Genomic DNA, 72089 nt, shown 5'->3' with positions numbered 1-72089 from the left:
ATCAATTGGATTTTTGGAAATCGTAATTACAGGGCCAATTAATTGAATTTATAGAAACGTCGTAACCTTCCAAATTCTTACTCCAAATTGGCGTTCACGGTTTCAACTGAATCAGATCGTGGTTCGAATTTATAACACATGAACAGAAAAACTTACCGGAAAAACGTAAAAACGTAGAAATATTAGCTTCATCGCCTTTTTTGATTTAGAACCTAAACTGATTTTAAAAAAATCAGTTAACAATGAAAACAAAGATAAAAATGTTAGATCTACAATAACCGGAAGAAAATATGATGTTGCCGGAAAAATACAAACAAAAACGGAAAACAAAAATCTTACCGGAAAACCGTAATAACTTCAAAATATCAATTCAATATTGGATTTTGATATACAACCTAAAGAGATTATTGCAAAATCATATAACAATTAAAATATATATAAAACCATATCGGAAAACCTTACCGGAAAAGATATTACCTTGCCGGAAAATCAAATAACATTGTTGGCCATTACCGGAAAACGATTAATCTCGATGGTGGAAATTACCGGAGAGAGAGAGAGAGAGGGAGGGAGAGAGAGAGAGAGAGAGAAATTATAATGATTAAAATGATGGTGGAAAATTATAAGGTTTAAATAGTATGTGAGATGACACATGGCATCATATTAGAGAGTCTTAGAATGGAAATGAGATGACATGGAGGCCTAGGTGGACACCCTAGTAGAAGGACATGTGGCAAAATTGTATTGATTTAATAGATTAGTAAGATCTTTTAGGACTCTAGTAAAGATCAAACAAGTTTTCTAGTCAAGTGGAACAAGGGACTCTGCATTATATTATAATAAATGAGTGACTTGGTGTAACATATTGTCTAGTTCTTAATTAATGCATCCACTTTAGGGTGTCAATTTTGTAGCAAAACTTGTTTGATCAGATACATTCTTAGTTTGTTTGTTCATTGGTGGAACTATGTACAAGGACTATGCATTAAGAATTTTGTTTATCATCCTGATGACATAAAATATATAATGAACGTTAGAATTTTATTAAAAACCAAATGAAAACCTGTTAATTTCAAACAAGATTAGAGTGAATAATGTCTGTTAGCTGCTTTACAACAAGATGCCAATATTCATAATCTCCTTGTGTTCTTATGAATGCTGAGCTTGTGGACTCTGTATTTACCCTTAGTGGTGCAGGTGAGGCGCCTGCGTGTAAAGACTTTTGATATTTATATATGAATAAACATGTCACCGGTGTAAGAGAGCATCTATTACTTCTTGGATTAATTTTGTCTAGCATCTAGGCAAATTTGGATATCTAAATTCATTCATAGGGCGATAATTTTTTATAGCCAACACAATAGTCAATAGTTATTAGGGTTAGAGAGAAAGGATCAGTTTATTGATAAGAGGGGGAGTAAACAAAAGCGGGTTCTTTGAGTTTGAAATAACAAATTTCAGGGACAGGTTTTGGATCAGGCTTGCTAGAAAATGAATGCAAGTATTACGGATTTTAGGCATTAGTAGACATTGCAGTCAGGTACGAAGAGAAAAAAGTCTCTCACAGTCCCACATCGGCTGAGTGAAGAAAACACATACGAAGAGACTGCCTATATAAACAAAGGCCCAAGAACTGAATAAGAATACCTTTCTTGGCCTTTTGGCTAAGATCAAGTGTAGTATCAAGAACTGCTAAATTTCTTTGAATCTTGATGTAGCTTGCTGCTTGGGTTTTCATGTGTCGCCTTGGTCTTACACTATCACTAAGGTCTGGTCTTACACTATCACTAAGGTTTGGCGCTCCCCTCCAAACTATAGTTAAAGTTTTCTTATTCTTGTAAACATTTTTTTTTGCTTTCACAGTGCTTGTATTCTTTGACATTGTTTTAAATGAAGATTATACAAGTTTTGGTTTGACACAAGTATAGTAAAACTTCTGTTTTGTGATAAGTGTAATATCGCAAGTAGTTCATGTAGGGTTGTCTTTGGTTAAAGCTGTTCTCGTTCAGATGTATTTGTGCTCTAGGTTTCAAGATTCCGCCCGTCGATGATCTGTAGCTCTGCAGCTCATAAGACACCGACAAACATCGAGGCCACACGGGTATTGGTAGGGCAAAAATCGGTTATTTGGTTCGATAAGCAAGTCCGGTTTGCAAAAGCCTTTTTTCTATAAAAAATTAGAAAACTTGTTTTATACTCTAGTTCTTGATGAAGACAGTGATGTTAAAAGGTTATAGTGGGAAGTAGATTGTGTGAGACTGCTAACTAGTATTACCCGTGCATGCTTCAACGCTTTTACATTACTTTTCGTTTATATGAACCTCTTCAGAATCCACTTTTAGTGGCTTGAATGAGTTACAATGCCAAAAAGCTTCCCCTCACTTTTCTATTGAAAAATCAAATGTATATTTTCACTCAAAAAAACCAAAATTTATGACAAACGGGATATTCGTTGACTGATAATTCGTCAAACACCGTGACTAAATTAACAAATTAGTTTTTTTTTAATGATTCTACGGCCCACCGCAACACAGAGGGTTATAATGCTAGTTAGAGTGAAACAAATACCATGGTATAAACTCTTGATGGACGACAACGGTGAGACTTATCCATGAGTTTTATTTACCAGTGGACGTCCACTCGTTTTCCCATCATTCCTGTCGCACTCTTCGCCTATCCATCCATCCATCCGTCCATCCATCCATCGTCACTCTCAATTATTCATCTCATCTCATCTCATCTGAGCTGTTGATTTATTACTTACATATCTTTTAAGTTATGTTCTATCCGTCATTAGTTTCCTCATCACCATATGCAATCAATCTCTTTATTTCGCCTTCTAATTTCATTTTCATTTAATTAATTGTCTCCTTTGATCTGACTTAATTATGATAAACCTAACTAATTTTGATGCTTTCATAATTTGGGAAATTGTGTTAGTAGAATGAATAATATGACTAGTAGAAATTCAGTGAAACTAGTTAATAAATCATGCTCTCTTAACAAATGATTTAACTTATTATAAGTAGCTGTGTCAAATACTAGTGGAGGAGTTAACACATAATCATAGTCATGCTGTCATAGTTGGAGTTGACTATTATCATACGTTTTAACAGATCTATTACGACTCCAGTAAAGATCAAACAAGATTTTTAGTCAAGAGGAATGAGCGTACAAACTCATTGATGCTGCTTGTTGCTTTAAACTTTTATTAAGAAACTACTGTGGTTTGAGTCGCTTGACTCTGTATTATATTATATATATAATAAACAACGGACTTGGTGTCACATATTATTGACTTCTCAATGCATCCACTTTAGGGAGTCAGTTTTGCTGCAAAACTTGTCTGGTCAGATACATATTATTCTGTGTGTTTTCATTGATGGAACTATGTATCTTTACTGTTAGGAGTTTTAGAGATGAAGAATTTTGTTTGTTGATAAAACTGAATAATGTCTGTTAACCGCTTTACAACAATATGTCAATATTCATAATTTCCTTGTGTTCTTATGATTGCTAAGCTTGTAGACTCTTTTATACTCTTAATGGTGCAGGCGACGCGCATGTGTATGAAGAGTTTTGATATTTAGATATGAACAAAACATGTTAAATTTGGATAGTAGTTTACTAGTTTTATCTATTCTTTAGCAAATTTGGATATCTGAATTCAATGATAACAATTTTGACGTAAGTGCGCGCATATAATTTTACGCCCTGCTTGCGGTGCGCGCATATAAAGTATATATGTGTGAACCCTCGGGTGGGCAAAAGTAAAATTGCACTAATTTTGACGTTATTTTACCAATCTCGTGAAAATAACGTTAAATGTGGCGGAAGGTTAATCAGGCATCATGTGGTGGCGTTGATAGCCGAAAGACAAGGGCACATGCACCAATCAGCCGGTGTCCCTGATGATTGAGTGCTATGTGCCTTATGTCCAAGGCTTGATGCAAAACTACTATCGAGCCGGGGGTCTCACCGGAAGCAGCCTCTCTATCCCTATGGGATAGAGGTAAGGCTGTCTACATCTTACCCTCCTCAGACCTTACCATAGCATTGCTATTGGTGGGATATACTGAGTACGATGATGATGATGATGATGATGATGAATTCAATGATAACAATTCTCAGATTATAGTTTCTGTTTAGCCAACAAAACAGTCATCAGTGCTAGAGAAAATACATATGTTTATTGGTAATAATGTGAGTAAGCAGCACTGAGTTCTCTGAGTTTGAGTCAACAATTTTGAGGTTGAGTTTATGGATTTGGCTTGTAGAACTATACACACATTTAGAAAAGGCTAGCATTAATTGACACCGTGAGAGATGAAAACCAAAGGGAAAAGAGTTACTCACAATCCCACATCGGCTGAGTGAAGAAAACATATATGAAAGGACTGCCCATATAACCAAAGGCCCAAGAAGTGAATAAGTATACCTTTCTCTGCCTTTTGGCTAAGATCAAGTGTAGTATCTTTCATGTGTCGCTTTCGTCTTACAGTATCACTAAGGCTGGGCACACCCCTCCAATTTGCAGTCTTAAATGTTTCAGTTATCAGTGGAGTTGCACAACTAAGTTACTGGATCTCTTTATCTAAATATTTGACTTAACGGCTGCTTGACATGGATGTATGGCAAATATCTGAGCTAACTTATACATTACAAAGATAGTATGTGATAGTTCACTAAGTATTAGGCTCTACACTTCATTTTAATAGTGCTCACAACGAATATCAGGCATAATGCCTCATCTCGATATAAATTTTACTTTCCTTTTATATACGGCCCCTATTCCTAAGAAATATACTGGTGGAATCGCTTTCCCTCCATACACACCCTCTTCACCTATCACAGTGAACATCTGAATCATCATTTGCTCGCATTGTGCTAAGAACGAAGTCGACGAAACAGAAGCTGTGCCATGCATTCATTGTTAATATTGATTATTCATTTGATCAGGTGATTAATTACATGCATTTACATATTTTGTAACCTAAAATCTCTCTCATTAGCTTCTTGATCACCCTTATAGTTTTATTAATTAACTTATCAGTCACGCGTTCTTGATGCCGATATGCAATCTATTGATTTCGCCTTCTAATTTAATTTATATGCAATCTATTGATTTTGCCTTCTAATTTAATTTGTTTCCTTTTCCATTTAACCGTTTCCTTTGATCAAAATTATGATAAACAACAGACGTGTCATTTTTCTGGTTTCTTAATCTGGGAAATCGTATGTGTAGAATAATATAAGTAATTCAGTGAAAGAAGAAGATGAAGAGAATCCAACAGGTAATAGATGGATTAGATGCTCTCTTAAACTGATTTACCTTGATTAAAATGTTTTAATCTAGAGTGCGCATAAGAATCATATGTTATAATATCCTGCAAGCGAAAGGTTTAGCTTTTAATCTAGAATGCAGTAATTACTAGCGAAGTTAACACATTATGAAAGTCATGGAGTCATAGTTGCAGTTTCTTATTATGATACATTAACAAATCTCTAGTATAGATAAAACAAGGCTTGTAGTCAAGTGGAATTTGAGTGTAAAAATCCATCGATGCTGGTTGTTTCTTTATACGTTTATTAAGAAACTACTGTGGTTTGACTATGCATTATATTATAACAAATAAGGGACTTGGTGTCACATATTATTAAGCTCTTAATGCATCCACTTTAGGGAGGCAACATTTGCAGCAAAACTTGTTTGGTCAGATACATTCTTAGTTTGTTTGTTTCGTTGGTGGAACTATTTATTTGCTCTTTTAAGTGCTAAGAGAGAAGGGTATTTGTTTTGCAGCAAAAGTAACTGTTCTCTCTCTCATTTTCTTTTTTTTTTGTATACGCGGATGGAAATGATGTGAAAGAATTTAGAGAACCTTAGCCCTCCTGTGGGCTGCAATTCCAGCCCTGGAGACAAATGCAGGGAACTCGGGACCGTTGGTTGCTCGTGTAGTAGAAATCATAAAAGGGAACAATCACAGACGGTATCATCTCGCACGTTCCATTAGTCTAAATATGGATCTTTCAGGACGACCCCGCTTTGTTAACCGGGCCATGTTCAGGTCAACTTGATCACTTCACAGGCTGTGGCTCGTTTAACCCATTTGTTTTGTTATATAATTTTTTAAAATGTTTTTTTTTGTAAGAACTTATGCCAAATCTTAAAACTAAAAAGAAAATTGACATAAGATTTTATAACAATGTAATTGTTTTGTATCAATTTATATTTTTGCTACTGTGAAAATGTAAATTAAAAAAATTCGGGTCAAACGGGTTGTGTTCGGTTTTACCCGAGAATAGTCAGTGTGATTAGTAATTGAAAATTTTAACATACACTAAATTTTGTATATAATCTAAAACCATGAAGCCAAACCGAAGCGAGATCTATCACTACGTTTTGGTTCATTTTCAGTTTTTAACAGTTGGGCTTCACTGTAGAAAGATCAAAACCCTTTACTAACAGTTTGGCCCATGGTTGACTTCATTAAACAGTTTCATTTTCAGCCCACCCCAACTGATACAAGATAAGGGTTTCTTTTAGTTGAGTTGCATTTGCTTCATTAAGAAGCAGAAGCAGTGCGTGCTGATCAAGTGAAAAGGACCTGATGCACACAATCTACCCAAATGAAACAGGTATGAAGTTTGTATATGAGGTTTCTACTTAACAATGACGGAGCACTTTGTTGCTATTTGATTTTTATGTTTGATATTGTTGAAGATTTGAAGGAAGACGAGGGACATTATGGTGATTCAATCCCAATCTTGTGACCTCAAGGAGTTGGTTTTAAAAGTGCATTCCCGATTCAGTTGGTAGAGATATCGAAAAAGCAACAAAGCGACATCTAGCATCTATCCATTGCATAATGTTTTCAAGTGAAAAGTTTAGATTTTGAAGGCTCCCAAATTTGACATTGGGAAATTGATGGAGGTATACTACTAATTTTTTTTGTTTATGGCATTTTGTTATTCATGATACTCCTAATCTATTGTGCCAAAGGTTTTGTTGAACTGACATGAGTTTATGGAAATTACTCAGAAGATCGATGCACAATTACGTATGAAGATGGAAAGGCATGCTAATGAGTCAGCTCCCCAAGCAATATTAATGTCAATGCTAATAGTTGTTAAAAAAATTGTCAAATACTAATAATACTATTATGATAATTTTTATATTATTATTAACATATTATTACGACTATTATGATTATTCTGCTCTTTGTTTTTTTTATTAGAGTCGGTCATTTTTTTACTCATTCGTGAGAAGAGCTAGCTATTTATTTTAAGCAAATGCGTTTATTTTAAATAGACATTGTTTTCTTTCAAAATGCAAAGAAAGACAGCTATAACATTTTGGCATTAAGTAACCCGTCCACCGGACAAGTATAAACTAGTTAAGAGTTTGGTTAGGGATGTGATTAGTTAATTTGAAGAAAAAATGAAAGTTTGAGCCACATACAATTAAATTTTAGACATGAAAGAAGATCTTGTAATATTCACAAGATAAACGACCTGAGCTCGGGCCTCGGCTCGTTTGCACCCAGTGGTGGACCCATAAACTTTTTTTAAGGGGGGCGGAAATTTTTAGGGGTCGGTTGTTTATCGTTTAATGATAAGCAAAATTCGGGTCGGTCAGATTACATAATGAATATAATAAAACTGAAAAAAAAATTACAAATACAAGTACGATATCCGTATATTACTCTACACATTTTTGTATTTTGAAACCTATTCATTACAATATAAGAAACACAAATATATAACTATTCTATAAACTATCAAATAACACATGCAGTAACACACACACAATAAATATTTATACTTTTTAAATGGTAAGACTAGTAAATAGGACCCGCACGTTACTGTGGGGCACGACAGGAGTTGGCGAGTATTGATTACATTACAAATCGGATTGTTCGGTTTGTTGCGATGGCACAAACAAAAACAACTAACATTTTAAAATCGAAAATGATTGTATTATTCTTTTAACATTTGATTTTCTAAAAACAACTATCACAACCATGGCCATCTCTCAAGCATGTCATATAAAACCAATTGCTTCAATATTCATATTTTACAAATTATATAAGAAAGTTAAGAAGCTTATATAATTAGTATTGTATGCATAAATTTGAATTGAATTATTGTTGTTTCAAAATTCCCTGATCTAGACCAAACATTTTCAATTAAATTAACTTTTTAACTCGGGCTATATTTTGTCTAACGCATCCGTCATTGGATCGGAAAATCGAAGTGGTGTGCCGGATCTGATTCCCTACAGCAACTTCTACTGGTTTTTTGCAGTTTCCGGTGACCGTGATGCGGTGGTACCGGATACATGGATCGTCACCCGTCAGCGACGGTGGTGCAGTGGTAAACTATTTACAGTGGCTTATGTGTCCTCATTGTTAGCCATAATTTGGCTTGGTCCGGTCCATCGAGCATATGGTGGTCGAGCACATTACTTGGTCTACAAGTTATTTAATTTATTGTTTAAATATGTTTTTACTAATTAGTATATGAGTATGATAATGAGTTTATATTATAGTATAATTGGTTTTCATGTTTAAACTTAGTATATATTCCCGAGCTCATGGGTTATATCATAATGCATTGTAATTATTCGAGCTAATGAAAGTTACAAGGATCGAGCTTATGATCTAAAATATTGTTTGTTTTCGATTCTGGTTACCAAACTTTAGTTGGTATCAGAGCTCAGTTAAACATAACACGAGTTCTGTAATTCGTCTCAAGACCTGCGACGAGTTTGTCTTCAACACTTCTTTCGTTCAACTACTATTTTGTTGTTAGAAGACTTGGCACAAATCCATAAGTTTTCATAAAGGTATTTGTATTCAACAACAGTTAATTAATTGAGTCTTGGATTAATTGGCAGCGGTAGTGGAAAACTTACTTTATGAGTTTCAAATTTCATAGAAACTAATATTACTCAATTTACTTTCAACAAGGAATATTAGTATTTTTGTTCAAAGAACCAGCGCACTTCAAGGTTATTCATCGTTCTTTTCTGTTTCACGATCGATTTAAGTATCGTAAAAACCTACAGTCGCCAGAGAAGAGGAGGAGTCATGGGTAATTCTTCAAGCCGTACGAGCGGTTCTTCAATTCCTTTACTATGTCCGATGCTCACGAAGAACAACTACACCACGTGGGCGCTTCGAAGCCATGATCTGTGAGATGTTGTTGAGCCGAGATCACGAGCTGCAATAGATGAAAAGAAGAACGGTGGTGCGATTGAATATTTGTTTCACTCCATCCCGGAAGAACAAATCCAACAAGTTGGCCAATACGAAACCGCTTGGGAAATTTAGAATGCGATCAAGATCCGTTATGTTGGCGAAGAGAGGGCTAAGGAGGCTTGCCTACATATATACCTTAATTATTGAATTTGAAACCATGAGGATGAAGGACACCGATACTATTGATGACTTTTCCAGAAGACTATCCGATATAGCCTCAAAGTTCCCCTCCCTCGGTTCTGCACTCGATGAACAAAGACTAGTAATAAAGTTCTTTACAAGCATGCCTAAGCGTTTTATAAACGTTGTTGCCTCACTAGAACAGGTTATTGACTTGAAAACCATAAAGTATGAAGAAGCGGTAGGTAGATTAAAAGCCTATGAGGACTGTGTGAAAAGTGTCGATGATATGGATGATAATCATAGTAAGCTCTTGTTTAATAAATCTTCCTCTCCAAGCAACTTCAAGGGTGGGAAAAAAGGGAAAGGAAAACGCATCAAGAGCAATCCCGAGACAAATCGAAAGGCAAATACAACCGGAACAAAAAAGGTGATTCGGGCATAAAAAGAGATTATTGGGGGGTTCAATGTTTTCGTTGTGACGAGATGGGTCACTACGCTTTGGCATGCCCGGAAAGAAGAGTTAAATGAGTCGAAGTAAAACGACCCGAATTAAACCTAACTGAAGCAAACGGACCAGCAACGATGGAAGTTTTGATGAAGATAAGTATTAATGAAGAAGTTTTCTTGAACGAAGAAAACGTGCATCCGAAGAGGTACGAGTCGGAACCGAAGGAAAACGGCGTTTGGTACCTCGATAATGGGGCGAGCAATCATATGACGGGTACGAAATCTTACTTTTCTAATTTAGATGAAACGATTGTCGGACAGGTTCGTTTCGGTGAAAGTTCGTGTGTGGACATAAAGGGAAAAGGCTCGACAACTACTATTTGTGATGATGGTGCTGAAAGGGTAATCACTAATGTTTATTTTATCCCAAGTTTAACGAGCAACATTTTAAGCTTGCGACAAGCAACTGAAAACGGTTGTAAGGTGATTACGGAAGATGACCAACTTTTAGTGCTTGATAAATCGAGAAAGGTAATAATGAAGTCGATTAGATCAAAGAATCGGTTGTATAAGGTGCGGCTTCGGGTTGGAACACTGGTTTGTTTATTATCAAACATTGAAGATCCGGGTTGGCTATGGCACGCGCGTTTAGGCCATTTGAATTTCGAGTCAATGAAACTTCTTACAACTAAGGATATGGTACGTGGTGTTCCTTCGTTTATTGCTTATACTAATCCGTGTGATAGTTGTTTAGTAGGTAAACAAACCCGGAAACCATTTCCCGATCAAACATGTTTTCGAGCCAAGAAACCACTTGATTTGATTCATGGCGATTTATGTGGTCCAATTTCACCTAATACACCGTCGAGTAAGACATTTATTTGACTTATTGTTGATGATCATACGAGGTTCATGTGGGGATTTTTGTTAAAATTAAAAGACGAAGCTTTTGATTATTTCAAAAAATATAAAAGTTTGGATGAAGGTGAAAGAAGGTACAAAATTGGAATTTTTCGAACCGACAACGGAAGAGAATTCATGTCTTGTGAGTTCTAAAAAATTTGCACAAGTGAAGGAATCACACGACATTATTCCACCCCATACACACCCCAACAAAATGGTGTGATGGAGCAGAGAAATCGAACCATTATTGACACAATTAGAAGCATGCTCCATGTTACAAAAGTTCAAAAACGGTTTTGGGGAGAAGCGGCGAGACATGCTTTTATATCTTAAACCGAGAACCGATGAAATCACTATAGGAGAAGACTCCCTATGAAGGCTATAAAGGTGTAATACCCAATCTTGATCATTTACGGGTTTTCGGGTGTGTTGGTTATGTGAAAACACCTCCAACTACTTCGGTTAAAAAGCTTGACGACCGAAGTACCCCTATGGTTTATCTCGGTACCGAACTCGGGACAAAGGCATACCGGATGTACGATCCGATTAGACATCAAATTCATGTTTCTCGAGATGTTATTTTTAATGAGAAACAAGGTTGGAATTGGTCTAAAAGTAGTGAAAACTTGGCTGAAAATTTGGTAGTTAATCTGGAACAAGTTGGTAACATTATAAATTATAAACTTGTTTGACCAAAATACCCCTAGCAACATCAGCCTAAACAACACCCAAAACAGCTTAAACAGCAGCCAAAATAACCCAAACAACACTGAATTTAGCCCAAACATCACCGAATTCATGTCACACCCCGACCAAAGACGGCGGAACATGCCGAGGTGTAACGATTGCCCATAAGCGCATGACACTTTTTAAAGCGACAATATTTAACAAACTCATTTCATTTCACAACATCGAAAATGTCATATAACGATATTCATAAGTCAAATACAACAACATATAACAAAATATAGCAAATCAAATATTGTTCATTTTGCTAATATCCTATAGGTATTTGTGACGTTTTCTTCTCCACACTCCATAATCAACCTAGATGCAAATCTGTAACATTTCATAAAATAAAGTTTATCAACACAATGGTTGGTGAGCAATTCATAAGTTTGAACATATAAGTATATAATAAGAAAAGTCACAAAACTTGTATACAAAACAATAAATAAGAGCAATAACTTGGATAAATAGATAAAATCGCTAATAGATTTACGTTAGCGACACCTTGCTATAAGGGGATGCCAAATAGTCTAGGATTATATAGTTATCGTTAATTGCATTACGTTAACGACACCGTGCTATAAGGGGATGCCAAATAGTCTAGGATTTATAGTTCCACCAACCGAAAGCGATAAACACATAGGCATATAATCATATAACACCAAATCGAGCATTTATTTAAGTAAGATTATAAGTGCAACAAGTTATATAAGTGTATATATATCAAGGACCACGAAAGTCCTACATGAAGCCTTGCCTTACGAAGTCCGAAGCTTAACCAATCGGAGTCGGAGAAGCAACTACCAAAGGTAACAAGGGGTGTGTATTATATATATGTTGTACCACCATAAACAAGTATTAATAAGACTACATAATAAGCTAAATAGAATGAAAGATTAAACTTGGTTTGACATTTGGAAGTCAAACATTCAAGAACACATAAATAACAACCTTGAATCTATGGAGAATTGAGAGAGAATTTGGAGTGAGATCAAGTGTAAAAATGAAGGATATGGGTGTGTATATATAGGGTAAGGGTCAAAGCTTCTTTGCAAGGCTCTCTTTTATGTTTGCATGAAAATAGATTGGTTAAACAAACAAGCAAAGCACAAAACAACAAACAAAATCCGAAATGAGTGCAGACACCTCCGGGCGTTGTTTGAGCATGTCCTTGCCCCTGTCCGTGCGGAGCGGCGTGCCCAGGTGGGGGGGGGGGGGGGGCTGGCCCAGCTCGTCTAACGTGGTTCGTTTCGCGTCCTGAAGTTCGTTTTTGATGTATTTTGCTCGTTTTAAATGCGTATTCGAATCCGTAAAAGGGGTTTTCAAATTAAACAAATGGGAATGATTTGGTAACATAAAAATCCAATATTTTATATATCACGAGTTTCGTCTTACAAAATCGGTTGGTTTACATAGTAAAACAAATACAAAATGAATACAAACAAGCCCGAAATTGACGAATGTCACAATTCAGCCCAAACAGCATTGAAATCAACCTGAACAACGGCGAAATCAACCCACCAGGATAGTTTCAGCAGCCCGTTTAAGCAAACTACGCGCATCAGCAGGCTGGTTCGTCTAATTTAAATGCTGACCTAGGTCCATCTACCCTAAGACGGTCGAACCGAACCTCAATTTTACCTTAAAAGTTGAATGATTATGTGTTTAATGTTGAGTTTCCATACGGGGATGAAGGGTTTGAAGATGAAGAATTAATTTTGACTCAAGAAGGTGAATCGACGAGTTATGCAGAGGCATCCGGAGTAAAAGAATGGGATACTGCAATGAACGAGGAGATTGCATCTATTAAACGAAACAAGACGTGGGAACTTGTTGACAAGCCAAACGGGTTTAAAACGATCGGGTTGAAGTGGGGTTATAAAATGAAAAAGGATGCTATGGGTAGAATAGTAAAATACAAAGCACGACTTGTGGCGAAGGGTTATGTTCAGAAATTCGGTGTCGATTTCAATGAAGTTTTTGCTCCTCTTGCTCGAATTGAAACGGTAAGATTGATACTCTCCTTAGCCGCCCGAGAGGGGTGGGAATTACATCACTTGGATATGAATTCGGCGTTCTTACATGGTGAGCTTGACGAGGCCGTGTATGTTAGTCAACCGGAAGGTTTTGAGAAGAAAGGAAGTGAAAATAAAGTTTATTTATTAAAGAAGGCCCTTTACGGGTTAAAGCAAGCACCGCGGGCTTGGAATGTGAAACTCGAAAAAGTGTTGCAATCGTTTGGTTTTTACCAATGTCGACGAGAAACGACGGTGTATCAAAAATATATAGAGAATGACACATTAATAATATGTGTGTATGTTGGCGATTTACTTGTCACAGGTTCAAGTAAGGATGAAATTCTAAAGTTTAAGAAACAAATGGAGGAACAATTCGAGATGAGAAATTTGGGTTTATTGTCATTCTATCTCGGAATAGAAGTCTCACAATCCGTAACCGGGATCGAGATCAAGCAAGAAGCCTATGCCAAGAAGATCTTGAAGGAAACAAATATGGAGATTTGTAATCCTACCAAGTGTCCACTTGAACCGGGCAAAAAGCTTTCAAAGACGAGAAGGGGAAGCCCGTTGATGCTACCATTTACCGAAGAATAATCGAGTGTTTGAGGTATTTGTTACATACGAGACCAGATTTGAGTTTTTATGTTGGAATAGCGAGTCGGTATATGCAAGAGCCAAAGGAATCTCACATGGATGGGATTAAGCATATTCTTTGGTATGTTAAAAGAACCGTGTCTTACGGTTTAAAGTATTCGAGGGGTGGAAGTCGTCACCTTTACGGGTATTCCGATAGTAGCCACGAAGTTGATGATGATGATGGCAAAAGTACTACCGGATATGTTTTCTAGTTTGATGATGCCCCGGTTACTTGGTGTACCCAAAAACAACCAATGGTAGCTTTATCTTCATGCGAGGCGGAGTTTATGGCATCAACCGCGGCTGTGGGTCAAGCCGTTTGGCTCCAAGAATTACTTAGTGAAGTAACGGGATGGCCGATGGAAAACCGTAGTGTTATATGTTGATAATACATCTTCCATTGCACTTATGAAGAACCCGGTGTGGTATGGAAGTAAACATATAAAGTCAAAGTATCACTTCGTACGAGATTGTTTCAAGAACGGGGATGTTAGAGTGGAACATATTCCCGGAAGTGAACAACGATCTGACACGTTGATGAAGGCTCTAGCTCGTATAAAGTTTGCAAAGATACAAAAGCTACTTGGAGTAGATGATCTCTCGAAGGCCAAATCGAAATTAGAGGGGTGATTGTTAGCTATAATTTGGTTTGGTCCGGTCCATCGAGCCTATGGTGGATTGGTATCTTGGGTGCCAAGTCGAGCACATTACTTGGGCTACAAGTTGTTTAAATAATTGTTTAAATATGTTTTTACTAATTAGTATTTCAGTAGGATAATGAGTTTGTATTCATTAGGTTTTCATGTTTAAACAAGTATATATATACCTGAGCTCATGGGTTGTATCATTATGCATTGTAATTTTTCGAGCTAATGAAAGTAACAAGGATCAAGCTTATGATCTAACATATTGTTTGTGTTTACGATTCTTGTTACCAAACTTCACTCAAGTGATGCGGCAGTACCAGATATCTAGGTGCTTTCTATGTTTCTTAACCACGGATGATGAATTCGTATTTCCGGTTGCTTCCACTCGTAACCAATACTGCTTTCATTTGTGCAGGGGAGGCTTGGAGGGTGTGCGAGCCGCACCATCGGCCGGGGCACATAAGTTTTGGGGGCACAAACTTTTTTATACATATTACATATATAGGTTTTTTGGTGTTAAAAATAAGATTATTCGCAATGGTTTATGAGATAATTACATGCTCAGAATGGTTTCAGCTTATAATAAATCGGTCGATAAAAGTTTTATCCATGTACATTAGTGAATAAAAAATTTTCGTTAAGGCCTACAGGCCTTTTTATTTTGGCTCGACCGAGGTATTTAAGTTCTTGGAGACGGCCCTGCATTTGTGGTGTTTAGTGACGTTTCTGGGCGCTACCGAAGACTACGACGGTGGTTGGCCACGAAGTTTTATCGTACAAGAGAACTTACCTGACATGGTGGTTGTGATTGGCCATAGGTTGTATCCAAAGCTTAATTGTTTGTACTATGAAACAAAAAGAAATTTGAACCAATAGCTTTGTGTCATGTGTCGACTAACAGCCAATAAAAAGAACCATATGATGAACAATTACTTTTGTGAGAGTCCGGGAACTTACTTTTTAATATTTATATATATATACATATAGGGAGGGGTTATCCTAAAAAACTGAGTGTGTCTAAAAAGTGTAGGAAGTAATCTGGATGGTTAGATCTTGGTGGTCAATGGTCAAGATTGAAAGATGAAACAAATTGAGGAGTGTTTTATTTTAAAGGGTTAGATTGGTGTGTTAAAGGGTAATTTAGTCATAGTAGATTTGGAATTTCCTATTTTTATGCAATCAACATCTGATCTTCCAAAAATGGTTACCAATATAATATTTTTTTATTAGTTAAAAAATAGTCAAAACACACTAATGTTCACAAACCTGTACATGATAACCACCATTCACAAAAAAAAATACCATATTCTTAATTCAAAAACAATTACAGAGGAACCAATAATTATGAATTAAAAAACACACTCATAACAACACACTTACTAACCAGTTAACAGAAACACTCATATCTTTCTCAAATACTCCGTATTATGTTTAGTTCAAACTAAAGACAAATGCCCACTGAAATGAAAATAGATCACATATAATATAATGGGAGTATACCCATATCCGATTCTGCAATAAAGGGAAACACCCAAATTACTAACGAGCAAATTATGAGCATGAACCCTCCAGCTTTCACTCTTTGTCACTGCTAACGCTCCTATCTTGATTCTATTAACCGAACAGCCCTCCAACATATCTGACACACACTATTATATCCTGAAAATAACACAAACTTAATAAGCTACTCTAATATCAAATTTCACAATCTTGAATTAATTTGTATATATATTTTTAAATAGAACATGTTGAAACCTTTGAATCAGCTTTGATCATTTAAAGGTAGATTTTGGAGATGATTTGGTGATTGAGCCAACACTAAACCATTGAGGTGTAATCCTTTAGTTCAATGTACTGCCAAAATGCAACCAAAAGAATAGGTGAAAAAGCTACTAAGCAAATCTAATAAGCCTGTTTATTGACTAATTTGCCACTCCAAAGTACCTGACTCTTTTGAACAAATTAATTACTGTTCTTACATGCAAACATAAGACAGAAGCATGTCACTATTTGACAGTTTATTGGTCTGAAACAGACTCCAAACATAAACATTTCAGTCTTTGCATCAAATGGCAGTTCTCTTTGTTTTATTCCTAAATTTTAATACACAGTCTGTATATATATTAACTGAGTATCACAATCTATTGATAGAAAAATGAGAAACTACCTGTTACGATAATTTGGTGTGTTGAAGTCGGGACGTATGTTATCCACAGCTATATGCACCAGATAGCCATGTGTTTTGAAATTTGAATTATCGATGTGAAATCATACGACTCAAGCTGCCACCTAGACCCAAGAATGCGTAGACCCTTCAATTGATAAATGCTTCGCGGAAGATGACTTACGCCTGTACCTTCTATATTTAACTCTTTTAAACATTTTAAACGTCCTATTTCCTCTGGCAATTTCTGAACTAGAACACAATATGGAAGATGGAAACATTTTAAATGTTTCATCCCGCATATGCTGTTCGGAATATCATGTAAGAATACACACTCCGTTAAGTACAGCTCCTCTAAACACTCTAAGCTGCCAAGATCCTCAGGTAACTGTTCATCATCATCATCATCGTACTCAGTATATCCCACCAATAGCAATGCTATGGTAGGGTCTGAGGAGGGTAAGATGTAGACAGCCTTACCTCTATCCCATAGGGATAGAGAGGCTGCTTCCGGTGAGACCCCTGGCTCGATCCTCAGGTAACTGTTCAAGTAGCCAACAAGATTTAAGCTGGAGAACTTTAAGATGTTTCTGCAAACAAATGCTATCTGGAAGATGTTTAATCTGCGTTGATGACAAATATAGCTCTCCTAGACATTCTAACTGGTTAAGCTTTTTTGGCGCCCCTGGAATACTGCCAACGAGTGTAAGCTTTCCTAAACATTGTAAACCACAACTACTTCCTGAGAAACTCACAAGGTTTGTACAAGCACAGAGACCAAAAGAGAGAATCTTCTTAAGATTTCCATTTGACAAGGGTAGGCGTTCCTTATAAATACATTCAAACTGGAACTTAGGCAAGTTATTGTCAAGGTGTAATGGGCATATATCTAAGGGCATCGCATTTAAATGAAACTCTGCTGAAGAACCAAAATCAGGAAAGCATGGGTTAACAAAACAATATTTAAACCTGACACAACCACTTAGTTTTATGCGGACAAGTTGTTTTAGACATCCAATGGGAGCGTGGATTTCTACTAAATTATAATAATCTTCAACATCTAACCGCTCGAAGTTTGGAATCACCCCAAGTTCAATGGTTTTCAACATATAACAATACTGGAGGGAGGCACTCTCTAGACTGTCAATGGGAATCACCCCGAGTTCAATGGTTTTCAACAAATCACAATATTGGAGGGATACACATTTGAGCTCTAGACTCTCAATGGGCATGCGAAGTTCTGTCAGATACTCACATTTATCAACTTTTAATGTGTGTAGATTCTGAGCGCGTGCAAGATCTATGGCCCTTATCTTAGAATGACATAGGTTAAATAATTTGAGCTTAAAACTTCTAACGGGCATGCGAAGTTCTTCCAAGTCCTCACATTCTTCAACATTTAACGTCTCAAGATTCAGAGTCCATGCAAGGTTAAGGGATTTTAACTTACAACATCGGAGGGAGAGGCATTCGAGCTTTAGACTTTCAACGGGCATGTGAAGTTCTACCAAGTCCTCACATTCTTCAACTTCCAATGTCCCAAGATTCAGCGTCTGCGTAAGGTTTAGGGTTTTCAACTTACAACATCGGAGGGAGATGCTCTTGAGCTTTAAACTTTCAACGGGCATGTGAAGTTCTACCAAGTCCTTGCATTCTTCAACTTCTAAAGCCTCAAGATTCAGAGACCGCATGAGGTTAAGGGTTTTGAACTTACAACATCGGAGGGAGATGTGTTTGAGCTTTAAACTTTCAACGGGCATATGAAGTTCTACCAAGTCCTCACATTCTTCAACTTCCAATGTCCCAAGATTCAGCGTCTGCGTAAGGTTTAGGGTTTTCAACTTACAACATTGGAGGGAGATGCGCTTGAGCTTTAGACTTTCAACGGGCATGTGAAGTTCTACCAAGTCCATACATTCTCCAAATTCTAACGCCTCAAGATTCAGAGACCGCAAGAGGTTAAGGGTTTTGAACTTACAGCATCGGAGGGAGATGCGTTTGAGCTTTAGACTTTCAACGGGCATGTGAAGTTCTACCAAGTCCTCACATTCTTCAACGCCTAACAACTCAAGATTTGGAACCCGCGTCAAGTTAAGGGTTTTCAACTTACAACATTTAAGGGAGATGTTTTTGAGCTTTGGACTTTCAAATGGCATGTGAAGTTCTACCAATTCCCTGCATTCTTTAACTTATAGCGTCTCAAGATTCGGAGTCCCCATAACGTTAAGGGTTTTCAACTGGTGACATTGTAGGGAGACGTTTTTGAGCTCTAAAGCTTCAACAGGCATGTGAAGCTTTAACAAACACTCACATTTTACAATTAAATTGTTGAGATTCTGAGCCCCCCTCAAGATCCAAGCTCATGTGTTTAGAATGACAAAGGTTAAAATATTTGAGCTTAGAATTTTTAACATGCATGTGAAGTTCTTCTAGATTCCAACAACTATCAATATATAACCACTCAAGATTCGGAAATAGGGCAAAGTCCAAAGTTCTCAAACTACAATAACAGAGATTAATGAATCTGAGCTTCTTTAGAACCTGTCATGAGCAAAATTGAAAATGAACTAGGCGTAATGACAAGCCAATAGATTTGTAGCATTATAAAGAATCATGCAAGAAAAAAACCCATAATTCGTACCTTTTTTTCTCCTCCTTCCCAAAGCTGATGGATGAAAGTGGAATGCCATAATGCGAAGCCAACAAGATTATTTGCTTGAAAACCTTTAGGTAAACGAGTAAAAGGGTAACCAACCAAAGATAAATATTTTAAACAATTTGGTAGGTATTGACTATCTTCTTTGTAGTCAATATTAGCGTCATCATCGAAATCATTACATGATTTAACTTTCTTTGTGTATCTTACTTCAAGAAATCTTAGTTCTTTCATTCTTTTGAGACCGTTCATTAAATTAACTGAATTAACTTGGAGGTTCAACGTTAGACATCTTGTTGCTTCAGTACCCTATAATAAAAAAAGCAAATGCATGAGCCTTGTACTTGTCGGAACAAATTACTATGTGTTGGTTTCCTCCGCCTTAAAAATAAGTATGAACAACACGTACCTTGTCTTCAACCAATATATCTTTGACTTCATCATCAATCCACAACCGACTATGTCTGTAAGGATCTTTTGGGTGCAAACGACGAACAATATTCTTACCCAATTCTTCTATATGGTCATGCATACTCAACCGCCCACTAGAACATGTTATAAGAGATTTTTGCTCTAGAACTTTTAAACCACTTCTGGCATGAAATCCGCAGCTTTCAAGCGCTACAATTGCCCTTTCTTTCCCCCAACCTTTTAGTATGCATGCAACATCTAGGAATATTTCCTTGTAATCCTCTTCTAGAGAGTTGTAACTTAATTCCAATATTTCCAAAGTTTCCTTTAAAGGAATTGTTTTTAGTCTGTCTAACGCATCTGTCCATTCAAGTTCATCTTTACCACATAGAAACGAGCCCAAAACTCTTATCGTCAAGGGAAGACCAGCAGCATATGATACAACTTGTTCTGATAGATTTTCATATCCTTGAATTTGAATTTCTCTACCAAATGCATACTTGCTAAAGAGGCAAATTGCTTCCTCATGTGACAACAGATTGACATCAAGAATCAAGTTCACGCATTGTGCTTCCAACACTTGCTTATCTCTTGTTGTAATGATAACTCTACTTCCCAGCTTAAACCAGTTAGGATCACCGGCTAATGCCTCAAGCTGTTCCATACGATCTACATCATCTAGAACAAGAAGAGCCTTTACACCATGCATCCTATCTTTCATCATATTTTTCCCTTGATAAACACCATTTACAGTGATATCTTGTTTATTTAAGACATCCGAAAGTACTTGTTTTTGCAACGACTTCAAACCGCCTATCGAGCCTTTTGAAACTTCCCTGACATTCTCAACAAAGCTTGAGCCTTCGAACTGATAGGATATTTGATCAAAAACAGCTCTCGCCAAAGTCGTCTTCCCGGCCCCTCCCATCCCCTTTATCCCAATCAGGCGCACATCATCAATATCAACGTCTAAAGATGAAACTACATCTTTTACACGTTCCTCTATGCCTACTAATTTTTCATCAATGCTGCAGTTAACAGGACGTAGCTCTAGTGAGATCTCCTCAACAATTTTTTGATAAATTGAGCTTCATGCCTGTGTCTCAAAATAGTATTCAATTAGATTACTCCAAATCCCACATGAACAATTAATCTTAACTAAATCCTAGACATACAATCATGTATGATGCAATAGAGCTATAATATACTTATGTTCCTCGTTCAATCCTTCAACAAGACTCAAGTTTGGGTTAGAATTATACAATAAAAAATGAGACGCCATGGATGTCCCTTTTAATTTTTAAACATGGACTAAAAAGAAATAAAATAGTAATAATATAACAGAGAATTTATGTACCCATCAAAGGTTCTTTTCAACTCCCACCCAGCCAGATCTGATGCTTCTTTCATAGCATCTTTCCATCGTCCAGCAGCTTCCTCTTCTTTATGTTTGGCAAACGCTTCTCCAACCGCCCCACTTTGTTTCCGGACTTCGGTGGGTTCCACATCAAAGAACACTGGGAAAGCAATGTGCTCATTCGTCTTCTGGCATTCCATAATCTTGACGAGCTCGTCTAAGCACCATGATGAAGATGCGTAGTTCTTGGAGAAAACAATAATGTAAAATCTCGAGTCTTCAATGGACCTGATGAGCTCATCATTGATCTTTTTCCCTTTCTTGATTTCTTCATCATCTCTGTAAGTGTAAATGCTTTTCTGCTGAAGAGGGTGATAGAGATGATCCACAAAGCTCTTACGGGTGTCTTCACCCCTGAAACTTAAAAACACATCATACTTGAAGCTCTTTTGATTGGATGAAGCTGCCATGGAATGGTATGCTAGCTTGATGGATCAAATAAAATGGAATCTTTATTTATTGGGGAAAACTCGTAGAAAAGTGTGTCAATGATTGATTATCTGGCATCCAATGTGTTGTTTGGAAAAGGAAAAAGAAAAACGTACAATAACAACTAGATAATGGAAAGCCACTAAGTTTCTCAAAAGAATAAACTTTTTGGGTATTTTTGTAGAAAGTCTTTAGAAGCTTTATAGTTTTAAGCTTTTAAGAAATAGCTCATACTCAATTAAAAGTTTTATTTGGTTTAAAGAACATGAAGCTTTTAGATTAAGATAAAAGGTTTAAAGCTTTTATTAGTAGCGTTTAGAAAGAGTTACCAACTTTTAGTATTTTGATTTACAAAAATAACCTTTCAAAATAAATACATTTAATATTATTGTATTTAGTTATGCCCATTTTAATATTTTTATACATTTTATTAAAAGCTCCAGCTACTCTACTCTGCCAAGCATCCAAAAATATATATCTAAAAAGCTACAACTACAAGCTATCAGCCACCCGCTTCCAGCTACAACTAGTTTTGAACAGGGAATATATTTTGGTGTTTATGAGATTTTAGGAGCTTCAAACTTTTAAGAAAAAACTTTTACTCAATTAACAATCTTATTTGATTCAATGAACTTGAAACTTTTAGGTTAAGAGAAAAACTTAAATTTTCTACTAGTAGCGTTTAGAAAGATCTATAAGCTTTTAGTATTTTAATTTACTTAAATAACATTCCAAAATAAATACATATACTATTATTGTTTTTAGTTATGCTCATTTTAGTAATTTTATACGTTTTATTAAAAGTTTCAGCTACTATGCCAAACATTTAAATATATCTAAAAAGTTACAGCTACCAGCTTCAAGCCCCCAGCTTCCAGTTACAGCTAGCAACTAGTTTTGCCGAACATATATGTATCTTTTTTATTAAAAAAAAAGAAAGAAGAAACCATTGTATTGAATATATATATATATATATATTAAAAGGCCAGAAAATTTATTAGAACAAAAAAAGACATCCAGTGAGGAACTACAGGTCCGAAAACAAACAGTACCCTTGCAGATTACAAACCGAAATAGTACAAGACATCCAGTGATTAAGGGTTTGGTTTAATTTTTAGAGTCAATAGTTTTTCTATGTAAAGTTGATAAAAGGATTTAAAAAAAACTTGTAGATAATGGTCATTCACTTGACATTGGTCGTCACTAGCTGTCTAGTTGGTTGGCATTACTCTCCTACGTCAATCGTTATCGAAACTGCTCCCTAATAATCCTTATTGGTTATTTGGTTGATCGTCGCACACTTCTAGCGGTCGCTCCTGCCATGTGTAAGTGATTTTGTTTGTTACGATACGTGAACTATAATTAAAAATTTAATATCATCTTACTAAAAACCCTTTTTATGCTTACCTTTTTTTCAAACCAAACTTACTCATGAGCATGATTCTTAATCTAAAATAATACTGATGTGCTTAAGTTCGGGTTTGAAACCGATTTATACAACTTGGGTTCGTAATCCTACTTAAACACATGAGACGAACTATAATTGAACATTGCGCGTTTGGTTTAGTAGAATTTTGCATATGACTAACCTCGCATGTTGGGAAAAGAAGTTCCCCTCTCAAACCCCTTTATCCATCAATCTCTTGCGTACAAGACAATGAGACTAAGCTTAAGTCAACACTAACTCTCGAGCCATATGTAACACCCAAACTTTTTAAGGCCTCGATCTCAATTAATTACACGGAATATGATCCTCAACTATTTCTATTTATTAAAGCAACCATTATTTATTTGTTACACAAAAGTACTATCTTGTTTAATTAAAAATTAATAAGCTTGGCTCAGCGGGGATGATGGATTTGGGGATCCTTTTGTTACGAACTGAAAGATAGAGAAACGTTCGATGGTGACCGGTGAGGATCATGGAGAATAAAATGATAAGTAATTTGCAATTGTCACGTTAAAATTGGTGATGCTTTGCACATGTGTCAAAAACTAACATGTTTGTCTTATGAACAGTAGAGTTTTGTTAGTAAACTCTAACTTATAGTTTAGTATACATTAAATATATTCATTTTTATTTAAATATTAGTATATAAGGACCAAGCTAAACTACCTAGGCACTTCAAACATAATAAACAGAAGCATCGCTTTTACGAAACAAAGTGAATTGGATCCTTTATTTCCGACACCTTGATCATGAAAGACCTTTGGTTTCTTGGTTGATCTAGTCTTGGTATCAACAGCATATTCCTCTCGAACCGCCCACAAAGTTTCATTAGGTCAGATATAGGAAAAAGAAAATCTTTCGTTTTTTTTTTCAAAAAAAGTGGTAGCAACATTTCGTCCGACATACCACTCTTTATATTGTTTTTGTTGTATTTGTACATGTCATTGAACCTGTTAACCTTGGGGTATCAACATGGACCAATGTGACCTTAGGTTATGGTTGGTCCTTTCTTGATAAACTTGTGAGCTTTTTAAAAATATTTCTAAAACTCGACTCCAAAAAGCACCCAACTTTTGGTTATTTCCTATGATTGAATCTTTATAAACGTGCACAAAAGCCTTGGCAAACATTTTTTTTCTTGTTTGTTGTTTTCTAGTTGGGTTGATGGAGTAGCTTCAACACTAAAGATAAAATGCTCCACTGATAATGTATTGGTGCTTGAAATAGGAATCTGATGGTGTTGGCGTTGTTGTTGAAACTGATGGAACATCATTTGTTGTTGAAATTATCGGAACGTCATTTGTTGTTGCGGTGAAACTTGTTGAAACCCTAAAGAAACTTGCTGGAACTGTTGAAAACCGACATTCGGTAATGGTTGGTTTTGTTGTGCATGCTTGTGGAAACCCAAAGTTTTGAAATGATGTGTTCGTGTTTTCATCTGAAATACCTTGATTCGGTAACTGGGTATAATTTAGGTTTTGGTTTGGATTCATTTCCTTTGTATGATGAGAATGATATGTGATGAAATTTGGTAATACGTGATAATTTTTGTGATAGGTGATGAACAACAATGCTTTCTTTATGCTCAACAATGTATTTAAATGGGGGCACAAACATATTTTTGTTTTAAACAATAACTTTGATGCTTGAGTGGTTCGATAAAAATATTTAATAAACTGCATAGCTCTTATCTAACTCTTATTAAGAATTGCACGTTTGAATTGTTGGTAAAAATATTTAGTTGATATTATATAAACTTTTGAAAATTTGGTAAAAGAATTTAGTTACTATTTAATACATATATAATGTCAATTTATATTACAATAAACAAAAATAGAGAGCATGTGGCTATGAGCTTTTGTTTCTAAGGTGCTGTTTGTTTTTCCTAAGAAGGACTTCTCCACCTCTTTTGTCTGCACTGAGAAGAGGGCGCGCAGACGTTGGGCTCTGCAGTGTGTTTGTTTTTTCAAAGACGTTTCATTAAAAAACGTCTGCGCGCCCTCTTCTCCCAGAAGTGTTGGTATTATTACTTCTTTAACCTCTTCTCCCAGAAGTGATGAGCCAAGTTGCTACTGATGACTCCACCAGCAATTCTTCACTCTTCATTTTATTCTTTTCATTTGTTGTCACCATAATCTTTGTTTATGGCTGTGTTTTTCTATCGATTGCCGCCATCATCGCCGATTGTTACCGGGTTTGATTTACGAACCCTAGGCAGCGATCGTGTGGTGGTGGCAGCTCTCCGATGTTGGGAAATTACGGTTGTTAAATCTAGGGTTTATGACCTCTGATTGTTACCGGATTCGGTGTGGTGGCTGTACTCCGGTGTGGGGAAGTGATGGCTTTTAAATCCACGGTTTCTGACGCCAGTTGCCGCCTCTGTCGATGTCGATTGACATTTGATTTGGGTTTTTTGGATGGTTGTTTGAAATATGAAATCAGGTTTGTGGCTGTGATGATCTAATGTTGTTCGAGTTAACATCAGCTCAGGATATGTGCCTGGCATGGCAAAAATGCAGGATGGCAGGTACCCTTGCAGCCATGGCACTTTGAACCTTTTGCACCAATGTTTCGATAGGTCTGAGCCTCTTTATAGTGATTATTAAATCATTGATGAATTTCAAGTTTTAGTTTCTTTTGATATTTATAGATGATGGTATTTGAAGATTTTTGAGTCATATATTTCACCCGAACCATCATCGTTTATACTACTTATTTTTCTTTAATTATTTAAATTTCAGCTTATTTTAGCAGTCTGCAGATGTTAAAAAACAAACAGTCTTCTTGTTGCAGACTGCAGAGTTTTGGTCCACCTCTTCTGCTACAGATGTTGGCAGATGTGGTTTCGCAGTCTTCTGACATTTTACCTCTGAAAAACAAACAGCACCTAACTTTCAACATAAGCTCCTTTAATGCACCTTTTAGTTAGTTTAAGAGCATTCTCATCCGACCCTTTCTTTTATGTGAGAGTCGTTTTTATAATTTAGAGAGTAAATAGTTTTATATTTCAGAAAACGTAATAATTTTTCTGTATAATTGAAAAATTATTGTTCACCTTTATAATTTTTTAATATATTTTAAAAATGGTTGTGAGTGAAGAAAAAAGAAATGGTAATGATAAAGGTATAAAAAATATTATTTAATTAAAAAAAAGAGAAAATATACTGTGTTTTAGTGTAATTTTGAATTTAGGAATATAGAGTTAGATGAGAATGCTTTAAGGCAGATTCCATGTCATCCATGATGGATGTTGGAAAGACACCATGAAGCTAGAGGTGCACAAATCGGTTTTTTTAAAAAAACCGGTTCGGTTATTAACCGGACCGGTTAATAACCGGTTTTTGTGCATGAAAACCATAACCGGTCAAACCGGTTACGACCGGTTTGGGAACCGGTTAGAACCGGTTAATAAACCGGTTTTTTTATTAACCGGTTTTTTAATAACCGGTCTAACCGGTTAACCGGTTTTTTTTTTTTTTTTTTTTTTAAATAACCATTATTTTTTCACAGTATAAACAAACCGGTAACTACAAGGCAAACCGATAACTACAAGCATTAAATCGTTATCGCATATTCGTAACTCAAAAATACATAACTTTCATTTATAGCTTTTACATTAAAAATACAAACATTAAATCGTTATCGCATATTCGTAACTCAAAAATACAAACATTAAAGAATGCTTAGACACGATTACATTAACAACTTGCTGTTTCTTACTCATTATTTTCATCGCTACCCGATCCCGAGCTATTCCTTAGGTAATCGTCGTACGCGGCTTCTTCATCGGTCATTGGTTGAGTGTGTCCTTGATTGACCTCGTCTTCATACAAGCCCGCCTCATAGTCCATTTCCCCCTCGAGTGAGCGTTGATGTTGTGCCCTATCTAAAGCGTCCAAGTAATCCTTGTAGCAAATAGACATCTCTACAGCTGGTGGAGTGAGTCGAGTCCTCCTAATCGATATAACCCTGCCAGAAACAGAAAAAGCAGACTCCGAAGCTACCGTGGAAGCTTGGACCGTTAGTAAATCTTTGGCCATGGCGGCGAGGATCGGAAACTCATCCTCCTTACCTCTCCACCAAGCCAGCAAATCAAGACTTCTAAATTCATCTGGAGTCATGTGTTTCACAAAGTTGGTACCACCATACCTTCCAAGTTCACTGCTTGGGGTGTTTACCTTTTGACGTTTACCGGCGTCTTCCCAAATCATGTAGTACATCCCCATTTCAAGGTCGGTTTGGGATTGGGATTGGGCAACAGCTCTTAACGAGTCATGAATTTGGGAAGACGACCCGTATTTTGTAAGGTAAACATCATACATGTTAGACAAGGTGGTGTTGAAAGCATTCTTTAAAGTTTGGTTATAATAGGGGTTTTGATCGTCGTTTAACTCTAGGTCATCACAAATTTTTTCTATTAAAGCTTCAACACCACCAACATTTATGCAAGGGTTTAACGCAGCAGCACATGTCAAAACAGCGGGTAGTTGTTGAAAATATTTTCTAAATTTTTCTTTCATTTTTACACCCATATCAAAATAAGGTGCACCCCTACAATGAAGTTCACTCAACTTTGTGCACATGACAGCAATTTTTGGTAAAGCAATGGGGCTTGTTGGATAGTAAACCCCGGATAAACTAGTTGTGCAAGATTTAAAAATTTGAAGGACCTCCGTAACGATCTCAATCAATAACCAGTTTCTAGGATCGTACGGTGCACATTTACCCCTACTTGACATTATTTGATGAAACGCAATTAGTGATTCTTTTTGTTGGATGGCTTTCTCAAACATATCACAAGTCGAGTTCCATCTTGTTGGACAATCCCAATTGGGCCCCAACCATTGACAATTAGCTTCATCACAAAATTTTTTGTATCTTGAAAATGTTTTATTGTTGCTAAAAACATCTCGTAACATTCTTTTAAAATTGTTTCTTTGCGTTTCGATCACGTTTAACCCATCTTGCACGGCCAAGTTGATAATATGTGCAATGCATCGGCTATGAAAAAACGCTCCATCACAAATAGGTTTATACTTTAATTTTAAATGGCCAACCGCGGCCGTATTGTTGGACGCGTTATCAAACGAAATTGAAAAGATTTTATCTTCAATCTTGTATTGTCGAATGACTTTATCCAAGAGTTTAAAAATATTTCTACCCGTGTGCGGGTAATCAAACAATTGAAACGCAACGGTTCGTTTCATCATTTGCCACGACCCGGGGTCAACCCAATGAGCCGTCACACAAATGTATGAGTCGGGCGAACCATTAGGTACCGACCACACATCCGTTGTTAAGTTTACACCAGTTTGTAAGTTTGAAAAGTATGAAATTAGTTCGGATTTAGCGTTTTTCCAAGCTTTAAGACAATCTCTTCTAAGGGTCGAACGACTTACGTGTTGATAGCGTGGTTGAACATACTTTTGCATCATCTCCGTGAATTGAGGGTTGTCGAAGTGGTTGAAAGGAAGTGTATTTTGAATCACAAAGTTTGAAAACTTTTGACGTACCGCTTCAAGGTCGTACGTAAACACCGTTCCTTGATTCGTCATCTCCGGCTGCGAACTACTTCCCGATTCGTCCTTCAAGGCCTTGCAAAAGGGCCTTTGTACATGCGCTCTTAAAGTGGAGTTTGCATCTTTGCCATAAAACTTCAAACAATGTTTGCATCGAGCTTTTTGGGTACCGTTAGACATTTCGCATAGGTCGAAATGTTGCCAAACATCTTGGTTTCGTTTCGTGGGGATGACCCGAACGACCGTTTCTCCCGTGTTCGAGGCACCCATGTTGACGGATGAAGCAGCACTTTGGGAGGCCATGATAATCGACTACGAAATAAGAGCGTATGGAGTGGTAATGTGGTATAATTGAGCGTGAGATAACAAAATAATCGCGTATGTAATAAACGTTTAGAGCGTTTGGAGTTGTATAATCGAGTGTGATCTAACCAATACCCAACCTAAGCTATATATAGATGTTTGTGGGGGTAAAATGGGAAAAAAAAAAACGGTCAAAAATAAGAAAAAACGGCTATATGGCCGTTACTCAACGGGAAAAAACCGGTTTTTAACCGGTTAACCGGTTTTTTTATAACGGTCAAAAACCGGTTTATAAAAAAACCGGTTAACCGGTTTTTCTAATAACCGGTTATTAAAAAAACCGGTTTTTTAAAAACCGGTTATTAAAAAAAACCGGTTTTTTTTAAAACCGGTTATAAAACCGGTTTAGGCTCCAAATTGTGTAACCGATATACAAACCGCCGGTTTGTAAACCGGTCAAACCGGTTTACAAAAAACCGGTTTTCTTAAAAACCGGTTTCCGGTTTAAACCGGCAAACCGGTTCGAGGACCGGTTTTTTTGACCACCTCTACATGAAGCCAATCTTATAGCTTAGTGGGTTGTGTTTTTATTTAATTATTTTTTATATTCATTATTTTCTCTTAGGCTATGCGTAGTGGAGGAGCAACAAATTGGGGCGTTTTATGTCGTATGGCTTCCAGTCAGCAAGAGGTGAAAAATTGTTTTTATGGTGTAATGATGTAGGGGCTACAATAGTAATATATATATATATATATATATATATATAACACATATTAATAAAATAATAATATTTTATTTTTCTTCCACGGCGACAAGAAACCCCCGCCCCCGCCCCTTTTCGCCCACATATTGCAGGGGGGAGGGGTGTTCCCCCTTCTTCTCGCCCCAATTCGCCCAAATCCTCGTCCCATTACGGATGACCTTATAGTTTGTTATAGCTAGTATTTAGACCCTCTTTGGTTTTTTTCCCTTTACACTTTATTGTAATTATTTAAAAACAAGTCGCATGCTTTAAGGCTTTTACGTTTGATGTTCATTTATATGAATGAGCCTCTTCAGAATCTACTTTTAATGGTTTGAATGAGTTAAAGACCGTAACTAAATTAACAAATTAGCTTTACTTTTATTTACCGGTGGACGTGGACCCCACTCGTTTTCCCGCCATTCTTGTCCGCATGGCCGGATCAATGAACGTGAGGGCCAAAGACGAAACAAGATTTTGGGGCCTTTTCATAACAATTATTAAGAAAAAAATATTAATTATTACATGTTTTGAACTTATAACCTATACTTTAGTAACAACCAAACCTACCATCACAGCAATACATTAATTTGAGTTTACTGTACTGATTATAATATACCTATATATAATGTTTTTTTTTTATTTGAAGGCCTTAACTGAGTGTGGGCATAAAGCCCTCACTTGATTTCACTGTCCCACGAGCCACCCCTGCATGTCCGTGCCACTCTCTGCCTATCCCGGTGAACCCTCGGTATCATCAGGTGATTACTTACACGCATTTACATGTCTTTTAACCTAACTTCTACCCGTCGTTAGTTTCTTTGATTTCGCTTTATAGTTTCTTTGATTCTTTTTCCATTTATTTAATTGTCTCCTTTGATCTGACTTAATTATGATAACCTAATTAATTTTGCTGCTTTCTTAACTAACTGGGGAAATGTCTTAATTATTAGTAGAATGAATAATATAACTAGCAGCAATTCAGTGAAACAAATAGCTAATAGCTGATGCTCTCTCTCAAACAACTCATTTACCTTTAATATAAGTAGATAGATAGTAGATGTGTTAAATACTAGTGGAGTAGGAGTTAACACATTATGAAAGTCATGTTGCCATAGCTGGAGTTGACTATTATCATACGTTTTAACAGATCTCTTAGCCTTTTAGGACTCTAGTAAAGATCAAACAATTTTCTAGTCAAGTGGAATGAGCGTACAAACTCATTGATGCTGCTTGCTGCTTCAATTTTTTTAGAACGACCAACTAAGTAACGCCGGGTACTCCGTACGGCCCCCCCATTGGCTAAAGTTAGCCCGACCCGGCCATGAGTCCAGACGGACGGAGCCCCTAGCGGTCCACCTATTAAGTGATTCCCCAGATAAAACCCGACCCCCACGTCCGCCAAACTTTTATTACTCCTTAACTATACAAGTTTGACTTTGCATTGGTGTCACGTGCTATTATGTTCTCAATGAATCCTCTTTAGGGAGTCAATTTTTCTGCAAAACTTCTCTTGTTAGATAGATACATATTAATCCGTTTCTTCATTGATAGAAGGACTATGTATTTACTCTTATGAGTGTTAGAGATGAAAAATTTTGTTTACTAATAAGACTGAATATTGTCTGTTAACCACTGCTTTACAACAAAATGACAATATTCATAATTTCCTTGTGTTCTCATGATTGCTGAGCTTGTGGATTCTTTTACATGGTGTAGCTGAGGCGACTGTGTGTGAGGAGCTTTGATATTTAGATATGAGTAAAGCATGTCACGAATGTAGTTTATATATTTGGATAGTAGTTATATGACTATATCTATCCTTTAGCAAATTCAATGATAACAGTTCTCAGATGTTAGTTTCTGTTTAGCTAACACAACAGTTATCAGGGTTAGAGAGAATTATGTTTATTGGTAATTATGTGAGTAAGCAGCACTGAGTTCTTTGAGTTTGAGTCAACAATTTTGAGGTTGACTTTATGGATTTCACTTGTAGAAACTAAACTTAGAGCATCCACAATGCAACACACTGGTCCTTGTTTCAAACTGCCAACTCAATATACCACATCAGATTTCAAACTAACATACAAAAACTTTCATTTATCCTCCAGTGGTCTTGTTTTAAACCGCCACCTCATAACCTTTTTTTCATTTATTTAATCTATATCAAGTCATATCTTTTGAAATTAATTATTTTATATTTTGTATGTATATTAGAATATTAAATTTTATAAACTCATAAAATTAAAAAAAAACAAACAAATAATTAGCCATGAACCATTCTTGCCAATAGTGATTTTTTGTTCACCAATAGGGTTCAGCGCGTCGTACACGGAACCTCTTCAGCTTCTAGGTCCCAAAGCTTTGTTTTTAGCAGGATTGGCTTTGTTATTCAAAAGGGGGTTGCGGCGCAGCTTGTTGCCCGTTTACCTGCCACTTTATTGTAATCGTTTTATAGTAAATTATTTAAAATAGATTAATATTGTTCCAAAAAAAAAATATTGATTAATATTATAATTTATTAAAGAAAGAGAAACATTCAAGCCTTTTATTTTATTTAATATTGATTTGAATTCAGCTGGACCCACTTTGAAGAGTTTCGTAAACACAGACTACTTGTGTTTGAAAGTACCACTCCAATGGTGGTGTTGTTTTATTGTCTTGGTTTGAAACTTTGAAACGGTGCCATATAGGTGCCATTGGAGATGCCCTTAGTCACACATATTTAGAAAAGGCTAGCATTAATTGACACCCTGAGAGATGAAAACCAAAGGGAAAAGAGTTACTCACAATCCCACATCGGCTGACTGAAGAAAACATATATGAAAGGACTGCCTATATAAACAAAGGCCAAAAAGTGGAAAAGCATACCTTTCTCGGCCTTTTGGCTAAAATCAAGTGTAGTATCTGTTCTTATCAGTTTAATATCTTATATGTGAGCTGGCTCATTCGACATTAATCTTATTTTTATTTTTTTATGTGGGAAGACCCCTTAAAGTGGCTTGCTGCTTGGGTTTTCATGTGTCGCCTTGGTTTTACACTACCACCTACGCCTGGCGCACCCCTCCAAAACATAGTCAATTTTTAATAGTTTCTTAAAATATAATTTAATTGAAATACAAGATAGCCATATTTAATTTTTCATGTAAAATTTGTGTAATTAGTAGATCTGCTAGACTACTCACCGTTTAATCCAAATTATTAATTTTTATTATAACATATCCAAGTGTAATGAGTTAGGATTTCCCACCATTGATAAACAACAGTTGGAATTGTATTTCTGTATAATGCCTTAAACTTAACTTTTTAGCATATGCATTTATATTGAGTTCTTGAATGTGTCAGGCTAGTTCCTGGACATACACTTCCCAAGCATGGTAACCCTGCTGTTTCCATACCATTAGTTTAGTTGTCAGGCTAATGCATGAGTTGTGACAGGCTTATGTGTATGAAACTGGTTAGTTACCTTTAATAACTCTTTGTGATGGCTCAAACCATAATATGCTTTAAGTTAGATTTAGTTGCAGTGAAACACAGATATTTGTTACTTCCTCCTCTGAGAGATAAAAGTCATAAAACTAAAAAGAAAGAAGAGATTCTCTTATAATCCCACATCGGCTGAGTGAAGAATGCTTATATGAAGGGACTGCCTATGTAAACAGAGGTTCAAGATTAAATCAAGAATACCTTTCTCTGCCTTTTGGCTAAGATCAAGTGTAGTATTTGTTCTTATCAGTTTAATATCATATATGTGAGTCATCAGCTAACTCAATATTAATCTTATTTTTTATGAGGGAAGGCGTCTCAAAGTAGCTTGCTGCTTAGGTCTTCATCGCCTTGGTCTTCACTACCACCATGGCCTGGCGCATCCCTCCAAAACGTAGTCAATTATTTTAGTAATGGTTAATAATTAACGTAGTCTATTTTATTTTGGTAATGTTTAATAATTAACATGATGCTTTGTTGGGAGGTTTTGGTAGGATTGAAAAATAATATATACACTACGTTATATATAATTAATTCGAACTCTATATTTTAAATGTGTTATTATTTTCCTTTGTTTTTTTTCTACCGTATCCACAGTCAAGTATATTAATTTCCCACATACTGAAGGTGCAACACTGTCTTTCTTTTTATCTTTGATCACATGCTAATTCAATCACTCAATCAGTCTAGCCATTAGGGCCGTCAAAGTGGCTTGCTGCTTGGGCCTTCACGCGTCATCTTGGCGCACCCCTCCAAACCACAGTTAAATTTACTTGATACTAATTAGTGTTTTGTAGAATTGCAGTAAGAATTATAACCGTACTATTGCACTTTGCTACTTGTTATTTAAGGGTTGTCTTTGATTAAGAAATGGATTTTATTTTAGACACATGCGCTCTAATTTTAAAGAGACTTCCGTCCATTGATGATATGTTGTAGCTCATGACGCATTGCGGATATTCCAGGCAAACAAACATCCAACATACATGGGTATTGGGCCATTGGTAGAGCAAAAAAAGAAGTAATTTTTTTCCTATGTTTTGTGTTAGACTGTATGATTCAACCAACATCATTTCTCATGAACCAAACATCCCCTAAAAAGTCATGAGTTAAATTATAGATATTGAATTAGTTGATCTGGGATTTCAAAATATTGACATGCTTTTAGTTTCTAGACAAAGGTCCTGACTTTTAAAAGGTGACACGAAATAGACTATTCCAAATCTGTGTACCAACATGCTTGATTACTTCTAATAGTCTAGAATCATTATCCATGATGCTTATAACTTGTTAGATAAGTTTACTTTCATAATCAAACAAGATGCCCACATGCATTTAGTTGAAGTTTGCTTTAATGTCTCAAGAACAACCAGTATGTAATTTTGAGAAATTGGCTCTTTAGATACCGGGTTATTGATTTAGTTTCCTTGTGTTCTTATGAGTTATGAATGCTGAGGTTGTGGCTCTGTATTGCAGGTGAGGTGCTCGCGAGTGAAGACTTCTAATATTTTGATAGGAATAAACATGTCACAGGTGTAGTTTTGATGTTTGGATATATATATAGTAGTTTTATCTACCTTTTAGCAAACTTGATATATGAATTCGTTAAAAGTATGTTCGTAGGTGATAGTTTCTGTTTAGCCAGCACAATAGGCTATCAGGGTTAGAGAAAAATGATCAGTTTACTAATAAGAGTGTGAGTAAGCAACATCGAGTTCTTTGAGTTTGAATCAACAAGTTTGAGGGTGAGGTTATGGATTTAGTTAGTCAGGCAGATTTAGAAAAGGCTAGCTTTATTGTATTGAAGGGAGATGAAAACTGAAGGGAAAAAAACGTTATTCTCAATCCCAAATTGGCTGCTTGAAGAAAACATATATAAAGGGACGGGCTATATAGTCAGCGGCCAAAGAAGAGAATAAGCATACCTTTCTCGGCCTTTTGGCTAAGATCAAGTGTAGTATCTGTTCTTATCAGTTTAATATCTAATATGTGAGCCATCGGTTCACTCGATATTAATCTTATTTTTTATGTGGGAAGATCCGTCAAAGTAGCTTGCTGCTTGGGTCTTCATGCGTCGCCTTGGTCTTACACTACCACTAAGGCCTGGCGCACCCCTTCATATCATAGTCAAAGTTGCTTTACTTACATGTTTAATTAATAGTAACTCTTTGTTCAAAAGGTTGTTTAAATGTGTTAACAAATGTTTGCCTTTTGTTATTTTCTTCCATCCAGACAGAGGATATTGACTTCCCACATACTGAAGGTATGCTTATATAAATCAATGCAGGATAGGCAAACGTTACTCGCAGTCCCACATCAGTTGAGTGGAGAAAATAAATATGAAAGGACTGCGTATATAATCAGCGACCCAAGGAGATATCAAGCATACCTTTCTCGGCCTTTTGGCTAAGATCAAGTGTAGTATCTGTTCTTATTAGTTTAATATATGGCCCACTCGATATTAATCTGATTTTTTTAGGGGAGGGCCCATCACGGCAGTTTGTATTTTGGCCTAGGGTGGCTCCGGTTACCATGTTTTCTTGCTAAGAATAGTAAGTTTACCTATTTTCGTCCAAAAAGGCCACCCCGGTTTATGAAAATTTTTATATGTATTGAGTCCGGCTACCCCAATGTTTTCGTCCAAGCTTCGCAGTGGATCAAATGTGGGTCTAGGTTTGAGTAAGGGACAAGGAAAGGAAATGAAGGAGAAGATGAAAGTCGATGGTGGTCATGGCGGTGTGAGGTGTTATAAAGGTGGTGTAAACGAGCCGCGCTCGAGCTTGTCAATACTCAAGCTACCGAAAGCTCGAACTTGGCTCATTAAACTTAAGTGTACTTGAGCATGAACGCGACTCGTTTAGAGCTCTACTTGCAAAGTTTTAGCTTGACTTGTGAGTAGCCCGGCTCACGCTGTGCTCATTTATTAGTTATAAATAAATTACTTAATTATTGCCTTGGTCTTGCACTATTGCCTTGGCCTGGTGCACTCCACCAAACCATAGTTAAATTTACCTGATGCTATAAATACTATTATACCTTTACATTGTTTTGTGATAACCTGTACTTAAGTCTTCAAAGAATTGCATTAAAAATTACACACATTTTGGCTTAAGACAAGTTCAGTAAAACTCATGTTTTGCGATAACTGTAATATTGCACTTAGTTAATTTTTGTTATTGGCGCTGTCTTTGGTTAGGACATTTATTTTGTTTCAGACACTCGTTTTCTAGTTTTAAAGGATCCATCCATCGATGATCTGTGTAGCTCATGAGGCATTGCGGTTATTCTAGACGGACAAACATCCAAGACACATGGGTAATGGTAGAGCAAAAAAAGGTAACCTTTTTTCTATGTTTTGTGTTAGATTATGTTAATTAACAAAATCCCATCATTTCTCATGAACCAAACATCCCCTAAAAATGAGTTAAGCCATATATATATATATTGAATGAGCTGGGAAATCAATTCAAGCGCCATCTTTAAGGTCTTTTGGATCATTATGAATTGCTCCTTTTGATATATTAAAATTTTATTTCATGAAATGCAATTGCAATGCCAGATTCTATTAGTAAAGAAAATTCTCCACCGGTTTCAACTCAAAAGAGCATATATACACAAATAATATATGGGAAGACAATGGCCATCGATTATCAGCTAATGAACCAGACACAAAAAACTTGTTGGTTTTTAGTATAGAGGATAAAACCAATGAAAACGACTGACCTTACCTCCTTTGGACCACCGGTTTTTGAAAACCAGATTGACAACCTGAACTGCGGATTTCGATGATGGTCTGGATTATAAAACATTGTAAATAATTTTAGTTTCGAGACAAATGTCCTGGTTTTTAAAGTGTGACGCTAAATAGATGTCACCTCCAAATCTGTATACCACTTTGCTTGATTACCTTTAATAGCCTGGAAATATCGTTTATGATGCTTATAATTTGTTAGATAAGTTTACTTTTATAATCTTACAAGATGTAGGCACGCGCTAAAGTTTACGTAAATGGGTCAAGAACAACTGACTTGTAATTTTGAGAAATTGGTGATTAAGACAAGAAGTTATTATTTAGTATGTTAGGTAACACCATTGTAAGACCATGCATAGTCAAAACTAGTCATAACCGGGCATTTTACGCTATGTGGCGCCTAGTCAGCTTTTGGACATTTTATAAAAAGTGGGTGTAGTGGGAAAAAGACCCCAAAACACCTTTCTCTCTCTCACACAAAACCCTCAAAACTCGTGCCACACTAGCGTTTTGTATGAAACGCTTGTTCCAAAATACCCCCCCGGGGGGGGGGGGGTGCCCCCGGCGTTTTGGGCATACAACGCCGCAATGAAGGCCGAGTATGCATGGTCTAAGTGTTTTCATATTTCAAGTATTGAATCATGAATTGAAAATGAAAATTTATGAAAGGTGAAGGTTGTTGAAGTTGTTAATTTTGTCTAATTTTGACCTAAAGGCGATTTGAACAGTTATAAGTTTTGTTGGTATAAAATATGTATTGAGGTTTGTTTGGAAAGTTAATCTGATAATTGTTCAAAAGTTTGAATTTTGGTCTTAAATCAAGAAGTTGCATTAACAGGTAAAAGGGTTATGACACATGCATGCACATGAGTGAATAAAATTTTTGGTTCTAAATATTTTGTTTATTACTATTAAAGAGAATTCAACCGCTCGAGGAATGGTATCAATGCTTTGTAACACCCATCACCTAGGCATCAAAGAATTTATCATTTCTTTACAACCAAACATGCTTTTCAAAAAAGTGAAACATTTACTATTAAAATTGAATTTCACAATGGTAAGTTTTAATCCAAAAATCAATTATTTAAGATGTTTCATTAATCTTTTGTTAGCAAAATATTTATATTTATATTTATATTTTATAAATATGAGAAATCATTGATGCTGTTTTAACTTTTTATTTCCTTTAGTGCAACTTATTCAAACTTTCCCACACAAACCATAAAAGCAAAACAGTTAAAAGTGAAAGCAAATATTTATTTTCCGCCGAAAGAAAGCACTTCACAATATCCTATGAACTTATACAATAATATAATTTCAAACATAATTACCGTTACTGTTTACACTATCATACATTCATCAACAATGGCATCAAACCAAAACTTGAGAGACCTTCAATGGCTTCTCCAATCAATACAAACCGAAACTCTCGAATTTAAAAGCATTTCATTCCATCTTTCTCAACCAACATCTTGTTGTCACCAAGAAACCAATGATTCTATTCACATTAATATTTCAAATGAATCCCATTTCCAGTTTTCTAACATTCTCACACTCGTATCATCATCGTCCAAAACACGACTTTCGTTACAGAATCTCGAGTTTTACCAGGTTGAGTGGGATATAGAAGAAGTAAAGAATCTTGAGATCTTGCTTGATAATTCGTCGAATGTGAAACGAGTCGAGTTCAAGAAATGTAAGCTGGATTTTGAGTGCATGGACCGGTTAGCGAAGATATTGAAGAAGAATGAAGTGGTTAAAGAGATCATGTTGTCTGAATCAAGAATCGGTTCATATGGAGCTTGTTTAATAGCTTCAGCTTTAAAGGTAATGCTAATTGTATATAGTATACGTTGGACGTAATTTCGGACTCCAAGTCACAAGTCGGTGAACTTGAGGGACCAATAATGACAAGTCGTTCATAGTTGGTTTTGAGATATTGTAATAAATTTTTGAGTTATAATTTCTGATTAATAAACGAGAATTAGTCGTTTACTTTGTGTTTGATTATCGATCGGGACTTGAGTATATTTGTTCAAATATTTTCTGATTACTTTTACAGGTGAATACTTGTTTAGAAGAGTTACAAATATGGGAAGATTCAATAGGATCAAAAGGGGCAGAAGAAATATCCAAAATGATCGAAGCGAATTCGACGTTGAAGGTGTTGACCATCTTTGACTCGAGTTCGATCACAGCGACTCCATTGATATCTGCAGTGCTAGCAAGAAACCGATCGATGGAAGTTCATGTATGGAGTGGAGAGCATGATAAGAACACAAGCTCAAAAGTGGTTGAATTCGCACCCGAAAGTAGCACATTACGGATATACAGGATAACAGTTTCAGGCGCATGCAGGGTGGCTTGTGCTCTAGGGTGGAACACAACTGTTAAATCTCTTGACCTGACCGGGGTCCGGTTGAGATCCCGCTGGGCCAAGGAGTTTCGGTGGGTTCTTGAACAGAACCGGAGTCTAAAAGAAGTTCGTCTCTCGAAAACATGCTTAAAAAACAAGGGAGTTGTTTATGTTGCAGCTGGACTTTTCAAGAACCGCAGCTTGGAAAACTTGTATTTAGATGATAACCGGTTTAATGGGGTTGGTGTTGAACACTTGCTTTGCCCGTTAACTCGGTTTTCCACTCTTCAAATTCAAGCGAATATAACTTTAAAGTCGATAACATTTGGAGGGAAAAGAACAAAGATCGGGAGGGGCGGTTTGGTTGCGATTTTGCAGATGTTGAGCAGTAATCAGACAGTAACAAGATTGGGTATATATGAAGATCAAAGCTTAAAACCACAAGATTATATTAGAGTTTTTAAAAGTTTGGAGAAAAATGCTAGTTTGAAGTGTTTGTCTCTGCAAGGCTGCAAAGGGGTTGATGGCGATTTGGTATTGAAGGCGATAATGGAGACTTTGCAGGTGAATCCATGGATTGAGGAGATTGATGTTGCAATAACCCCACTGCAGATTTGTGGGAAAGCTGAAGAAATATATCTGAAATTGGGTCAAAATGCAAAATCTGAAGCTGAACCTGAACTTGATTTGCTCAAGGATATGCCCATGACAGTGCCTAAAAGCTGCAGAATATTCATTTGTGGGCAAGAATTTGCTGGTAAGTTTGATCATGATATTTATTTTGTAAAGTTACTTTTGCTAAAGGTGTTAAACGGGCCTTTTTCGCGGGGTGACGGGTCACACACGACCGAACCCGCCTGAAAATCGTGTAAGACATTTAGCCTTAACAAAATACGGGTTTTCACAAGTTGACGTGAACATGATTAGTTTATCCCAAATGTTTTTTTTCTATATATATATTTTTCCATATTAATAGTTTAAAGTTACAAATTTACTACAAATAATACAAATGAATATAAATAATTGTGTTTACACTATAAAAACATATGTTCATTTATCTTTTATGTTTTGGCATAAAACACTTATTCAAAATAGTTATGACAAATCGCATAGTTTTATTTTTTATAAACATAAATGAGTTAAATGGGTCAACCTGTTTAACTAAACAAGTAAGCATGTCCGCTGGTCGGTTAGATCCGAATCTGTTACGAACCCCAATCTTGTGAATTTCATGTTCGGTTTATGTTGTGTTTTCATGTCCTGTTAGAACTTAGAAATTCACAGAAATATTATTAATTATTATTACTCTCATTGAAGTATATATGCCATCTCTTTTGCTCTTGTTTAATCAATTTACGATATAATGAGCATACATCATCTTCATGTAGGAAAAACCACATTATGCAACTCCATATCACAAAACCTGTCTTCTTCAAAGCTACCATACCTTGATCAAGTCAAAACTCTAGTAAATCCAGTTGAGCAAGCGATTAAAACTTCCGGAATGAAGGTAAAAACTTTCAAAGACGAAGACACAAAGCTTTCGATATGGAACCTAGGAGGTCACCACGAGCTCTTTTCCGTCCACGACCTCATGTTCCCTGGGCACGGGAGCGCTTCATTTTTCGTAATCGTTTCAAGCTTATTCCATAAACCAAACAACAAAGAACCAAAATCACCGTCAGAGTTGGAAGAAGACCTGCAGTACTGGCTCAGGTTCATAGTTTCCAACTCAAAAAGAGCAGATCAGCAGTGCATGCTAACAAATGTTACCATGGTGCTAACACACCATGATAAGGTGGATCCGACGTCACTGGATTTCCAGCATACTGTAAACGCGGTTCAGAGAGTTAGAGATAAGTTCCAAGGGTATGTCGATTTCTATCCAACCGTATTCACAGTTGACGCAAGATCATCCGCTTCAGTGAGTAAACTCACACATCATATTAGAAAAACCAGCAAGACTGTGCTGCAACGTGTCCCGAGGGTCTACGAACTCTGCAACGATCTCATAACATTATTATCCGACTGGAGGTCGGAGAATCATGACAAACCAGCGATGAGGTGGCGAGAGTTTAGTGATTTGTGCCAGATTAGAGTTCCGTCTTTACGTGTTCAATCGAGAAGCAATCACATTGTAAAGAGAGTGGAGATGAGGCTAAAGGCGGTTGCCACGTGTCTTCATAGCATAGGAGAGGTGATATATTTTGAAGATTTAGAGTTTTTGATTTTGGATTTCCAGTGGTTTTGCGGTGAGGTGTCGGTCAGCTAGTGAAGTTAAACGTTAGAAAGACGAACTCTAACGAAGATGTTAACGGTGGATTTGTGAGTAGACAAGAGTTGGAGAAGATTCTGAGAGGAAGTTTGCATAGCCAGATTCCAGGGATGGGTTCCAAGATTTTCGGGAACTTGGATGCGGGTGATCTGGTGAACATGATGCTGAAACTGGAATTATGTTACAGACAAGACCCGTCTGATCCGGAATCTTTGCTGCTGATTCCTTCTCTTCTGGAAGAAAACAGAACGAGAATACCGAGGTGGCAGTTGGTCACATCTGATTGTGTGTTTGCAGGAAGACACCTTGAATGTCATGACTCGAGTCACATGTTCCTCACCCCCGGGTTCTTCCCAAAATTACAGGTATGTTCATTAGAAACTGCTTGTTTCTTGTTGCCCATTTTCCTGCCACTTTATTGTAATCGTTTTTAGTTTAATGAGAAATCGGCTATATTAAAAAAATAAAAAAATTCTTTTTTTTATTTGGAAATAGTTTCAACTACACAACAAGATCATAGGACTCAAAAGCCAACATGGTGCAACATACAGTCTAGAAAAACACCTCATCTTGATCAACATCAATGGCGTCCACATTCGGGTCGAGCTGGGAGGACAGCTCGGGTACTATATTGATATTCTTGCCTGCTCCACCAAAAACTTAACCGAAACCATTAAGCTCTTTCGAGAGCTTCTATACCCATCAATCCAAAACCTTTGTCACGGGTTAATTTTAACTGAAAACGTCATTCGTCCAGAATGTGTCAAGAATCTAACACCCCCACGATACCGAAAAACCCAATGTGTATCACTCCCTCAGTTAAAGCAGACTTTGCTCTCGGTTCCAGCAGACAGCATGTATGATTATCAGCATACTTGGAGCCCAGTCTCGGATTCGGGCCGACCCGTTTTGAGAGCCGGGTTTGACCTTGCTCGGGATTTACTATCCGATGATGACTTCAGAGAAGTACTTCATAGAAGGTATCATGATCTTTATAATCTAGCTGTGGAGTTACAAGTGCCTACAGATACCGATTCAAACGGGCAAAATCGCCCTCAAGAAGATGAAACTGGTAAAGTTGACCCGTCATTTGCTGGAATCGCTAAAGGCGTGGAAGAGGTGATCCAGAGGCTCAAGATCATTGAGATGGAAATCAGAGACTTGAACCAAGAAATCCAAGGGCTGAGATACTATGAACATAGGCTACTGACCGAGCTTCATCGAAAAGTTAATTATTTAGCAAACTATAACGTTCAGATAGAAGAAAGAAAGGTTCCAAACATGTTTTATTTTGTGAAAACCGAGAATTACTCGAGAAGATTGGTGACAAACATGATATCCGGAATGACTGCACTTCGGCTTCACATGTTGTGCGAGTTCAGAGGCGAAATGCATGTTGTTGAAGATCAAATGGGGTGTGAAATGATGCAGATAGATAACCGAGCAGTGATATCTTTGGCTCCATACATGAAAGGTTTCATGAAGCTGCTGACATTTGCATTAAAAATAGGAGCTCATATAGCTGCAGGAATGGGTGAGATGATACCGGATTTGAGCAGAGAAGTGGCGCATCTGGCGGGAAACCCGCTTGCATACGGGGCAGCAGGTGTGGCAGCAGCTGGGGTGGTGGGGGCTGCGGCTGCTGGTGGGAGCAGAGGGAGGTCAACCGACATTCAGCAAGATATGAAAGCAGCACAGCAGTGGGTTGTGGATTTTTTAAGGGAAAGAGGGTGCTCTACAGGGAAAGATATTGCAGAAAAGTTTGGGCTGTGGAGGGTCAGATACCGAGATGATGGTCAGATTGCGTGGGTTTGCAGACGACATATGTATACAAGATCAAATGAAATATTCGAGGTACCTATGTGACGAAACAGAGAGGTGAAAGATGATTTAGTAGTTTGTAATCACATTATATTTCTAATTTATCAGTTAGCTCACACAATTAATCTGCAATTCTTTCTTTCTATTCATCTTTATTCTCTTTTAAGTACATTGAGCTATCCAAGTAACTTGCTAACTATTAACACAATTATCCCAACAATTACAACTTGTCCAATATTTATTAAATGCTAACTGTTTGTAGCATAGCCGAGCCAAACATTATATAGAACAGAAACATTTTTTACTGCAAACTAGAGGGGGTGCGGCCAAGGTGGTAGCGTAAGACCAGGGCGACGCATGAAGACCCAAGCAGCAAGCTACTTTAACGGGTCTTCCCCCATGAAAAATAAGATTAATATCAAGTGAGCTGGTGGCTCACATATTAGATATTAAACCGATAAGAACAGATACTACACTTGATCTTAGCCAAAAGGCCGAGAAAGGCATGCTTGGTATCCTCTTGACTATGATTTGGAGGGGTGTGCTAAGCCTTAGTGGTAGTGTAAGACCAAAGCAACGCATAAAGACCCAAGCAGCAAGCAACTTTGACAGGTCTTCCCCATAAGGAATAAGATTAATATCGAGTGAGCCAATGGCTCACATATCAGATATTAAACTGATAAGTACATATACTACACTTGATCTTATCCAAAAGCCCGAGAAAGGTATGATTATTCCCTTCTTGGGCCGCTGACTATAAAGGTAGTCACTTCATGTATGTTTTCTTCACTCAGCCGATATGTTATTCCCTTCTTTGGCCGCTGACTATAAAGGTAGTCACTTCATGTATGTTTTCTTCACTCAGCCGATATGGGAGGGACTGAGAATGACTTTTTCCTTTGTCATTTCAGAATTTTACATGTCTAATAAACTGTAAAAAGGATAAAATGTACATTTGATTGACACTCAATCAGCACTTCAAATCGTTTATAAAAGACTATATAGGGAACTTACTTGATTCATTCTGGCATCACTCGTTACTGCCTCAGCTCATCCAAACTTACTTACAAGGTCGTATATCTGCCTCGGTTCATCCAACTGCATTAGTTATGAAAGCAACGTTTAAAGATAAAAAGGAAGATAGTGTTGCACCTTCTTCAGTATGTGGGAAATTAATATCCTTAACGGTGGATACGGAAGAAAAGAACAAAGGCAAATAAAACATATTTGTCCATCCTACCAAAAACATCTTCTATAAACAACCTTTCAAAACAAAAAAATAGACTATTTTTAAACATTGAAATAAAACAAATTTAACTATGTTTTGGAGGGGTGCGCCAGGTCTTAGTGATAGTGTAAGACCAAGGCGACGCGTGAAGGCCCAAGCAGCAAGCTACTTTGACGGGCTTTCCCCCATAAAAAATAAGATTAATATCGAGTGAGCCAATGGCTCACGTATCAGATATTAAACTGATAAGAACAGATCATACACTTGATCTTAGCCAAAAGGCCGAGAAAGGTATGCTTAGTATCCTCTTGGGCCGCTGATTGTATGGGCACATCCTTCACACAAGCATTCTTCACTCAGCCGATGTGGGACACAGATTATTGAGTTCCCTTTGGTTTTCATCTTTCAGGATTTCTAAATCCTGTTAATACTAGCCAGCCATTTAAGTTGAACTGATAAGACTCGTTTTGTTACTATATTCCAATCATGTTTTCTAACTTATATCCACTATGAAGCTGGTGAGACAAGAATTGGAGTCGATAATCGCGAGTAAACAAGAAGACGAGTAATTTTTCAAGAAAAGATAACTAAAAAAAAGATAAACAATAGATTAAAAAGAGAATAACAAGAGATTCAAATTCAAATTCAAATTCAAATAAAGAAATTACATTGGGTTATCAAACATGGTACAAGAAAAACATAACATACCTATTTGTAACAGGAATTAACAACACCTCCTCCAAAAATTCAGGCAATTCTTCGTATATTTGTCTGTGTTCATCCAGCTGCATTTTAGTATGAAGAAAAGTTGTATCAAGAGAATGGAACATACACATAAAGAAGTAAAAGGGGGTGGTTAGGAAGCCACGAATAATGTCCTTAACCTCATCACAGAAACCATCTTTCAACATGTCTCATAACCGTTGTCGTTACTTCTATTTACATCAGTAACACCTACAAAAATATCAATAAACCACAAATGAATTGTTAAAATCAATTGAAATTCATTTATCGATATTATCTACTTTTATGCCTACTTAGAGGAAGGAGTAACAGTATATTTCTGTTTCACTACATTTGAACTGCACTTAAGCATATTATGATATGAGGGATGACAACAGTGAAAAAGTAACTAACCAGCTTCATATACATAAGCTATATCAATTGAGACGCAAAAGACTAAAAACTGCAGGGTTACCATGCACACAAAAATAATTGAATGCCTTCTCAACGATATTTACACTTAAACAGTTTCAATGCTCCTGAGATTTAAATAAATTCTTAGTTCAAATATCTTGGTGATATGTAGAGGTGTTGAAAAGTTCGACCAGAGAAAAGCGTATATGGTTATAACAACTGCAATGCACAAATGATCAATCAATTGTTTATATGATTCATACATTGAAGATAGTTAACGTGAAATCCCTGACTTCATAATGAGGTATTAACAAAGTAAGATGTGTCAGCTTAAAAACATCAGGATCGAAACCGAAGTGAAGAAATTTTTTCAGCACCATGCGCTTTTTTCAGCTAAATGAGTTCTAATGAATAATCAAAGAAATGAAATGAAATGAAAATGGTGGAGTTATAGTGGATCCTAATGACTAGATAGATTGAATTAGCATGTGATCAAAGGATCAAGGATAAAAAGGAAGACAATGTTGCATCTTCTCCTGTATGTGGGAAATTAATATCCTTGATAGTGTATACGGAAGAAAAAACAAGCGCAATTCAACACATTTAAAACATACATTTGTCTATCCTACCAAAAACGGCTTCTATAGTTCTATAAACAAGAAATTAATATCCTTGATAGTGTATTATGGAAGAAAAAACAAGCGCAATTCAACACATTTAAAACATACATTTGTCTATCCTACCAAAAACGGCTTCTATAGTTCTATAAACAACCTTTTAACGAAGAATTAGATTTATTATTAAACATTGAAATACAACAAATATGACTAAGGTTTGGAGGGGTGCACCAGGCCTTAGTGGTAGTGTAAGACCAAGGCAACGCATGAAGACTTAAGCAGCAAGCTACTTTGACAGGTCTTCCCCCATAAAAAATAAGATTAATATCGAGTGAGCTAATGGCTCACATATCAGATATTAAACTGATAAGAACAGATACTACACTTGATCTTAGCCAAAAGGCCGAGAAAGGTATGCTTGATATATTCTTCGACCTCTGTTTACATAGGCAGTCCCTTCATATAAGCATTCTTCACTCAGGCGATGTGGGACACTGCAACTGCGAGTAATGTTTGCCATTTGGTTGTTCTCTAGGTAATGCTGATTAATTAATATCTAATAAAATTAGACTTAAAGATTCTAAAATAGTGCTGATTACTGTTCAATAAACTATGAAGAACATAAAGTGTTCGTCATTTGAAGTGGGGTATATACAAATCACACACACTGCCTCAATACAAGCCTACATACTGAATATTCTACTTGGAAGAATGGATTAATTTCCGTTCTTTAACTTTGTAAGAACTCAATGTTCCTTACACTCTAATCCTGATAGCTATTGTGTTTCCAGTTTGCTAAAGGGTAGATAAAGCTACTATCCAAACTACACCTGTGAGTCCGTGACATGATTATTCATATCTAAATATCGAAACTACGCCAGCACCTCCCCTGCTAAGTATTAGAGTCCATAAGTTCCGTGATCATAATAACACAAGGAAATTATATATATTGCCATTTTATTGCAATGCAGCTAACTGACATTATTCATCATCTATCAATAATGAAAATTCTTATAACACAAAAGAGTAATTATAGTCCTACATAGTTCCACCAATGAACTAACAAAGAATCTGACCAGACAAGTTTTGCTACAAAATAGACTCGCAGGGATGATTGTCAGATTGCTTGGGTTTGTAAATGCCATATGCACAAGATAAATACAGGGTGATAGATGATTTGGTAGTCTATAATCACAAGTATGTAACTAACCAGTTAGCTCACATCAGCTAAATCACATGTCTGCTTGGTAACATAGTTGGTAACATCAGTTAATTCAACCATTTTAGACTTTAAATTGGAGGGGTGTGCAAAGCCTTGGTGGGTCTTCTCCCACAAAAAATAAGATTAATATCGAGTGGCTCACATATCAGATGTTAAACTGATAAGAACAGATACTACACTTGATCTTAGCCAAAAGGCCAAGAAAGGTATGATTATTTCATTCTTGGGCCTTTTTTTATGTAGACAGTCTTTTCATGTCTTTTCTTCACTCAGCCGATGTGGGACTGTGAGAGTTTCTAACAAGCCTGATCCAAAACCTCACCCTGAAATTTGTTGTTTCAAACTCAAAGAACCCACTTTTGCTTGCTCACCCTCTTATCAATTAACCGATCCTAGACAAGCTCCCCTACACCATTAAGTGTAAATACAGTGTCCACACCACAAGCTCAGCAATCATAGTCCACAAGGAAATTATGATATTGACATTTTGATGTAAAGCAACTAACCAACATTATTCGGTCTTATCAATAAACAAAATTCTTCATCTCTTTGAGTAAATACCTAGTCCTTCTACATAGTTCTACCAATGAACAAACAGATATGTATCTGGCCAGACAAGTTTTGCAGCAAAATGGACTACCTAAACTGGATGCATTAAGAACTAAACAATACGCGACACCAAGTCCCTTGTTTATTATAATATAATGCAGAGTCAAACCATAGTATGTTCTTAATGAAGGCTTAAATCAGCAAATTTATACCCTCGTTCACTTGACTACAAAGCTTGTTTGATTTTTTAGTAGAGTCCTAAAAGATTTGTTAATGTATCATAATAGGAAACTGCAACTATGGCAACATGACTCTCATAACGTGATAACTCCACTAGTCCTTTGCTTGCACTTTATTTTGAATAATTTTTATCTTTGAATGTATGGCACAGCTTCTGTTTCTTTCTTAGCACAATGCAAACGAATGATGATTCTGATATTTACTTTGAATAATTTTGTGTTTTTTAACTATAGTTTTAAGTTCTAATATTTTCAACACCGCCACGACCGCCCACCCATACATTGATCTCTCCAAATCTGATTCGGTGATATCTATTGTTAACCTGTGATGTTTTATTAGATTAAAATAGTCGATTTAGACCAATTTTTATACCAGTTTTTGATATGTTTTTCTAATCGATGGATCGAACAATTACTTTTACTAGTTTATTGGTATGTTTTGTTTCTAATTCCATGTATGCATCTTTGTTTTTGTCAATTTCTGTTTAGATCTACTATTCTGTTTGACTTTGCATAGGTTTATGCCCTGATTTGTATTTTAAACTTGTTTAGTGTTATTAGATTTAAATAGTCAATTTAGACCCAAATTATACGAGCTTTTGACTTGATTCTGCGGTGGTTGTGTCGAAAAATTGTTGTTACTAGTTTTATCGATATGTTTTTGTAATTATGGTGTGAAGATTTTTTATTGTTGATGACTTGATGCAATGTGAAAACAAAAGTGGATTGTTATCAGCACCTGCAAGGCTGCAACCCGTAGGCTAGAAAACCACAGAGACTCAATCGGATCATTTTACGTTTGAGGGACTCAATGTGCTTCTGCCAACAAACCATAGGGACGCAAAGGGAATATGATTCATAAATGACTAGCAAAAACTCCACCCAAACATGATTTTCTTTTTAAAAAATTGTCATTTCCTTAATTATAAGGTTACATTTCTAAACAAAAAGGAAAAAAAGAAATAAGTTGATCTTGGTATTTGACATATTACATATATGTAATATATCAATATTGTTGTTTGTATTACATACATGTAATATAACACTATTACATATACATGTAATATCATGATGACATGATCAACATTTTTTTTATTTTTTTTATAAATTTTGGTAAAGAATAACAACATATAATTAAGAAGAATGAAAAAAATTATAAATATTTGTTTAAAACGAGTTCTCAAGTTTTCTCTTTAAAACGAGTTCTTCTAAACCATCTAATTATAATGTCGCCCTAGACTTTAATCTGGTTCAACCTTTGACCCAATAAAACTACCATCCGGTCATAGTTTTAAAACATTGGTTAGGCTAGTGGTGTATACCTCTTAACCTTATAGACGCATTAAGTATTTTGCAAACGTATAGTCGACCACTTTCCACTTGGCATGCATTGATAATAAACACATGGTTAATATATCATTAGTTACATTGGGAAAAGACGTGTAACGTCATTTCTTTTTATAATAATATTGTATATCAATAACACGTTTAATAATAACATAGTTTATATAGAGTAAACTGTGATTTTCATCGATGTGATTTGTTCAAATCTGTGGTTTTAGTCCAATAGTTTTAAATGCGATTCTCGTCTATGTGGTTTCATTTTACTTGCAATTAAACCAGAATTCATTAACCCCGTTAAGGCCGGTCGTTAAACTCATCAACAACGTACACTCACGTGAAGTGCAGTTTTGTCCTTTTTCTCCCCAAATAAATCACAATCCTAATTTACAGGCCCCTCACGTGAGGGGCTGGGGTGTAGTTGGAAAAAAAAGGACAAAACTGTCACTTACGTGAATGGCACACTTATGTGTTTAACGAACAGACTTAACAAGATTAGTGAATTCGGGTTTAATTGCAAGTGAAAAGAAACCACATAGACCAAAATCACAAACTTCAAACTATTGGACTAAACCGCATGTTTGGACAAAAACCGCAGTGCACTCGTTTATATATAAACTAAGTTAAAATGATAATTAACCTTTCAAAATCAACAATTTATTCGGTAGGAACGAGTTTCGGCCCGACATGAGTTTCTACATGAAATTGGTTTTGGATCGGAACGGGTTTCAAGCCGGCACAGATTTCCGCACGAGTTGGGTTTCGACACGGGACATATTTTGGATTTGGAACGGGTTCAAATCAAGTTTCAGGTCGCAGGGGACACATACTTGAAAAACTACTCACAAGCCAAGGTCGAGCTCCCTTAAGTCAAATATGCCAAGTTTGGGCTCATACGAGCTTGGATCAGTTCGGCTTCTTTTCAACCCAACTTAAACTACAATAACATACAGAGTTTATTACCTAACTAGTGTATTTAATAAAATTATTTACCAATATAGTGTAGTTTGAAACATAATTACCAAAATGGATATTTTTAGTGTGACCCATCACCCCCTTCATCTTTTTCCTTCTAAAGTCTAAACCCATTTTCTCTCTTTACCTAGACCACCACAAGTCCGATCAAATCCCCGGCGACCATCAATAACCTTCCACTGATTACCATACCATAACACTTTTAGCATCTGTCGCCAGTCCCGTCCGTCACCACCGGAGTTCTCCTCCGACGACCCAATACATTTCAGAGATCACCTCCAACGACCAGCCCTTCTTACACCCTAAAACACAAACTGGCCACCTCCGCTTCATTTCTGGACCGACATAGACAAGGCCAAACATCACCCGAAAGTTCCGACAGCCACAGTTCTGGCGAACTGTTGAACTAGCCACAGTTCCGGCGAACTGTTGAACTCCGGTGGTGACGGACGGTGTAACATTCGTTACTTTTCACACCCGAGAGTTCGATCCATTTTAAATTTTTGGTTTTATAAATATACATAAATATATATTTCAAATTATGTCTTATGTATTTAATAATATATTCGCTAAAGCGACCCGTTTTGTCGTTTCATTGTATTCGTAATAATAGTTTATTGATTTAATAACAATTACGACGTTTTATAGTCATTCCTCGTTCATTTCTATTTTAGTGTTATTCATAAACGAGACTTCAAGTTTTAAAGTGTTACTTAATCGAGTTACAAACTATCCGAGTATAATTGTTTATTATCCATTTCATTTCAAGTTATTGTCAGTTTACATGTTTGTAAGATATAATTGTTTATTCATCTCAACGTTGCCATTGGTTACGTCGATGTTCTATTGGAGATTTTCATTTTTTTTAAACATCATGATATTTTGATACTTACAAGTTTCGTTCATTTAAGCTATTCTCGAACCCAATGCGTTATCAAGTTACATATTCATATTTCGTTGGTTAAATGTTATATTTACATGTCACATTATTTTGACTCCATTATTTCAACTACATGTTATGATGTTTATAATTCTAAATATTTCATTCTTTAATTTCATTATCTCGTTTATTTCGTTTCCAACATCGTTTACTTGCTTTAGACACGATGATTTTATTTACTTGACTTATTGTTTTTTCGCGTTGTCCTTGGCCTGAATGGTCTATCAATATGTTTGTAATGTTATTACCCTTTAAATTCATTATTTTTGATTTTCAACGTTATGTATGAGAATTTTATTATTTATGTAAGGTCTACGTCCTAAAACCACACCATAGAGCAAGTTATATTGACCATCTGACGATAGAGGTAATTATGGGTCAACACGTAATTATCAAAGTCCTCGCATGAAAAATATAATAAGTCTAGTTGTGTGAAATAACTCGGAACTTGGAATGATTTTGGGGAACGGGACAAACACAATATGACAAGAGCATGGTGGATACGCCGCTGGTACATCCTATATATAAGTGTCATTGTTATGTTTCCTATTTGTGGCGTTCTTTCGGGTCATTCAAAGATCGGCGTTATTTTATTTTATTGTATAAAATTGTTAAAACTTCTAACAACTCCGTATATTAGTTGTACTCTTTTAAAATTTATTTTTATTTTAATTTCGGGACGAAATTTCCAAAAGTTGTAAGTCCTGTAACATTCGTTACTTTTCACAACCGAGAGTTCGATCCATTTTAAATTTTTGGTTTTATAAATATACATAAATATATATTTCAAATTCTGTCTTATGTATTTTATAATATATTCGCTAAAGCGACCCGTTATGTCGTTTCATTGTATCCGTAATCATAGTTCATTGATTTAATAACAATTACGACGTTTTATAGTCATTCCTCGTTCATTTCCGTTTTAGTGTTATTCATAAACGAGACTTCAAGTTTTAAAGTGTTACTTAATCGAGTTACAAACTATCCGAGTATAATACGAAAATAATCCAAATCATTAACTTTTTATTTCATTTATATAACCTTTAAAAGTATAAGGTTCAAATGGTAATTTAAGTTTTATTATGTTTTAATATAGAATGAAAGTACAGGGGCTGTTTGTGCAAATAATTCAAAATATATATAATAATAAAAATAATAAACATGTAGCAGCATCACCTCCCACGTTTTTCCGATCCCAATTTCCGGCAGCCGGTTTCCGGCGCCGGCAACCCTTAAAACGATCCGTCGAGCTCCGTTTTGATCCGTTAATAACCCGAAACGACGTCTCCACATCTCCTAAACATTATTATCTAATTTATTTCACCATTTACGCACCATTAACTCGTAATTAATCGAACCGATCGGATTATTACTCAAAACTATAATAACTTGAATTAATCCCTAATCGACCAAAATAAATTATAAACATGACATTAACATACATCTAAACTTTTCCCAATCATCACTTTCAACTGAAACATTCTCAAATATCACAAATTTTGCTCGTCAAAGTTGTTTTCTGGCGAGTCCCGTTCGTCATCAATCCGGCACCATACAAGGTATTTTTTATTTGGTTTTGAATCACTTTGAGCCGATTAATAAAACCCCTAACCCAATCTGATCAAACACAGAACGGATTTACAGTTTTGAATCCTAGGGTTTGTATGAGGAAGATGATGAACCTAGGTTATAATATTTAAAGTTCTGTTTTGATCTATTAACATACAACCTCTCTGGTCTAGTCGTTAGTCCATCTTGTTGTGGATTGAAGGACCCGTGTTCAAACCTAGGTCAGGCCGTTTTTCTGTTTTATTTTCTTTCTAAATATTATCTATTATATATATTAAACCAAATAAATTTTATAAAATTTATATAAATCACATAAAATTATTTTAAGTTAAATAAAATTAGTTTTATCATTTTGTCACCTAAAAACCAATCTTTAAAACTCGTCAAGACTCGTTTAAATTATATACATTACGTTTTGTTCGTTAAACTTTATAATCTATTAACACTTTCATTTTCAAAATAAAATATATCGTTTACACTAATATTTTCATTAACCTCGTAATATTCAAACTTAATATTGATATCATAAATTAAACTAATATTAAATTCATAATTTATTTACAATTTGTTAAAATTCGTTAAAGCTTAACAATAACATTGTATTATCAAAAACTCCATAAATTAATAAAATATACATTAAACACTTATAATTCCCGACAACCCAATTTATTTACTTTTATAAATTGTAGTTAATATTTTATTTTGTATATTCAATTCTAGTTCATGAAGTTCAATTGCTTGGTTTCATTTACACGCTTTTGGTTTTATTTCAAGTTTATCTTCGACTTCAAGGTGAGTTTCTCACACCCCCTTTTTACCCTTTTTAACTATTTTGGGGGTAGCATATATATCCTATCCAAATTACAGTTTCGTTTATTCATTATTTACAAAATACAATTCGCTACATGGACTTGTGTGTTTACTTGTTACTTTCTACAAATTACTTGCTCATGGATTACTTCAATTACTTCAATATAGTATGATCATACGCCCCCCTTTGCGCTCAATACATTTGTTGTTATGAGTGGAAAATGGCCTCATTATCCGAGTATGTTGGTGCACAATCTCAACTGGAAAGGACCTTATTTGCGCTTATCTGAGTACGCTGGTGCACAATCCCAGTTGGAAAGGACATTACTTGCTCATTTACACTTGTTCATGGAATTGTATGATTTTTATGTACGTATATCAAAACTTGTGTGAACTCACCAACTATTCATTTAGTTGACTTTATTTTATATATATGCTACAGGTACAATTATTAGATGATGAAACAGAAAAGACACTAGAACTTAGGTTATATTAATAAATGGACAAGTTGTTAATTGTTCTTGTATTTTCCTTGTATTTCTTGTTACAAACTTGTGTACTTGATGTATAAATTAATTAATGATAATATTGTCACTTAATAGTGTCACATGTGTTTTGGGCAATCTGTACGTCGCACCCGGGCGTATTCCGCTTTAGACGGGGTGTTATAGACGGGACTGATGACAAATGCAAACAGTGTTATGGTATGGTAATCGGTGGAAGGTTATTGATGGTCGCCGGAGTTTTGATCGAACTTGTAGTGGTCTAGGTAGAGAGAGATAGAAAATGCGTTTAGACTTTAGAAGGAAGAAGATGAAGTGGGTGTTGGGTCCCACTAAAAATATCCATTTTGGTAATTATGTTTCAAACTACACTATATTGGTACATAATTTTACTAAGTACACTAGTTAGGTAAAAAATTATCGTTTCTCTTTATATTTATATTGTTTTATCAATAACACGTTTAATAATAACATAGTTTATATAGAGTAAACTGTGATTTTTGTCCATGTAATTTGTTCAAATACACGGTTTTAGTCCAATAGTTTCAAATGAACCCGAATTCATTAACCCCAGTAAGGCTCGTCGTTAAAATTATCAACGTGCCCCTCACAGAAGTGCAGTTTTGTCATTTTTCTCCCCAAATAAACCACAGTCCCAATTTGCAGGGCCCTCACGTGAGGGGCTGAAGTGTAGTTGGGAAAAAAAGGACAAAACTGCACTTACGTTAAAGGCACACTGATGGGTTTAACGACCTGACTTAACGAGATTAGTGAATTCGGGTTTAACTGAAAGTAAAAAGAAACCACAAGGATGATAATCGCAAATTCAAAACTATTGTGCTAAAACCTGTTTGGACAAAAACCGCAGTTCACTCGTTTATATATAAACCAAGTTAAAATGATAAATAACCTTTCAAAACCAACACTTATTATATCTATATATTAAATTACAACCTTTTCATGCTTAATAAGTTGTATCTTATGCTTTGTCAATGAGACAATGACTTACAATTTCTAGCTAAGTAATATACTTATTTTAATATTTAATTATTGTAATTAATTTTGCTTATATTTAGTTTCTTTAATAACTTTTAATGTACAAGGTTCTACGAAATTTCGAATATACCATTGAGACTTGCTTCTTTTTCTTTACGTGCCGACATAATATGCTCAGAACCGAGCCCAATCAAAATTATATGGAAATAACTGTTGTCGACGACATTGCTGCTGGAAGCCGACGCGGTGAATGGAAGCAACGCCGTTGCTATGGCGTTTTCATAGTGTTGGGGCGAAACACAAGAAAGAGCTACGTATTTAAAAAAAAAGTAAAAGAGGATTGTTCGGACGTCCAACAAGAAGCTACGGCATCAAGTTGCTACCGATTATCAGATATGATAATGAGGTTGTTAGACTAAGCTAAACATTGGCTAAATTCCAACTTTTGTGTATCCTTAACAAATCCTATGAAACTTTGTCAATGTCTCATTGACTCGCAATTTCTAGTTAAGTAATTTGCTTATTTTAGTATTTAATTATTGTAATTAATTTTGCTTAAATTTAGTTTCTTTAATAACTATTAATATACAAGGTTCTACGAAGTTTCGTATATACCGTTGAGACTTGCTTCTTTTTATCTACGTGCCGACATAGTTTATGCTCAGAACCGAGACCGGTCAAAATTATATGGAAATAACCGTTGTCGACGTCATTGCTGCTGGAAGCCGATGTGGGGAATGGATACGATGTCGTTGCTATGCCGTTTTCATAGTGTTGGGGCGAAACACAAGAAAGAGCTACGTATTTTATAAAGAAGTAAAAGAGGGTTGTTCGGACGTCCGACAAGAAGCTACGACATCAAGTTTCTACTGATATGACAATGAGGTTGTTAGACTAAGCTAGACATTGGCTAACCAACTTTGTGTATCCTTAACAAATCCTATGAAATACGATGTATAAAAGAAACTACATGGAATTCAAAGCTTCCTAGAAACACTCATTAGATGGGTATAGTAATTGGTCAAAACAACACATAATTTTAGGTCAAAATGGCGCAATTGAAATGAGATTATGGGTAAAATGTAGGTCGCTAAAATGAAACCGTCGCTATGCCTGGGGCGGTTTACCAAACACAAACCCACGCAACGCGCGGGTTATAAAACCAGGTTATTATTTAAGGTCTTCTCAATGGAATTTTTCTACAGTGGTGAATTTCTTCTTTGATGGGGTTCTTGATGAGTCAGGCATGAAACGTCAAAATCAATATGGATGGTTGACATCCCGTCTCAGGAAAACTCTCACTCGGATATAAAGGGTAGCCAAAACGATGTTAAAAAGATATATGCGTTATTATATGATTCTCATGTCCAAACAATGTTAAAAAAGATATACGCATTTTTATATGATTTTCATGGCTTCTCAATTATTAGTTACGTACCCCCGTCCCATTAAAAGTGTTTTTTTTTTGTTCCATCACAAATGTTTACTTTCAAAATTTATTAGTCAAGTTCCAAGTTTACCCTTAAACGTACACAACTAACATTAATAAACAATACTGATGGATCCAATTTCCAAAGTCATTATTGTTATTTGGTGAACACAAAAAGCAATCATTCAGTATACCTTGAACTTTGTGTTTTTCAAACCATGACATTTTTAATTGGACAAAGAAGTATTAAACAAGACATATTAGTTATGTAATATGTCGAAATGTCATATAATTTAAAGCAATAACTTATCAAAAGCCCGGATCAAATATAAAACTCCAGCAATAACTTGTACAATTTCTCATTAGCGCATGGGCTCGTTTCCTATTAAACTACAAATAGTAACTAAATTCCAATTAGTGATAGTATTAGACTATTAACTATTGAGCCATGTGATTTTCAACATTATTTCAACTATTGATGTGGATTGTAAAATCCAACCTTAAAAATATAATGTATCGGTGAGTTGCGAGTTGGCTCAAGCTTTATCCAAGTCGAACTCGACCATAAATTTGTCTCGTTAACAGTCAATTCAAGCTGAACATATTCATTTAATTTCATTGACAAGTTGTATACATTTAATCTAAGGAATTTAGTATTCTTTTTCTTGAATTTCATTTATCTTAGTGGATCTTTGTCCCAAAAAGAAAGAACATAAAACAAGAAATATTTAAGCAAATTAAATTAAGTCCAGCATATAATAAAAGTTTTTTATTATGATAATTTATTAATCAACTTAAGTCACATAGGACTAATCATATAGTTAGTGACATGTTCTAGGATCTGGGATTGTTAATCTACAAGCTTGTGCAACTTTTGTAGCACCCGGCATTTGGAGACATTTTCCAAATGTAGGGTCCTTCACATAGGTACAAAGGCATACATTTTGTGCCTGGAGCTCATGGCAACATGTGGAATCTGGAGATGGTGCTATCACCCAATATAAACGACAAGCATGGACACAATTGCGCCGGGGTTGCAGTCTGCCGCCATACCGAGGTGCACATGCACCATAAGATTTATCATAAGTGCCATCACCATGACCCCGAAATAACTATAAGCCTTCATTTGCAAAAGGGCAGAGAAAATATTGACGAGAGGAGATGATACTTTTGTAAGGTTTGTTATGGTGTGATATGCACTAGTATTTTAATGCTATTTATAGGCGATGAGAATAAAAACATGTGATATCTTGACCGTTTTTCTTTTCTAAAATATTGGTTTAAATTGGCAAACCGGTGTTAAGTACACGAGATTTTTGATATTTTGCTGCCCATATTTTTTAAAAAATTTACTATGAACATATTTTTTAAAAACACAAGAACGAGTTACGTATTTTAAAAGAGAAAATTCCAATTTGACTCCTTGAAATATATCGCTGGGAGATGGAATAGCCCCTGAAAACGAAATAGCTCATTATGGACGTCAGTTATATTTGGGCGGGGCAATATGTGCCCTTCCGTCATCTATTTTCGTTAATGACCGTTGAGAAGGAGGGTGTTTTAGACTTTTTACAAATACAAAATTGACCAGTTAGTCTGTGCCTTTCTGATTATTATATTTTCAAAAGCTTGAAGAAACCAGCTTGCCGGGAAAAATGGCCGTCCTACCACCAGGTATTTTCTTCTTCTTTCTTCCGTCGTACTCCTCCCCTCCTTCCTTCTTTTTCTTACTCTCCTCAATTTCCTTCATTCCTTCCCACACCATCCACTCTCTCTCTCTCTCTATATATATATATATATATATACTTCACTATAGTATATATATATATATATATATTTACTTCCACCGCCGGCCGTACTCTTCTCAACTTCCTCCCATCCTTCGACCGTAGCCACCATCCACCGTAGCCACCTCCACCGTCGCACCTTCTTCCCGTCGCACCTTCTCGGCTCCTGACTTCTCCCCGTCACACCTTCTTCCCGTTGCTTCTCGGCACCCGGGTTCTCCCCGTCGCACCTTCTTCCTGTCTACAATGGTTCTCACCATCAACCTGAGCTTCAATTGGGCCATGTTTGGAGTGCCAGTTGAAGTCAATCTCCGATTTCGGGTCCGGAATAGGGAAATATCGATTCGTGTTTTGGCCACATTTGCAGGCCAAAACAGAATTAATTTCCACCGGACGTGGCAACTTGGACCGGTTCACCGTTGCCTACCTTTGTAAAAACCCGAAGTTTATAATTCAGGTGAAAAGTTATTATTATGTTTGATGTGGTGTGAGATATATATTTTTATTAAAGATTTATCACACTTTGTCGGGTTTTAAAAATGGTTTTCACCTAGACTTAACCACACACACAGAAGGCAAGTGTACCCGTCGTGTGGTAATATAGTAACGGCGAGAACCGGTATCAATCCATGGACACGTAAATTTTAATATCAAACCTTTGCAAATATAATAACCGTGAGAAATGAGCTTAATTGATTTGTTTTTAAGATTAAATTTTTAGAAAAACTTGTAACAATATATTAAAGCAAGTAACACGATAATGGAGATAAACAAGAATTAAGAAGCTATCACCTTAACTTAGAATCCACTTGACTCCTAATGATGGTAAACTTAAATATATGATAAATTCACTATTTTGTTTTAAAAAGAATAGTTTCTAGTTATAGATAACCTTCCAAATGATTTTTTGGAAAACTTAGTATGAATTATACAAACTAATTACCTCAAATCACACTATAATGTAAGTGAACCTTTATGTTGAAATTTAAATATATAGATTATCATTCAATTACGAAACTCAAATCTAACAACCGGTCTGAAAGATTACATGAACAACACATAATCCACCTATGGTTGATTAAATTAGACTAAGTTCAAGTATTCATTTGATTTATGAATTTTCAACCCAAGTGTAATATAAAAATAGTTGTGTTAACAAATTATTTATAATATTACTTAACAAGAATATCAATTCATAACAAATGTTCAATCTTTTCAAAACTAAACATAAGGATATGCGTTTAAACAATTTCATGTAGCATACAATAATTATTTTAACTATTTCTAGATTAAAAGTTATAAAGTTGCATGAACAACATTTATAAATAAATGATAAAATCAAGATTCTTTCAACATAACAAGATGTACCATTTATAATTCTTGTATATTACTTTCAATTGTTTAAACACAATATTTCATCAAAACATAACCAAGAACTAGTCATTATTTTAACATAAAATTATCCTATATTAACTCCAACCATCAAAAGTTGTCAAGTTTCATCATGAGTTAAGGTGATATAAAGAGTTTTAAACTCTTGATAATTATAAAAGATACACCAAAATAGAATAATATAACATTCATGTTTAATATTAAGATAATCTAACCAAGTTAGATAATTATGATGATGCTAAGACTTCTTCTAGATGTTGTATGAAGATTCAAGAGCTTTTCTTTCTTTAATTCTATGGATTATGAGAGTGAAAATGGGTGTGTTTTTCTCCAAAATTGTGCACCCCAAATGAGCAACATGCATTGTCTTTATATAGGCTCACTTGTGCACAAGGCATGACCCATGCTTAGTAGGGCATGACCCATGTTGGTCACCATGTAGTACACCACGTGCTCCCTGGTTGTACTCTTTGGCATATTGCTAGGCACGGGGCATGTTTGGGTGAGGCATGGCCTGTGCTGGTCCCTCAAGCATTAAATGCACATGCTACTGATTTGTACTTTCTTGGCAGCTTGACTGGCATGGGGCATGCCTGGGTGAGGCATGACCCTGTGTGTCTTCAAAAAGGGGGACAATGTACTGTGTACTTTATTTTGTCATCTTTTGAGAAAGCATGGGGCGTGTCTGGCTGAGGAATGGCCCATGCTTAGCTAATGTGTCTTCATATGGACATGGGGCATGCCTGGCTGAGGCTTGGCCCATGCTTAGTTGACAGACTTTCATTTTTCTTGATTATTTTCTTTGTTTTTCATCATGTTTGGTTTTCTAAGCTCATTTTTCCTATAAAAACAAATAAAGACTTATTAGAACCAATTCTCAATAATATTATCACGAAAATAACATGAATTGGGTATAAAATGGTGCAATAAAGATGTATAAATCATTATACATCAAACATCCCCACACTTAAATTTTGCCTGTCCTCAAGCAAACTTAAATATAAAAATTCTCCAAATTGTAATAGTTAATGTGACCGTAGCTATAATACCCCCAAAACGTTAAGGTGGCCTCGAAGAAAGACACACGAACAAACCAACCATCGGAGATCGTATGAATATATGTAGTGACATAAGAAAACATGGTTTGTATTTATGAGTTTCTTTTTATGCAAAATTACATGTTCTCACAATGTTCACTCACACTCGGTTTTATATCTGATCATACATGTAATGTTGTATGTATTTATGAACACTCTTGTCAAAATGCAACTTGTGAAAAATAAGCTTGTCATGGGATCTATTCTCCACCAACTAATTGAAATGTTGCATAGACGAAGAGGTAAAATGGGTTGGTTTTTGGGTTTTATGTTGTGAAGGTATGGGTATGATTGGTGGTTTGGAGTTGTTTAATTTGAAAGAGGAATATATACAATCCTGAATCGGGAGCTTTTTGATTGTCTTCAATGTCTTGAGTTCACAAATTCTTGCTCCTTTAATCACCTATTTTGTGATGATTTGCGTGAAACTATTTATTATTATTTTTTTATTTTTTTATTAGTTATAAAGTTAAAATGTTGACCAAAATATGAAGATTAAGTCTTGACTAGCATTGGTCATTCTTAAGACTTGACTAAGTTTGAAAGGGTTGTTATGGGTATATGATTGTGTTATTGGATGAAAGGGGAAATTTTGAAGTGAAGTGGAGTATGTGGTTATATATGGTGTTTTGAGAGAAGGGTTAAGTTGGCTATATATTACCTCCATTTTTATGCAACATTTCGTTGTGATCTAGAAAAGCATTCCCAAGACAAGTTCAAAATCACACGAAACAAATGACTCACTCATTCCGCGAAAACGTAAGCGATGAAATATTGTAATAAGGCTTGAAGCTTTGCTCACGGGAACGGAGGGATTGGGTTTAAACGCCAAATTTTGCATAAAGTTTTTCTCAAGAAATACAAACCATATTTTCGGTTTTCACATTAAGTTAAAGTTGATTCGGTGGTTGGTTTGAACGACGCTTTTCGAAATACAACCTTAACCCTTGGTTTTGACAAAAATTCATTAAAAGGCTTAACGGTCTTTTATTTATTTATTTATTTATTATTATTATTTTGTTTTTTTGTTTTTTTTATATTTGGCCCAAAAATTAAAATATGGAGAGATTTTTTGAAAATATTTTATTAGACAAAACAAAGTTCAAGTAAACCCCATCCCACACTTGAATCTCACATTGCCCTCAATGTGAAAGGAAATAAGCATAAAACGTGTTATAAAGTGTTAGGAGACGAGGTAAAATAAGACTCCCCTATATGCCATAGTATCCCAAGCGTGTGGTCGGTGCCCACAGTAGCCTACAATGCAAAAATTTCAAACAAACAAAACATAGATAGCTTAAAAGGCAGTCCTACAAAGTCAGCCAACAGAGACGCAACTTAAAAGGTGTCAAAACTACAAGATCAACTCAAACTGCGTACAAAACAACTTAAAAAGAAAAAAAATATAAAAATAAACGAAATGGAACAACTAACATTAGCAAAAGAAAACAACACACGGCTCGGCTATGCATCTTCTGATCCTGACTTCCTAGCCATGTGTTGGCGTATATAAGTGATGTCTTGTTCCATATGTTGTAGCGTGGTCGCAAGCTCGCTAACCTGGTGAGAAGTTGAATGTGCAATTTCTAACGCCCGATGAGAGTTATTGGATGCGGTCCGAATGGCCGCCATGAGATCTGCCATGGAATGAGATGTAGATGCGGTATCATGCGGCTTAGAGCGGGGTGGCGAAAGTGGAGCAGAAGTGTTCTCATCATTTTGATCAAGTGCAACAATTTGCATGTTGGTTTGAGTGGGATCATTTGGGTCCCAAACCTGACCATTAGAATCTTTAAAACGACGAATTTGGCCCTGTAAGTCGGCAATCATCCCCATACTTGAACAGAGCTCAATGGCCAATTTTTTGTAGAAACCCCGGCAGTGCCCTGAGTCGACACTCCATAATTTTTATAAAGCTCGAGAATCCAAGACCCACCAAGTAACGGTGTTTTGCTCGAGGCGGCGATGCAGTTGGTTTTGAACATGTGACAGAAAAGACAAGCGATGTTGCACGGTTCCTTTGTCACCATGGAGTAAAGGGAAAAAAGGTCCCTTAATGTGACGACTCCCGCCGTCTGACCGCGAGCGGTAGCGAAACGTGCAAGAAGACGGTGGACAAACCTATGTAAAGGGTCTTTCAGAGCCGTACTTTTAGTTGAACTTGGACTATGATCCCCTGTCCCAATCAATTCCCAGAATGCAGCTTGTTGATCACCACCACCGTAAAAATCCCCGGCTTCTTCGTCGGGAAAGGTATGCTTCGAAGTGTAGAAAATGGGCTCTTCGATCTCATCAACTGTGTAAAGGCCCAAATCAACTCCAAATTGGACGATAGAGGAATTTCTCCACAAACCTCCTATGCGAAACTTAATGACAGAATCGTCCCATGGGTCCAACTTTTGAATGTCGAAAGTGAACAAATCTAAGAATTCCAAGGTAAGTTCACGAAGGATTGACTTTCGTGTTCAAAAAGACGGCACCACGAGCCCGTAACAAGCTCGTTGTGGCGATCCATTTGACCGACTTGTCTTAAAGTTTCTTCACCAACCCGAAAGTTGGGTTCTTCACGACGATTGAGGAGGATGCGGAGGCGATCACGACAAAATTTCTTGTGATCGAGTTCGAAGACCAAGTACGCGTGCTCCATGTTCCTAAAAACGATTAAAGTCAGCAAAGGAATACAAAAAAAAATGGACAGAAAACTATTCTAAGAAAAGGCACAGGGCTGTGCCTAGGCGGGGCATTGGTCATGCCCGCGTTGGCTGCGATAAAAAAAATCTGATTCGGGGGTGTGTAAAAAGGTTAAAGTACAGCTAAGAACGGGTATGGGTTTATATTTGAAAAGGATGCTCAAACCTGTTCCCAAATGAGGTGTAAACCACGGCTGTATACTAGACAGAACCGAACCCAAACCACTTTGGCAAAATGATTAAAAAACAAGAGAAAACGGATGTACAGCCATGAGAAAACGGTTGTACAGCAAAATCAAGAAATTAACTTAATTGCTAAAAAAAATTGAACCTAAAAATAGAAATAAAAAATAAAAAGTAACTTCGAAACTAAAATTTCATTCAAAGGAAACGGTTACACATCCGGGTGAGCCTAACACGGGAAAATACGGCTCACGAAACATAAGTGCATACTAGCATAAAAACGAAATTCCTAAAAAAGGTTTCCGTTGAACGGGTCGGTTGGGAACGAGGGAATCAGGTAGTGCGAGGTGCGGCTTTCAAGTTCCTTGACTTGAGATTTCACAGCCATGAGCTCGTTCTTGAGCTCATTGATGGTGTCAGTCATCTCTACCATCTTCTTCTCGTTTTTGATAGCCGAACAATCGAGCACTGTGATTTGAACATTAGCAAATGTAATCTCGCTTTTGACATCGTTGGCTGTCTTACCCACCTCGATGAGCTTTTGACCATTCATCATCACCAAGCAACTTAGCTCCTTAACGAGTTCATGCAGTCGAAGCAACATTGATGTCTGAGTTGCTTCTTGCATTTCGGAGCGGGAATTCTGTGGAATTGGGCTGTTAATGCTTGCTTTGGAAGACATGATTAAGAGAACGGGAAAAGAGTGCTTAAACCATAAGTGAAAATGGCCCTTTATAGCCAAATTTGCATGTAGGCATGACCTCATGCCTGGACGAGGCATGCCCCAAGCGTGCTTCACTGTTGTGAGCATTGATGAAAAAACAAAAAGGTGCAGCACATATCAAGGAGCAGGATCTTCTGAAACATAAGACAAAGCCTAGACATTACATGACCTATGCCTAGACATCTTTTTCTTTTCTTTTCTTATTTATTTATCTACTTATTATCATAATATATATATATATATATATATATATAATTTTAATTTTAATGCAAAACTTAAAGTGACTGTTGACTTCTTTTACGTTTTATTATTAATACTTTTTTTTCTTTTTTAAAATTTAAAATAACTACTTATAATTGCCTAGTTTTGATCTGGGTCTTGGCGAGACCCGCTCATTATTCATTCGTTTTTGGGATGGAGGTGGATAACCTCCAAAGTTAACTCGGCCGGTCTGTTGAGATATTGTTTTAGGCGATGGCTGTTAACTTTGAAATTGCTTCCGTCATCATGTTCTATTTCCACGGTTCCGTACGGAAAGACTTTTTGGACCATGTACGGACCTGACCATCTAGACCTCAACTTTCCAGGAAATAAACGCAACCTAGAGTTGTAAAGCAAAACACGATCACCCATTTTGAATTCTTTGTTTTCTTTCAAACGTTTATCATGTAACAACTTAGTGCGTTCCTTGTAGATTGTGGAATTCGCATAAGCTTGATTTCTTAATTCTTCCAGCTCATGAATTTGCATGAACCGAGTCTTGCTCGCATCGACTAAGTCAAGATTAACGGCTTTCAACGACCAGTAAGCTCGGTGCTCCAATTCCACAGGAAGATGACAAGCTTTTCCATAAATCAACCTAAACGGTGTGGTACCAGTAGGAGTTTTATGAGCGGTTCGTAAAGCCCATAATGCGTGATCTAGCTTTTCAGACCAATTCTTACGATTTTGCCCGACTGTTTTCTCAAGAATTCGCTTAATGCCCTGGTTAGTGACTTCAACTTGCCCACTAGCTTGTGGGTGGTATGGTGTTGAAAATATGTGGTGGACACCATAGCGAGACAATGCCTTTTTCCATCTTTTCCATCTGTGCATTGCAGAAATGCGTTCCACGATCACTAATGAGCGCTTTTGCGACACCAAAATGTGAGAACAACTTTTTTAGAAATTTGACAACTACCCTAGCATCGTTGGTGGGTAAAGCCTGAGCCTCCACCCATTTCGTAACATAATCGACAACGACTAGGATATACCGGTTTCCAAATGAAGTCGGGAATGGTCCCATAAAGTCAATCCCCCAAACATCGAAAACTTCACAGACTTGTATGGCCTTTTGGGTCATTTAATCTTGTGTAGAAATGTTGCTTGCCTGTTGGCATGCATTACAAGATTTTACAAGGTCATGAGCATCTCGAAAGATGGTGGGCCAGAAGAAACAGGCATTAAAAACCTTCTTTGCGGTGGATGTGACCCCATGATGTCCTCCCGTGGGTCCTTCATGACAATGTTGGAGGATTTTGGTTGCTTCATCCCCAAACACACATCGATGAACGACTTGATCGGCTCCGATTCTGAACAAGTGTGGGTCCTCCCAAAAATAATGTTTGACATCGGAAAAGAATTATCTTGTTTGTTGATGTGTCAGACCTTTGATCATGACCCCACTTGCGAGATAGTTGGCGATGTTAGCAAACCATGGACATTCCTCTTCGTTTGTTTGGATATACATAAGAAGTTCGTGGGGGAAATTGTCATTTATATGGGACCCCACTAATTCTTGTGAAGCTGGGCATTCTAAACTGGAGAGGTGATCGGCTGCTACATTCTCGGCGCCTTTCTTATCTTTGATTTCAATATCGAATTCTTGAAGAAGCAGAATCCATCGGATAAATCGCGGTTTAGCATTCTGTTTGCTAAAAAGATATTTAATGGCTGCATGGTCCGTGTAGACAATGGTTTTGGAAAGGATAAGATAAGAACGAAACTTATCAAATGCAAATACTACCGCCAAAAGCTCATTCTCAGTGGTGGTGTAGTTTTCTTGAGCATCATTAAGAGTTTTGCTGGCGTAGTAAATTGGATGAAAGTGTTTATCCTTCCTTTGACCCAACACTGCCCAACTGCGAAATCACTTGCATCACACATGAGTTCAAACGGGAGTGTCCAGTCTGGAGCTACCATGATTGGGGCATCAACAAGCTTATCTTTCAAAAATTGGAATGCTTTTAGACATTCTTCGGAGAACACGAAGGGAGCATCTTTTTCTAGAAGTTGTGTCATTGGCCGAGCTATTTTTGAAGAGTATTTTATGAAGCGCCGATAAAAACCAGCATGGCTAAGAAAACTTCGAATTGATTTGACAGATGTGGGTGGCGGGAGCTCTGAAATGGTCTCGATTTTTGCTTTATCGACCTCATGTCCTGCATGTGATATCTTGTGTCCCAAGACAATGCCCTCTTTTACCATAAAGTGACATTTTTCCCAGTTCAATACATGATTGGCTTCTTCACATCTTGTTAACATTTTTCTCAAATTCTCAAGACAATGATCAAAAGAATCTCCAAAAAACAGAGAAATAATCCATGAATACCTCCATAGAGTCCTCGATCATGTCATGAAAAATAGCCACCATACAACGTTGAAAAGTGGTCGGGGCATTACACAGTCCAAAGGGAATTCGACGGTAGGCAAATGTGCCGTAAGGGCATGTGAATGTCGTTTTCTCCTGATCTTCAGGGGAGATAGGAAATTGGAAGTATCCAGAAAAATCATCAGGAAAACAATAATACATCTTCCCTGATAGACGCTCAAGCATCTGATCAATTAAAGGAAGGGGGAAGTGATCTTTTCTTGTGGCGTCATTTAGTTTGCAGTAATCAATGCAAACTCTCCAGCCTGTAACGGTTCTCATAGGAATTAATTCATTATTATCATTTGTTACCACCGTCATACCACCTTTTTTTGGTACTACCTGTACTGGGCTTACCCAAGGGGAATCGGAGATTGGGTATATCAATCCAGCATCGAGCAGCTTAATGACCTCTTTCTTTACAACGCCTTGCATGTTTGGATTGAGACGTCTTTGATGCTGCATGACTGGTTTGAAGTCCTATTCCATCAGGATTTTGTGAGTGAAAAATGATGGACTGATTCCCTTGATGTCCATGATTTTCCAAGCAATTGCTTTCTTGTTGAGTTTGAGAACTTCAAGCAATCTTTTCTTTTCCTCATTTGATAAACAGGAAGAGATGATAACGGGTAACTGAGATTCACCATCGAGAAAGGCGTACTTGAGATGGGAGGGAAGTTCCTTAAGTTCAAGAGTCGGCAGGTCTTCAACTGAAGGTTTTGCCTTTGGTTCCAATTTGCGGTCAACGGTCTCGTACGTCTCTTGATGTTCACTTGCCTCCTGATCCTCAGTGGATTGCTTGTCATGGATGATGGAGTATGCCTTTTTCTCAATCAGCTGAGTGTTGCATGCTTCCTTTTCAATGGTTTCGCGAAGGTGACAACTTACTATAGACTCACACACGTCAATATAATAAACTGAATCATCAGTGTGTTGCGGGTGTTTCATGGATCTGCCTATATCGAATGTTACCTCCTCATCTTCAACCCTTAGTGTGAGCTTGCCTGTGCAAACATCAATGAGAGCCCTAGCGGTGGCTAGAAATGGTCTTCCTAAGATGAGAGGTACAGATTTGTCCTCGTCCATATCGAGGATTACAAAGTCTACCGGAAAAACAAATTTATCAATTTTGACTAACATGTTTTCAACTATACCCCTAGGATACTTCACTGATCGATCGGCTAGCTGGATGCTCATGCGGGTTGGTTTTGGTTCTCCTAGTCCTAATTTAGAAAAAAACCGCATAAGGCATCAAGTTAATGCTAGCTTTGAGATCAGCTAGGGCATTGCTGACAAATAAATCTCAAGGGATGGTAAAACTCCCTGGATCGGTCTTCTTTGTCGGTAGCTTATTTTGAAGGACAACAGAGCATTCTTCATTCAGAGTTACATATGACAGCTCTTCCAACTTTCTCTTGTTTGTTAACACATCTTTCAGGAACTTTGCATACTTTGGCATTTGTGAGATGGATTCGATGAAAGGAAGATTGATGTGCAATTGTTTGAAGAGTTCGAGGAATTTTCCATACCAGGCTTCCATCTTTTCTTTCTTAAGACGGTTCGGGTAAGGAATGGGTGGGACATATGGTTTTACTGGTTCTCTGACTTGTGCGGTACTTGCTGGGACTTTCCGATCGTGCACCTTGTCTGGAATCTCAGTTTTATCATCAATTGGTTGTAATGGGGATACCACATCTTGAGTGGTCTTGCCACTTCTTAATGTTATGGCATTAGCCTGAGCATTTGAGTTTGTTACTGTGTTGCTTGGAAGACCACCAGGTTGTCTTTCAGAAAGCAACTGGGCTAGTTGACCCACTTGATTTTTGATGTTTTATAAGGATGCCTTCTGATTCCTTAACTCCGCCTCATTCTTATGGAACCTTTCTTTGGTCAGTTTGTTTAAAATTTCAGTACTAGCTAAGAGCAGTGTAAAAAGAATCTCCACAATATCCCACTGTTTGGGTGTTGAATGGTGCTTGGCCCTTGGTTGTGGTATTGAGGTTTTGGTTGGGATGGATGAGTTTGGTTAAAAGGACGTTTGCCAAACCCAGGTGGTGTTTGATTGTTTTCTCCATCATTCCAACTGAAATTAGGATGATTTCTCCAACCAGGGTTATATGTGTTCCCGAAGGTGTTGTTTTATCGGCTCACATAATAAACATCTTCAACCATCATGCTTTGCTGACAATATTTCGTTTTGTATTCACCCCACAAGTGTCGCACTTAGTCTTTGCTTTTACTAACTCTGTTTGTAGTTGCTCAAACTTCTTTGAAAGTGCTTCAAGTTGTGCAGTGACAAGAGTGTTGGAGTCAACATGGTGCATACCCTTGTGTGATGGGGTTGATCATGGTGGGTTGTATGCGAAGCTTTTCTTTGCTGCTTTCTCTAGAACCTCGAATGCTTCGTTGGTAGATTTGGTTCCGAGATCACCACCGGCGATTTGATCAATTGCATGCTTGTTTTGGCTAGATTGGGCATCGAAGAATGTTTGACTTGGAACCATTTGTTCAACCCATGGTGTGGACATCTTCTTAGCAAGTCCTTGTATCTCTACCAAGCTGCATGCAGTGACTCGTCTTCATCGGTTCTGAATCCGGTGATGCTGGCTCGGTATATTGCGGTTTTTTCAGGTGGAAAGTAATTTAGGAGGAACTGCTCTACCATCTAGTCCCAATTGGTAATTGTGCATGATGGCAGTGACTCTAGCCAATCCAAGGCATGGCCTCGGAGGGAGAATGGAAAAAGCTTGAGCCTTATTTGGTCATCAGAGCAGTTTTGGATTTTGAAAGTGCCGCATATTCGTAAGAATCGAGCGATATGAGACAAGGGATCTTCATCGAGAAGCTCATGGAATTGAATAGAATTTTCCACCATATGAATGATGCTGGATTTGATTTCGAAGTTTACAGTGATTTTCGGTGGTGCTACGCCACTTCCATAACCTTCGAGGGTCGGCTTGCCGTATTGGTTCATGTTAGGTTCGTTTTCTGGACCATCTTGTTCCGCCATGTTTTGTTACGTTACAATTTCTTCGGTTGTTACGTCCGCAAACGCCTCTTTTTCGATTATCTCAGCTACTACACATGAACGGTTGCGTAACCTTTGGTGAAGGAGACGTTCGTGTTTCGAAAGTGGTGAAACAAGCTCAGGTGCGGGCGTGGTGGACATTCATTACTTAAGAAAATAAATAAAGAAACTAAACAAGTAAAAGTGAACTACAAGTAAAACGGAAATAAATAAACTTTTTCTTTTTTTTTAATTAGACTAACAGTAAATAAACTATTTTTTTTTACTAAAACTAAACAAACTAAAATGAACAAATTTTTTTTTGTACAATTATAAAAAACGGTTAAAATAAAAAATTTAGATTAGTATTAAAATTTTACCGTGTTCCCGGCGACGGCGCCAAAAACTTGATGTGGTGTGAGATATATATTTTTATTAAAGATTTATCACACTTTGTCGGGTTTTAAAAATGGTGTTCACCTAGACTTAACCACACACACAGAAGGCAAGTGTACCCGTCGTGTGGTAATATAGTAACGGCGAGAACCGGGTATCAATCAATTTTAATATCAAACCTTTGCAAATATAATAACCGTGAGAAATGAGCTTAATTGATTTGTTTTTAAGATTAATTTTTTAGAAAAACTCGTAACAATATATTAAAGCAAGTAACACAATAATGGAGATAAACAAGAATTAAGAAGCTATCACCTTAACTTAGAATCCACTTGACTCCTAATGATGGTAAACTTAAATATATGATAAATTCACTATTTTGTTTTAAAAAGAATAGTTTCTAGCTATAGATAACCATCTAAATGATTTTTTAAAAAACTTAGTATGAATTATACAAACTAACCACCTCAAATCATACTATAAAGTAAGTGAACCTTTATGTTGAAATTTAAATATATAGATTATCATTCAATTACGAAACTCAAATCTAACAACCGATAGGAAAGATTACATGAACAACACATAATCAACCTATGGTTGATTAAATTAGACTAAGTTCAAGTATTCCTTTGATTTATTAATTTTCAACCCAAGTGTAATATTAAAATAGTTGTGTTAACAAACTATTTAATATTACTTAACAAGAATATCAATTCATAACAAATGTTCAATCTTTTCAAATCTAAACATAAGGATATGCGTTTAACCAATTTTCATGTAGCATACAATAATTATTTTAACTATTTCTAGATTAAAAGTTATAAAGTTGCATGAACAACATTTATAAATAAATGATAAAATCAAGAGTCTTTCAACATAACAAGATGTACCATTTATAATTCTTGTATATTACTTTCAATTGTTTAAACATAATATTTCATCAAAAGATAACCAAGAACTAGTTATTATTTTAACATAAAATTATCATATATTAATTCTAACCATCAAAAGTTGTCAAGTTTCATCATGAGTTAAGGTGATATAAAGAGTTTTAACTCATGATAATTATAAAAGATACACCA

General features: G+C 36.4%; 7 non-coding genes and 6 pseudogenes across 9 annotated transcripts; 7 read left to right on the top strand and 6 right to left on the bottom strand.

Moving 5' to 3' along the window:
* The first annotated feature begins 1643 nt into the window (after positions 1-1643).
* LOC143621571 (U2 spliceosomal RNA) lies at positions 1644-1783 on the top strand (annotated as a pseudogene).
* A 2651-nt stretch (positions 1784-4434) lies between these two features.
* On the top strand, positions 4435-4527 carry LOC143621574 (U2 spliceosomal RNA; annotated as a pseudogene).
* A 12323-nt stretch (positions 4528-16850) lies between these two features.
* On the bottom strand, positions 16851-21824 carry LOC143621405 (uncharacterized; annotated as a pseudogene). The gene is made up of 6 exons (XR_013151513.1): positions 21355-21824; positions 19996-21093; positions 19572-19895; positions 19349-19471; positions 17451-19218; positions 16851-17410 (listed from the first exon to the last, which is right to left on the bottom strand). The product of XR_013151513.1 is annotated as an uncharacterized LOC143621405 (transcript).
* Positions 21825-32725: 10901 nt separating this feature from the next.
* LOC143621564 (U2 spliceosomal RNA) lies at positions 32726-32925 on the top strand. The gene has a single exon (XR_013151559.1). It is a non-coding gene; the product is annotated as a U2 spliceosomal RNA (small nuclear RNA).
* Positions 32926-33541: 616 nt separating this feature from the next.
* On the top strand, positions 33542-33731 carry LOC143621566 (U2 spliceosomal RNA). The gene has a single exon (XR_013151561.1). It is a non-coding gene; the product is annotated as a U2 spliceosomal RNA (small nuclear RNA).
* Positions 33732-35265: 1534 nt separating this feature from the next.
* On the top strand, positions 35266-35461 carry LOC143621546 (U2 spliceosomal RNA). The gene has a single exon (XR_013151543.1). It is a non-coding gene; the product is annotated as a U2 spliceosomal RNA (small nuclear RNA).
* A 268-nt stretch (positions 35462-35729) lies between these two features.
* On the top strand, positions 35730-35883 carry LOC143621570 (U2 spliceosomal RNA; annotated as a pseudogene).
* Positions 35884-37964: 2081 nt separating this feature from the next.
* Positions 37965-43640, top strand: LOC143621537 (protein TORNADO 1-like; annotated as a pseudogene). The gene is made up of 4 exons (XR_013151539.1): positions 37965-38922; positions 39158-40208; positions 40840-42091; positions 42222-43640. The product of XR_013151539.1 is annotated as a protein TORNADO 1-like (transcript).
* A 220-nt stretch (positions 43641-43860) lies between these two features.
* LOC143621561 (U2 spliceosomal RNA) lies at positions 43861-44054 on the bottom strand. The gene has a single exon (XR_013151557.1). It is a non-coding gene; the product is annotated as a U2 spliceosomal RNA (small nuclear RNA).
* A 27-nt stretch (positions 44055-44081) lies between these two features.
* On the bottom strand, positions 44082-44276 carry LOC143621565 (U2 spliceosomal RNA). The gene has a single exon (XR_013151560.1). It is a non-coding gene; the product is annotated as a U2 spliceosomal RNA (small nuclear RNA).
* A 598-nt stretch (positions 44277-44874) lies between these two features.
* LOC143621548 (U2 spliceosomal RNA) lies at positions 44875-45070 on the bottom strand. The gene has a single exon (XR_013151545.1). It is a non-coding gene; the product is annotated as a U2 spliceosomal RNA (small nuclear RNA).
* Positions 45071-46749: 1679 nt separating this feature from the next.
* Positions 46750-46945, bottom strand: LOC143621547 (U2 spliceosomal RNA). Its single transcript, XR_013151544.1, has one exon. It is a non-coding gene; the product is annotated as a U2 spliceosomal RNA (small nuclear RNA).
* A 901-nt stretch (positions 46946-47846) lies between these two features.
* Positions 47847-47961, bottom strand: LOC143621569 (U2 spliceosomal RNA; annotated as a pseudogene).
* Between the last annotated feature and the right edge of the window lie 24128 nt (positions 47962-72089).

This window comes from Bidens hawaiensis, unplaced genomic scaffold (genome assembly GCF_021521415.1).
Source record: "Bidens hawaiensis isolate Kalapana, Puna unplaced genomic scaffold, B.hawaiensis_p1.1 tig00002866_1, whole genome shotgun sequence".
NCBI lineage: Eukaryota > Viridiplantae > Streptophyta > Magnoliopsida > Asterales > Asteraceae > Bidens > Bidens hawaiensis.
This window is presented reverse-complemented; position numbering and strand designations above follow the sequence as displayed.